General features: G+C 36.6%; 3 protein-coding genes, 2 long non-coding RNA genes and 1 pseudogene across 5 annotated transcripts; 4 read left to right on the forward strand and 2 right to left on the reverse strand.

The window, feature by feature from the left end:
• Positions 1 to 10,645: 10,645 nt before the first annotated feature.
• LOC117132791 (DNA-directed RNA polymerase IV subunit 1) lies at positions 10,646 to 17,592 on the forward strand. The gene is made up of 19 exons (XM_033287895.1): positions 10,646 to 10,908; positions 11,868 to 11,964; positions 12,062 to 12,182; positions 12,248 to 12,369; positions 12,466 to 12,504; positions 12,596 to 12,814; positions 12,918 to 13,070; positions 13,163 to 13,258; positions 13,339 to 15,207; positions 15,272 to 15,441; positions 15,510 to 15,576; positions 15,659 to 15,777; positions 15,867 to 16,015; positions 16,092 to 16,354; positions 16,419 to 16,592; positions 16,658 to 16,795; positions 16,882 to 17,138; positions 17,202 to 17,313; positions 17,404 to 17,592. The coding sequence occupies exons 2-19, from the start codon at positions 11,881 to 11,883 to the stop codon at positions 17,584 to 17,586; spliced, it is 4,335 nt and encodes a 1,444-aa protein (XP_033143786.1). The 5' UTR covers positions 10,646 to 10,908; positions 11,868 to 11,880; the 3' UTR covers positions 17,587 to 17,592.
• Positions 17,593 to 18,319: 727 nt separating this feature from the next.
• On the reverse strand, positions 18,320 to 22,799 carry LOC117132713 (annotated as a pseudogene).
• A 9,022-nt stretch (positions 22,800 to 31,821) lies between these two features.
• LOC117132906 lies at positions 31,822 to 36,610 on the reverse strand. The gene is made up of 2 exons (XR_004456642.1): positions 33,645 to 36,610; positions 31,822 to 33,546 (listed from the first exon to the last, which is right to left on the reverse strand). It is a non-coding gene; the product is annotated as an uncharacterized LOC117132906 (long non-coding RNA).
• Positions 36,611 to 38,752: 2,142 nt separating this feature from the next.
• LOC117132905 lies at positions 38,753 to 41,031 on the forward strand. Its single transcript, XR_004456641.1, has 2 exons — positions 38,753 to 39,675; positions 40,181 to 41,031. It is a non-coding gene; the product is annotated as an uncharacterized LOC117132905 (long non-coding RNA).
• A 21,795-nt stretch (positions 41,032 to 62,826) lies between these two features.
• On the forward strand, positions 62,827 to 71,212 carry LOC117132958. The gene is made up of 2 exons (XM_033288578.1): positions 62,827 to 68,712; positions 68,839 to 71,212. Exon 1 carries the CDS (start codon positions 63,732 to 63,734, stop codon positions 64,809 to 64,811), a length of 1,080 nt encoding a protein of 359 aa, XP_033144469.1. The 5' UTR covers positions 62,827 to 63,731; the 3' UTR covers positions 64,812 to 68,712; positions 68,839 to 71,212.
• Positions 68,661 to 69,974, forward strand: LOC117132714. The gene is made up of 5 exons (XM_033287542.1): positions 68,661 to 68,749; positions 68,839 to 68,965; positions 69,090 to 69,377; positions 69,441 to 69,638; positions 69,723 to 69,974. Exons 1-5 carry the CDS (start codon positions 68,661 to 68,663, stop codon positions 69,972 to 69,974), a joined length of 954 nt encoding a protein of 317 aa, XP_033143433.1.
• Positions 71,213 to 72,089: the final 877 nt, after the last annotated feature.

The following is a 72,089-nucleotide window of genomic DNA, read 5'->3' on the forward strand; positions in this document are numbered from 1 at the left end:
TCTCTTTGCTATTGCTCATAATAGGATTGCAAACAAAGACTTGTGAAAATATTATTGACAGCAGTTATTTTGTCTCTATTTTTCATTTTCTTTTGTTTTCTGATACATTGTTCCTTTTATATTTTATTAGACTATTACTTATGTTTCATTTAATCTTATATTTATAATTTATCTTTATGCAAACAAATATACAATTTAATTTTAAAGTCCATCGCATATAAATTTATATTGACATACTAAAATTCTTAGCTATAACTCGTACTTTCTTACATATATTTTTCTTACTATAACTTTAACTTTTATTATGTCTACATATTAAAAATTATAATACTTTTAAATCTACTCGCTCCGCGCAGGGCGCGGGTTATCACCTAGTTAAAGGAGTTATTGGGAGATGAATTTGCATAAAATTGGTGAATTTTAAGAGTTAATAGATTTTAAAAAGTTATGTGAATTGTGAAAATTTATATACATTGACTTATGAAAATTGATCATAATATTTTTAGATTGATATAAATTTTCATGAATTTATATTACCTCTTTTCTGTAATTTGTTTTTGTAAAATAAATATAGAATCTATTTATTTTTTAAATCATATACCATGATTATTTATTTTTTTTCTTTCAAATTAAAAAGTAAATAATACAGATACATACAAAATTGAACAATAAATAGCCATTTTAAAAGATTTGTCACAAAAAGAGCATTAAAAAAATGACCAAAAGAAGTTTCATTAAAAAGTTAAAAGACTATTCTACCTCTTGTTGTATAGATGTATAAGTAATAAAAAAAAGTTGTTTTTATATAATTTTAAATTATATGTTTTCAAATTCAAGCTTTTTTATAATTTTTATAATTTTTTATTTTGAAATTCAAAAAAATATTTTTTAATTATTTGTTTTAAAAATATTTTAAAGTTATCAAGCTTTGTAAATGTAATTATTAATATTTATATTAAAAATATCATATTTTAAAAAATAATTATATATTCAAAAATGTGAAAGTATATAAATGTAATGAATTATAGTTTTGAACATATAATTTGGATTTAAGGTGCAATAGATATTTGGTAAGAATAATTATGTTGTTTTCTAGTTTTTTTATCACAAGGATTTTGAAAATCACATGGATACATAAGATATTTTGAAAGTTGAGTCTTATGAGTAAAAATGAATATAGTTCATCTCCCAGTAATACTAGATTTAGTTAGAATTATAAAATCAATAATAAGTAAACTTTTTGAATAACAAGAGATTTGAATAGATTTTAAAAATTCGTAAACCAATAACAATGGTTCTATTAAGATTTTTGAAATCCAAGAACCAGTAACAATTAATTCTTATAATTTACAAAGCTCATGAGAATTCAGTTACCAATAACCCCTTTAAAGACTTCGGGGGGGGGGGGAATTGTTAATTTATCATATTAATATAATTATTCTACGTATATATTTCAAACATGCTTCTCTTGTAAATACTGTTTGAGGTATGACCCTTGAGAGGGGCCATCAAGTTGTCAAATATATATTTTCTTTTCTATTTGACCAAAAAAAAAATATATTTTCTTTTCCAAACATTAATCTGTTTTTAGCAAATATCTCATTACTGTAAAACCGGTTGATGAACATTAGAATTTAAAAAATATCTGATTAGTTTACAACAAACTGGAACATTTTTATATATATTTATATTTTGCCAGGTATAAGTTATAATTTTTAATTGTTTTTTTTAACTGGTCTCGAACTCAAGAAAAAGAAACGACAGCTACTATAAATAGTTCAGAAGGTAGACCAAAAAAAATAAATAGGTTTAAAAAAGAGTGAGATTTCTAGTAGAGGGAGGATTTTAAAGTTTTGCTTTTTCTAGGCACATTCAGAATTTATACAAATAAGGCAATTTAACTACACAGAGAAACAAATAAAACTAGAAAATAATAAACCTAGGAAATAAGTAAAAACAAACTAGGTGGTTGCCCGTCAATTTGTGGATATAAGTTTTGTAAACAAATATAATATGTAATATCATAAATTTTGAATAATTATTAGAAACATTAAAATATATAATTTTAGCTTTAATATAATTATTCTACGTATATATTTCAAACATGCTTCTCTTGTAAATACTGTTTGAGGTATGACCCTTGAGAGGGGCCATCAAGTTGTCAAATATATATTTTCTTTTCCATTTGACCAAAAAAATATATATATATTTTCTTTTCCAAACATTAATCTGTTTTTAGCAAATATCTCATTACTGTAAAACCGGTTGATGAACATTAGAATTTAAAAAATATCTGACTAGTTTACAACAAACTGGAACATTTTTATATATATTTATATTTTGCCAGGTATAAGTTATAATTTTTAATTGTTTTTTTTTAACTGGTCTCGAACTCAAGAAAAAGAAACGACAGCTACTATAAATAGTTCAGAAGGTAGACCCAAAAAAATAAATAGGTTTAAAAAAGAGTGAGATTTTTAGTAGAGGGAGCATTTTAAAGTTTTGCTTTTTCTAGGAACATTCAGAATTTATACAAATAAGGCAATTTAACTACACAGAAAAACAAATAAAACTAGAAAATAATAAACCTAGGAAATAAGTAAAAACAAACTAGGTGGTTGCCCGTCAATTTGTGGATATAAGTTTTGTAAACAAATATATTATGTAATATCATAAATTTTGAATAATTATTAGAAACATTAAATATATAATTTTAGCTTTAATTAATTTGAAAATCAGTCGTAAATTTCTATAAATTTGATGTAAAAATAACTGATTATTAGTAATAAAAAATGCTTTTGGAATTATATATGTAATTATCACATCAACTTCTGTAACAGATATTATGTATATTCTTCGACCTCTATTATTTTCTCGTTTTTATTAAAAAAAATTATTTTCCTAATTTTTTTACTTTTTTGTCAAATATTTATTTCTCTCTCAAAATAGTAATTAAAAACATGCAATCAATGAATTAAAAATCCTTCTTAGAACTCTTTTCAATCATAACATTACATTATTCATTATATTGTTTTAATTAAATGCAAAATATTTTTAAATCAAACTTTCACATATTCCGTTAAATATAATCCTTCCGATCCTCAAAGCCTAATTATTTATAAAACATATATGGATATTATAAGAGATTAATAATTATTATAGACACTACTATATTTTTATATGAATATGAAATCATTATATTGATTTTTATAAATTGTTTTATATTCATTATTTTAAGTAGTATATAAATATAAAAATAATTGATTAAAAATTATTACAGTTTCTATATTATTTAAAAATTAGCTACGATTAATTATGATTTATAATATCATTTAGGATACTTGTCAAGTGATAGTAATTAGTTTTAGACTTACTTTTTATTTAGATTTAATTAAAATAATTAAAAATTATAAAAAGTATCGTTCATTATATTATATAGTTTATAAATATAAAAAATAATTGATTAAACATTAATATTATTTATATAATTTCAACAATTAGTTACCATAAATCAATATTTTAAATATAATTTAGATTTTTTGGCAAGTGATATTAATTGGCTATAGATTTTTTATTTATTTTAAATCTAAAGTAAAATAAATAAAATTAAAATTATAGACCAAGCAAATTATAACAATTATTTAAGACTTCACAAATGATCGATATGTAATCAAAAGTCACTTAAGTGACTTCTCGTTTAATATATATGAGAATTTTTATTTTCTATAAATATTTTATAAACTCATTTAAATAATTTTAAACTAAGATAAAATAATTTTATAAGCCTTGATAGATAATTTTATATAAGAATATGAAATTATTATATCGATTTTTCTAAATTGTGTTCTACTAATTATTTTACGTAGTATATAAATATATAAAAAAAATCAAACATTATTACACTTTTTATAATTTTGACAATTAGTTACCATAAATTATTATTTGTAATATCAACTATTTTGTAAATGATATTAATTAGTTGTAAACTTATCTTTTATTTTAGATTTAACTAAAATATTTAAAAGTTAAATAGTCTTTAACCAATCAAATGATACCATTTTCAAAGTACAATTTTTCATGTTTACACTAACCACTTTTACTCTCATCATTAATGAAGAATAAAAGACATTTATAACCATTTGATTAACTTTGACAAAAAAACATATGGTTAACTTATCTAAACTTAAATCATCAACTCTACACCCTAAACCATGAAACATCAACTCTAACCCCTAAACCTTAAACCCTAAACCCTAAACCCCAAAACATCAACTCTAAACTCTAAACCTTCAAATCTAAACCCTAAAACATCAACTTTAAACCCTAAACATAAATCATAAACCCTAAAGCGTACATCTAAACTTAAAACATCAACTCTAAACCCTAAACCATCAACTCTAAACCCTAAACCGTGAGACATAAACTCTAAACCCTAAACCCTGAAACATCAACTTTAAACTCTAAACCCTAAACCTTCAAATCTAAACCCTAAAACATCAACTCTAAATCCTAAGCCCTAAACTCTATATTTTTCTGAAATTTGAACCCTAAACCCTAAAACCCTAAATTTCCAAATCTAAACCCTAAAACATCAACTCTAAACCCTAAACCTTAAAACCCTAAACCTTCAAATCAAAACTCTAAAACATCAACTCTAGGGTCTTAGGGTTTAGGGTTTAGGATTTAGAGTTTTGGGTTGAGAGTTGAAGGTTTAGGGTTTAGAGTGGATGTTTTAGGGTTTAAGGTTATTTTTTTAGGGTTTAGGGTTTAGAGTTTACTTTTTAGGGTTTAGGGTTTATTATTGATACTTTAAGGTTTAGTATCAATGGTTTATGGTTTAGAGTTGAAGTAGAGTTTAGGGTTTAGAGTCGAAGGTTTAGGATTTAGGGTTTAGAGTTGATGTTTTGGGATTTAAGGTTTAGAGTTGATATTTCAGGGTTTAGGGTTTAGAGTTGATGTTTCAGGGTTTAGGGTTCGTATTTCAAAAAAAAAAAGGTTTAAGATTGATGGTTTAGGGTTTAGGTTTCGTATTTCAAAAAAATATAGGGTTTAGGATTGATGGTTTAAGATTTAGAGTTGAGTTTTAGGGTTTAGGATTTGAATTTCGAAATAGTATAATTCGAAAAAAACTAAAAAATTATTTTTTTATATTTTTATTTATTTAAATATTTAAATATATATATATATATATATATATAAAACAAGGATATAAAAATCTTTTGCCACTTAATGAATACGATATTTTTGAAAATGTCCCCGTAGCATTCTTTATATATTAAAAGAGAAGCATTGTAATAAATGCGTTCACACTAAAATAGACACATGTCGCGTGTAAAAGCATTGTAATAAATACGTTCACACTAAAATGGACACATGCCACATGTAGAGAGATTTTCAACTAAATTGTACATAAATATGTTCACACTATGTACTTTACGTTTTTTGAATATAAAATTCACATGCATGGTTATTCTTTACGTTATTTTACTGTTTACGAATAGACCTGGACAAATTATTCATAAATTTTGATTCGATTCGTTATCCGTTTTGGTTCGAACCGAAAAATCCGGATATCTGTTACTCTACGAAACAAATCAAATACTAACCTGAAATATTCGTAAAAAAAAAGGCAAATTACAAATATCAATATATATTTTTTTTTTTTGAATTGAATGTTAAATTGAATTCAAAAGAAAAAACCTGTTTACAAACTAGTGTCTTTTCTCTAAGATTTCTATACAAAATTGGATAAAAATCAAAGCAAATTCTTTCTCTTCCAAGTATAATATTCCTCTCTTCAAACTCTCAATATTTATAGGAACAAATATATATATATATATATATATATATATATATATAAAGAATCATATATAAGTTATATATTATAGTTTATATAAATTTTACAATATTTTGTTTTTAAATAATTTTATTTTTCAAGTATTATTTTGAAAAAAACGTCATTTAATGTTAATTAACAGTATCTTTATATTTTTATTAACCATCTTTATATACTTTTACATACACATATATGTGCACATTGACGTGAACACCTTATAAGTAAGTATTTACCACAAGTGAAATATCTATTTTTTTTGGAAGTTAAATATTTTTTTTCTTAATGATTCTTTCACTATCGACCAAATTATAGTAAAATGATTTGTCTTAATAATTTTCTTTTCTTTTTTTAACTATTATTCATTTAGAAACTATAATATGAAATCACTGGTTCGACATCACCATTATCTAAGATTCATAACATGAAAACAAACAAATAATAGTAATTTTTAATTATTAGAGGAAAAAAAACCAAAAACATCAAACATTTTAACCGAACAGACAAAATAAATATTGATTTAAAATGATAGTTAATTTTAGGAGATTAAAAACAAAAAAAAAACAACCTAAAACAAAACCGATATCCAAATTAAACAGATTAACTAGATTTTAACCCGCACGGATTTCATTTATAAATATAAAATTTTATATTATTTTGTATATAATAATTTATGATAATATATTGCTGTCATTTTAAAAATAACTAAATAAATGATATATAGTTCTAAATATTAAAATTTAATATATGTTAACAATTTTATTTTTTGTGAAAATTATTACATAATTTATGAATATTAATCATTTTAAAAAGTGAATGATATTTTAGTAACTTTAAATGGTGAATGATATTTTATTTATTTATATTAATGAAAGTATTTTTTTTCAAAATATAATGGTTTACCAATTCAACATAATTTTAATATGTTTGCAAAAAAATATAATTTTAATATGTAATTAATTAATTACTTATATTTTAATATAATGTAGAACATACTTATAAAATTTATAAAATTAGCAAAAAAATTCATTATTTTATTTATAATAAAAATTTAATAAAAATTAATTTATAATAATATTACATTACTAATTACGAAATTAATCAGTGCATTAATGAAAAGAATATTTAACTTTTTAAAAAGATTTTGTTAGATTTTTTCTCAACAAATTTTGTTATTCCTAAAACTAAAATTTAAATTTATAGTTAAAATAGATTTGTTATTAATGTCTTTATAATTATTTATAAATGTTATACATTTTTTTTTTGACGTCAAAAGGCCATTCTATTACTCAAACTTGAGGTGGTCTGGGTAACCAAACCGGAATAGAACAACCAACAAAATGTAACTCCCTATGGAAATATCTAGCAGTCTTAGCTAAAAAATCAGCAGTCCGATTGTGCGTCCGTGGAACGTGAGAGATGTTGAATGCTGGGAAGCATATCTGTAGCGTTGCTATCCTCTCCAATTCTATCGAAAAGCTTGGCCACGCCTGAGGGTCCTTTACCATTGCAATCAGTTCCTTACAATCTGTTCCAAAGTTCTGACAGGTCGAATATTGTAGCATGTTCTCCATCGCCTACCGCAGTGCTTCTACTTCCGAGTGTAAGGCTGATTCACGTCGGGGAAGGTTCCTTGCTCCCATAAGTTGAGTATTCCCAGAACTATCCATCCATGCCCATCCGCTTCCACTAAAGTTAGCAGAAGATGTCCAAGAGCCATCTAACAAGCAAATATTTCTCAAGCGTACGACTTGGGGTTCCTCATTTATATTATCTTGTGCCCCAGCTTGTACCACTTCATTAGCATCAAACCAAGCTTGTCATTCACTCTCTGCATGTCTAACTAGTTCCAAGGGATCTCTATCTATTCCCCTGAAGAGTTTTTCGTTCCTAGCCTTCCAAATGTACCATGTTATTCAGGGATATGGATCCCTATCTTGCTATGGCCCAATGATACCATTCTTTCTCCAGAATAGATAATCCATATTTGTGTAGACGCTCGAAACCGGGAAAATATTTGGGCCTGTCGGAGTTGATGATAAAGACCATGCTTGAAGAGCTGGTGGGCATTCAAAAATTGCATGTGTGATGGACTCCTCCACTTCTCCACATCTTGGACAATAATTATCACACCTCATATTACGTCTAACTAAGTTCCTCGTTACTGCCACGTGACCAGTTAACAGCTGCCATATAAGATGACATATCTTCGTAGGAGCCTTTAATTTCCACGCAAAGGCTTGGAGCTTTGTAATACTTGGCTCTAAGACATCCTTTTCCTCCGTTATCTTTAATAGATTCTGGGCCACCCAATACCCATATTTGACCGTGTATTGGCCATTCCTTGTAAAATCCCAGCAGAAGGTATCACGACGATGAGTTGAACTTATTGCCAAACTCCTTATGAATGGTATATCCTCAGGTTGAACATAATTCTCCAAAAGTCCCACATCCCAATCTTTTGATTCCTGATCAATAAGATCGCTTACTCTCATATTAGGATGCATCATTGGAGCTATGGGGACAGCTGGCCTCGCGGGGTTCGATGGGATCCATGGATCCTCCCACACCTTAACTTCATAGCCTGAATGTATCTTCTGTCTAATACCCAGTAGTAGCAATTTTTTTGCAGCAGAAATGCTAGTCCACACATAGGATGGGTTAGTCACAGCGTTTACTCTCAAGGGAGAGCTCAAACTATAATATCTTCCCCGTAAAACTCTAGCAACCAGAGAATCAGGGAACTGTACTAGTCTCCATAGTTGTTTAGCCAGAAGAGCCATATTGAACTCATGGATCATTCGGAAGCAAATTCCACCCTCCTCTCTTGGTAGGCACACTTTTTCCCATTTTGCCCAGTGTATTCCTCTCTTTGGTGGATTCGAGCTCCACCAGAACTGGGCGATGGCACTGGCTAAATTTTTGCATATCTCCAATGGGAGCAGGAAACTCGACATGATGTATGTCGGAAGAGTAAGCATGATGGATTTAATCAACACCTCCTTTCTACCTTTTGAGAGCCATCAACCTGTCCATCCATTCACTCTATGCATCAGCTTGTCTTTCAGGAATGCAAAAAGTTTACATTTAGATCCACTTATGTCTTCGGGGATGCCCAAGTATGTGCCCATTCCACCTTCATTATGTATCCCAAGTGCATCTTTAATCTCTTGTCTAGTAGTTGCATTAATCCGCTTACCGAAGAGTAAGGACGATTTGTCAAAGTTGATACATTGACCAGATGCTTTGCCATATCTTCTGACTACTTTCATTACTTCTTCACATTCACGGGGCTCCGCCTTACAGAAGAAAAGGCTATCATCAGCAAAGAGAAAGTGGGATACCGACAGACACGTGCGTGTAACACGCATCCCTGTTATCTTCCCTTGTATCTCTGCATGATTAAGAAGGCTAGCGAGCACTTCCGTGCATAGAATAAAAATGAAAGGAGACAGTGGATCTCCTTGGCGTAATCCTCTACCTGGAGTAATATTCCCTCTTGGTTATCCATTCATGAGAACCTTATATTTCACCGATGTAATGCATCGCATGACCCAGCTGATCCAAATTTCTGAGAAACCCATCTTACGCAGGACAACTTCAATAAAAGACCACTTCATCCTATCATATGCTTTGCTCATGTCTGTCTTGATGGCCATCCTTTTATTCCGTCCACTTGGCTTCGTTTGCAATGCGTGGAACATTTCCTGAGCGATCATAATATTATCAGAAATCTGTCTCCCAGCAACAAAGGCCGACTGGGTTTCCGATATCAAGCCTGGTAGTACTTTTTTTAACCTCTGGCATAAGACTTTAAAGATAATCATGTAGCTGACATTGCACAGACTAATGGGCCTAAACTGAGCCATTGCATTTGGCTTTGTTACCTTCGGGATGAGACATATATTTGTATCATTCAGTCCATTCGCCACCACCCCCTCAAAGAGGAATTTATTAACCATGAGAGTTAGATCCTCTTAAATAAATAACCATGAGAAATGTTATACATTAAATAAACTAATGTAAGCAATAAAAAATTTATTTGAATACATGGATATAGACTTCTAGTATGACTATTTTGTAATAGATAAAATTGGTACTTCTCTTTTAATAGAGAACTAGAGTTTTAACCCGCACATCGTGCGGATATATTTTCATTTTATAAATATTTAATTTTGATATTATTATATAAATTTAAATATATAATTTATATATTAGTGTTATGTATTTTATAACTTTTTAATTTTATTGTTTAAGTTTATTATTACTTTATTAATATAGGGGTTTGTTTTATACATTTTACTTTTTTATTATGTTTTTGAGTTTTCATAATTTGAAATAATCAAATAAAAAATATTCTTCAACATATGATTTTTGAAATTATATAGTTGTAGAAATAAAATTTTAATATATGTTAATAACTTCATTTGTATAAAAATATATGATATGATTAACAAATTTGAACCCGTTTTAGTGGTAGATGATAATTTATTTAAATGAAAGCATTATATTACTTAATTACGAAATTAATTAATGCAATATTTAATAAAAAGTATTTAAAATTTTAGTATGATTTTGTTAGAATTTTCTCAACAGATTTGTTATAACTGAAAATAAAATTCAAATCTATAGTTAAAATTAATTTATTATTAATATTCTTATTAATTGTTATATCATATTATGTGATTAATGAAATGGTCCTAGTAGACTTCTAAATAGTAGATAAAAATGGTACTTCTCTTTTAATAGAGAAGATATATTTTCTTATTAAAAATAACGAAACTAATAATCATATTCTCCAGAACCCATGGCGGATACCTACTGAAACTAGTAAACATAAAATTTCCTTTGTATAACTGACATCTTTACCCAAAAGGTCAAAGGGTAATTTAGATATTTACATTGCCATCTTCTTCCTTTTCTTTTTTACATTCCAAAGTCTGGTTTTTGAAGGAGATTATTTGTTCTTCCGCTTCCTCTCTCCTCTCTCCTCTCTCCTCTCTCTTTTGTTGTCTGCCGTTTCCTTGTGGGGGAGGAGAACAAACGTCGACTTAGCCTCCGATTTCGAAAAAACAGTAAGCAAATTTGACTACATTGCTCTCAATTTTCAATCTTCTTCTGCTTTCTTTCTCTTCTTTTTCATCTTTACGATTCTCTTTGTTGATCACTCTCTCGAGAATTTAACTTGTTTTTTTTTTTTTGATCGATTTTCATATGTGAAATCTAATTTCTTTTACGAGGCCTTGAAAGATTTTCGATGATAGTGTGGGATTCAGCTTGTTTCGCTTATGCATGTTTGTTTCGTTTGGAGATCGTCTAATGTTTTGCAAAGCCTTTCTTGAAAATGGGTTTTTTGTCTTCCCTTGGTTTTCTCTCAAGACTCGATTAGTGGGTTTTTAGCTCTGTTTTTTTTTTTTTTTGCTAAGAATGAAAATTTCAGTGTTAATGTGTGGTTAAAGCTAGAACCTTTTGGTATGTGTGTGTACTTGTTTGGAATAGATTCTCCTTTTACAGGGTTTTGTAGTAGATTTCTCAGTTAATCTTTTTGTGTGCTCCAAAAGTTTGTAAACTTTCGATAATGTGTGTTTTCAAAGTTTGAACCTCTTTCTTTTCTGTGTCTTGTACGAACAAAATAAAGTTTATTTCCAGGGTGAGGAGAGAGAGAGAGAGAGAGAAAGAGTAGATATCCTTTGTGGGTTCATGCTAGATTCGATATGTGATCCAATACTAAATCTCCATTAAAAAAAAAAAAAAATCGATCTTGTTTTTGATAGGCCAGTGGGAGAGACATACTTTGCTCACAGTTTTTTTGTCCACACCAATACTTGTCTGTTTCTCTCTCTCTGTGGTCTATCTTGATCAGCTCCTAGAGAGAGTTGTCTGGTTCTGTGTGATTTGTGAACTGTTAAAAAGATTGTTTTTTTTTTTTTTTGTTCCATCTTCTGCACATTGGATATGTCACCAGTGATTAAATTTGATCACTAGAAGTTTTTGATAAAACAATTTGCCTTACTGATGAATAATCTTGTTGGAGGTACTTGTGCACCATGGAAGAAGAATGCGAGGAGCTTCAGGTGCCCATGGGGATTCTAAAGTCCATAAGGTTTAGCATTTCGAATAACAAAGACCGAGTAAGTGCTGCCCTGAATATTCAATAAAACCTATAGCTAGCTACATCTTTTGTTAGTGCGTAGAGAACTTAATGTAAATGGTATATTTGTATTACAGAAGAACATGGCTGTGATGGATGTTGAAGCTGCAAATCAGGTTACTGATTCCCGGTTAGGTCTCCCCAATCCAGATTCTATTTGCAGATCATGTGGCAGCAAAGATAGAAAAGTTTGCGAAGGTATTAATGAATCCAGTTTTGGTGATATTATTTGCATATTAATGATTGTTTTTGTTTCTGTTTAGGGCATTTTGGGGTTATTAACCTCAAGAACCCGGTGATCAACCCGTATTTCCTTAAGGAGATTGCTACATTGTTGAACAGGATCTGCCCTGGATGTAAATACATGCGGAAAAAACAGTCTCAGGTTCAAGAGATTTATTTACCAACACATTTTTTTTTTTTATGTCAGGGTTGTGTTACTTAACGATGTGTGACTAACACTGCCTTTTGCTTTGTACAGAGTAGTGAAGACCGGCCTGAGAGATGTAGATACTGCACTGTAAGAAGAAGAATCTTGAGTGCAACTAACTTCCTCCTTATAAGTTGTCTTTCTTACAGTTTTTTTTTCTTTTTCTTTTTGAATCTTTCAGTCAAATACAGGTTACCCTCTAATGAGGTTTCGGGTAACGACAAAAGAAGTCTTTCGACGATCCGGAATTGTCTGTGAAGTGAGTGAAGACAATCTGTTCAAACTCAGTAAACGGGGATTATCATCACTACCTCCAGATTATTGGGAGTTTCTGCCTAAAGACTCTAACATCGACGAAAGCTGTTTGAAACCAAGCAGGCGGATTCTAACTCATGCACAGGTAGGTATACAAGAGTGACATGTTTAAATATCCATATCCTCAGTTTTTTTTTTCTTTCTGTTTTGGTCTGAATAAACTTTTTCACTTTCTGTTATTCTGGCAGATTTATGCATTGCTGTGTGGGATTGATGAGAGGCTTATCAGGAAGGATATCCCCATGTTCGACTCTCTTCCTCTGACATCTTTTCCAGTTACGCCAAACGGTCATCGTGTATCCGAAATGGTCAATCAGTTCACCGGGGCTCGACTAGTTTTTGTAAGTAGATGAATCTTGAACTGTTTTCTTTTTGATGTAACATGTCTCATATGTACTATGGTTTGTTTGTTTTTTTTTTTTATTACGATTAGGATGAACGGACTCGTATCTACAAGAAACTAGTTGGCTTTGAAGGAAATGGGCTTGAGCTGAGTGCTCGTGTGATTGAATGCATGCAGTATTCAAGAGTAAGCACTAGTTTGTAATAGACTAAGCTTCTTGTCTTTCTTGTAATCCTCTGTCCATTCTTGTTTTTTTTTTGGCACAGCTCTTTTCAGAAAACATGTCACCGAGTCAAGAATCTGCAAACCCTTACCAGAAGAAGTCAGACACTCCCAAACTGTGCGGTCTAAGATTCATGAAAGATGTGCTGCTTGGTAAAAGAAGCGACCATACGTTCAGGACAGTAGTGGTCGGTGACCCTTGTCTCAAGCTTAACGAGATCGGTATACCTCGGAGGATCGCAGAGAGGCTTCAAGTATCAGAGAATCTCAACGACTGGAACAGAGAACGCCTCGTGACTTCCTGTTTCCACAAGCTCCTCGAGAGAGGAGAGACACACGTGAGGAGAGGAGGAAGCTTGGTGGCTATCCGAGTCATCGACGATCTCCAAACAGGAGACAGCATTTTGCGGACGTTAAAAGATGGAGACACTGTGTTGATGAACAGACCGCCTTCGATTCATCAGCACTCGCTTATCGCAATGTCGGTCAAAGTCCTCCCTACTACTTCCGTTGTCTCCCTGAACCCTATCTGCTGTTTACCCTTTCGCGGTGACTTCGATGGGGATTGTCTCCACGGGTACGTTCCTCAGTCGATCCAAGCCAAGGTTGAGCTTGACGAGCTTGTGGCTTTGGATAAGCAGCTTGTTAACAGACAGAACGGTCGTAACCTGCTTTCGTTAGGACAGGACAGCTTGACAGCGGCTTATCTGGTCAGCGTCGAGACGAACTGTTTTCTGAACCGAGCTCAGATGCAGCAGCTTCAGATGTACTGCCCCTTTGAGCTTCCTCCTCCTGCGATTATCAAAGCTTCGAGCAGTGAGGCGCAATGGACGGGGATGCAGCTGTTTGGGATGCTTCTGCCTCCAGGGTTTGAGTATACTTACCCTCTGAACGATGTGGTTGTAAGCAACGGAGGGCTTTTGTCCTCCTCTGACGGGTCTGGTTGGTTACGTGACGGTGAAGGAAACTTCATCCAGGGCTTGCTGAAGGAACATAAAGAGAAAGTGCTTGACATCATGTACTCCACTCAAGAAATGTTCTCTCAGGAGTTGCAGATGCGTGGGCTGAGTGTTTCTTTAGCGGATCTGTACTTGGCCTCTGATCCGGAGTCTCGGAGGAACTTGACAGAGGAGATTAGTTACGGATTGCAAGAAGCTGAACAAGTCTGCAACAAGCAGCAGCTTATGGTCGAGTCCCGTAGAGACTTCCTCGCGGGTAATGTAGAAGATATGGCTGCAGATTTGGACCGCTTCTGCTACGAGAGACAGAGATCAGCGACCCTCAGCAAACTTGCGGTTACTGCATTCAAAGATGCTTACAGAGACGTCCAGTCTCTGGCGTATAGATACGCCGCCGAGTCCAATTCGTTTCTGATCATGTCTAAAGCTGGTAGCAAAGGGAACATGGGGAAGCTTGCTCAGCACAGTATGTGCATTGGTCTACAAAACTCTTCAGTCGCATTGTCCTTCGGGTTCCCGCGTCAGCTGACTTGCGCCTCCTGGAACGACCCCAACAGCCCGCTTCGCGGCGCAAAGAGACAAGACCAAACCGGGCATGAGTCATTTGTCCCGTTCGCAGTCATTGAGAACTCGTTTCTAACGGGTCTGAATCCTTTGGAGTCTTTTGTTCACTCCGTGACGAGCCGTGACAGCTCATTCAGCGGTAATGCTGATATCCCCGGGGCGCTTAACAGGAAACTGATGTTCTTTATGAGAGACATATACGCTGCTTATGATGGGACAGTGAGAAACTCTTTCGGGAACCATTTAGTTCAGTTTCGTTATGAGACTGAAGAAGACATAACGGGTGAAGCAGTTGGATCACTTTCTGCTTGTGCTCTCACTGAGGCTGCTTACAGCGCGCTTGATCAGCCCATTAGCCTTCTTGAAACTTCGCCTCTCCTGAATCTTAAGGTTTATTACTTCTCCTTTGACGTTTTTTATATAACATTATTACCACTTTCTTCTTCTTGTGCAGAATGTGTTAGAGTGTGGGTCGACGAAAGGTCTAAAAGAACAGACGATGTCTTTGTATTTGTCTGAAACGCTTTCTAAGAAAAAGCACGGGTTCGAATTCGGTGCACTGGACATCAAGAGCCACTTGGAGAAGCTCAGTTTCTCAGAGATTGTTTCAACGTCTATGATAATGTTGGTAGCGTGAAACTGTCTTTTCTTTCAATGGCTTCTCCTAACAAATGTTTATCTTTGGTTAATAGATTTTCTCCGAGGACAAACACAAAGATGCCTATGAGCTCGTGGGTTTGCCATTTTCACATCTCCAAGGTACAAAACCACATACATGTCTATATATGGAATAATATTCTAATGTATTTCCTTTTTTTTTTTTTTTTTTGTAAATGTGCAGAAAGTTCTGAAGCAGAAACAACTGGATGTCGAATCTGTTGTCTCTTCATTAAACAAGCAGTATGCAAACAGGAAGAAAGAGCTGAAGCTTGATGTAATTGATTTGGAGATACAAAGCACGTAAGATACATCCTCAAAAATACAGTATTGGCATTTTTATGTCTATATTCAATACTAATCTGTTATATATTTTATGTGTTGTTGATTAGAAACCACTGTTCTTGGGATGATAAGTCAATGGAAGATGATAGATTCTGCATCACAGTTACTGTTCTTGAAGCCTCCACACACGGTTCTTTGGAACTTGATGCTATTCGACTTGTCTTGATCCCTTTTCTTCTCGACTCTCCGGTGAAAGGTAAAAAAAAAAAAAAAGAACGGACAGTTCTTGTTTTGTTAGTAGTACGAGTTGTGTCATATGATGTTTCTTGCAGGCTACGGAGAGATTAAAAAGGTGGAGATCTTATGGGCTGACAGACCAAAAGCGCCGAAAAGGAACAAGAAACATATGGCGGGTGAGCTTTTCGTGAAGGTTACAATGCATGGAGTTCGTGGCAAAAAGAACATCTGGAGCGCTCTTCTTGAAACCTGTCTTCCCATTATGGATATGATCGATTGGACAAGAAGCCATCCTGATAATATCCGACAATGCTGCTCGGTTTATGGAATTGACGCTGGACGTAGCATCTTCCTAGCGGTTAGTTTCTTTTGTACAGTTTGTGGGAGTCTTGCAGCTTCTAAAGTTTTGGTGATGGTTGCAGGATTTGGAGTCTGCTGTGGCTGATACTGGTAAGGGGATGCTGCGAGAACATCTGCTTCTTGTAGCGGATTGTCTCTCCGTTACGGGAGAGTTTGTGGCATTAAACCCCAAAGGTTGGAGTAAACAAAGACAGGCTGAATCCACTCCTGCACCTTTTACTCAAGCTTGCTTCTCGGTATTGTAAACTAAACTCTACCAACTTCTTTTTCCGGTTGTGACATTTGGTTTAAATATCTACAGAGCCCAAGTCAATGCTTTCTCAAAGCTGCTAAGGAAGGTGTTACAGACGAGCTTCAAGGATCTATCGACGCATTAGCTTGGGGGAAAGTTCCTTCTTTCGGGACTGGAGATCAGTTCGAAATCATCATCTCCCCAAAGGTAATAACTTCTTCTTTAACATTATTGTTTAGTCACGACTTCTTGTAAAGGTTTTTAAATTAGTGGTGTATTCATGCGTTGATTAGGATCATGGGTTTAGTAGTACACCAGTAGACGTGTATGACTTTCTGAGTAGTACAGCAACGCTTCCAAAGAGAAAGGCAAGCTCCTTGCCCAAATCAGACAACTTCACGGTCCAGCCGTTCCCCTTACTCGATACTGCTCTCTCCAAAGCAGTGAAGACACTCGATGGGAAAGGACTCACCAGGTCGCAGCTCAGAACGATCTTTACATGGGACGACATTGAAAAGCTTTCCCGGTCACTGAAACGTATTCTCTACAAGTAAGGAAACAAAATAGTCTTTTCTTGCTTTCAAACCTTTTGACATTCAGATTCTTTTGTTAGTTACGAGATCGATGCTACGTTGAATGAGAGGGATGAAAGACTTTTGATGATGGCTCTTCTCTTTCACCCCAACAGAGATGAGAAGCTAGGACCAGGCTTCCAAGGAATCAAGGTAAATCATCCTAAGAAAAAAAAAAAAAAAAAACTCTTTATATGTTTCTTGAAAAACATTATAAGATTCTGACCTGGTTTTGTCTTACAGGTGGCTAATTCTAAGCATGGGAATGCTCGTTGCTTCGAGGTGGTGAGAACAGACGGAACAACAGAAGATTTCTCTTACCATAAGTGTGTGTTGGGAGCGACAGAGATCATTGCCCCTAAGAGAGTTAACTTCTACAAGGCCAAGTACCTTAGAAACGGTACGGTGCAGGCCGGTGCTATCTAAAAAAAACAAACGATCTTCTGTTGATATAGTATGGAACAATGTAGGATGGTGTGTGTATTAAGAAGGTGATAGATAGAAAGATAGATATAGGGGAAAAGCTTGTCTTTGCTCTAAGCTTCTTTTTGCTCCTTTCACTATGTGATACCTTTGCCTTCAACCTTAAAAAGGCTTAAAGGTTCATTACTTAGTGGAAGCAGCAACGAGAAGCTGGCAAAGCTGGGCTTCTGTTCTGTTTCTTGTTTCTGTTTCTGTGTTTGTAAAACTCTTTAATGTTCCGTTCCCCGGTTTAACTATGAATGAAATATCCGGTTATGTTTTTTTGTCCTTTCTTTTCATTCCTATAACATCTTCTGCTTCTTTTGTGAGAATTGGAAACTTATTTTGGTTACCTAAGTGTATTACTCGGTAATGCGCTGTTTTTTCCTGGTTGGTCTCAGTTACCAATTCGGCACAGTCTATGAAGAGAAATTAGATGTTCAAGTTTTAGGGAGCCAACTCTATTTATTATAGCTCATGGGTTTACCTGTATCAAGAGTCTCATATTTGACATAAAGACACATAAACTTAAAAGATAATAGCACCACAACCTTTGCTGCATACTTTTATCATATCTCATCACTCCTTGATCCATTTCAAAGTCATTCCAAGTTTGTGTTTCAGTTCTTCGAACTGTGTTGTCTACAATGGCTTAGTTACAAATTTATTCATTAACCCATTGAGAACCATGTAGTCCGAGGAACTAGAAGATAAACTTAATACACTTTGAAACCAAGCAAGCAAGCAAGCAAGGAGTGGTGAGACATGATATGATCCATTTACAAAGTGAAACGAATATTTATTGAAACCACTTGAAAAAGAGGCAATGACGACAAAATATAAGACATAACATCTAGCTAATGTTGTGGTGACTTTTAATATAAGACATGACTTTTAAACATCATTACCGGGTTTTTAGTCAGCACTAAACCAGAAAATGATAATAGGTAAGAAGGAATGCAATCTACGGGAGAGTCATCGTCTATATCAGGTTGTGACTGAGCTCTAATTAATGCCTTCTTGTAACTGCTTGATCTTCTCAGGATATCTTGTAGGCTCCCTGAAAACCTGTTCACAAGACAAGGCATACAAGTTTCATGAGCATAATATATTTAGTTTGTGTAGCTTATAGATGATACCACTAACAAGTCACTTACTTATTTGTTACTCCGTCCAGATTGTTTCCTGCTCAGATCAAATATTAGCGTGTCAGATAGAGAGAAAGGAGCATGAGGTTTAAGTTAAATTGGGATCTATATAGGTTACCTTAGCTTCCTAGACATAAAAGTCACATCACTGCCATCATTTGGAACCCTTGACTGCAAAGGATCTGTACTTGAGCTAGCTGGTTGTTGAGCTCTACTTTTTTTCTCTTTCGGTTTCATTGAGCTCAATGAACCATTAGAGGAACCGCTTGGATGAAGATCAAGTCCCTTCTTCTCCTTTTTAGATTTAGCCCCACCAGCCACTTGATCTGGTTTCTCTTGATTTTGGCTGCAACCAAAATTGTCTCCCATATCATCAGTTAGACTTTTCTTGGAAAGGCTCTTATCCACAGCATCATCAGCGCACTTTCTCAAAAGTGAAGCATCGCTCTCAGCATCTTTGATGAGAGGGGTCTCCTCCGGAGCAGCATTGTTTACCTCAACTGAAAATTCTTGGGAGTCTGCAACCTCCAAAGCAGCATTGTTTACATCATCAACTGACAATTCTTGGGAGTCTGCAACCTCAAGAGAAGCATTGTTTTCCTCGGTTTCATTTCTGATAATACTATCAGGCTCTTCTCCTTCCACAGCTTTGACAGACTCATCAACATTGTGTGCATCAGAGGAAACGACCAGAGTATCTTCTTCTTCAGCTGGGGTCTTGGATTTTTTGGTCTTAGTATTAGACTTCACTGATTTAGCCTCATCGGCATTGGCTTCAGCATTACTGGCCTGGATATTATCTGCAGCACTTGGTATAGCTTTTCCACATCCCAAAGTATCATGAATCGTCTCAGTTTCTACACGAGAAATAACATCACCTAATAAGTTAGAGAATAACAACACTCAGCCAAGAATCAAGAATGACATTATGAGTTGATGAGATAAACTCCGAAGAGAATTGATCTTAGAGGAAAACTATATTCAGCAAAGCATTGAAATTACCTTTCTGACTTGCTTCTGTAGAAGAAGGAATGCCCAGATTTTCGATTGGAAGAGATTCAGGAGTAGCATCAACAGAATCAACATTTGCAGCAGGAACTCCTTTAATCTTACTCACAATATCTCTTGAAGTTGTAATTGAAGCAGCAGAAAAAGACTGACTGATGGCATCTTTGATCTCTTCTTTCTTCTTTTTTTCTTCTCTGTATCTGGTCTGGTGGTAACCTCACTGACAGTGTCCAAATGATTTGTTGTGTGTCTCACTAGATTGTCAGTTTCAGTTTGATCTATTGTCAGTTTCAGTTTGATCTCTTCCCACATCTTCGATAGAAGAAATCTGAACCAGCTCATTTTCTATAAAGAATCAACAATAACATAATAATGAGTTATATATAATACAAACTACTACCTGAGAACTGAACATAAAGGATAACTAACTAGATTCAGTAACGAACTGAAATATTACCTTTTTGAGTTGCTTCTGCAAAAGAATCATCAAGATTTTCTCCTCTAGAGATTGGAAGAGATTCAGGTACATTTCCAGGAAATTTACCTATCTCATTCACAATATCTCTTGAAGTTGTAATAGCAGTAGTAGCAGAGGATTGATTTGCTTCATCTTCTGATCTCTTCTTTTCTGCGTCTGGTCCGGCTGTTAGCCTACTGTTAGTGTCCAAATGATTTTCGGTTTCAGTGTCATCTTCCACAGATTTCTCAATTTCTACACAGAATCAGAAATAACAACATTATGAATTCATAACAGAGAGAGCTGTGAACGTTAAGGGATTTTACCTTTCTGAGTTGCTTCAGCAAAAGGGTTACCACGATTTTCTCCTCCAGAGGCTGGAAGGGATTCAGGAGTAGCAGCAACACTATCTACATTTGAAGTTGTAAAAAAAACAGCTGCAGAAGACTGATTGATGTCATCTTCTGATCTCTTCTTCTCTGTATCTGATCTGGTTGCTAAATGATTTGCCTGGTGGCTAACCAGATTATGAGTTTCAACATCGTCTTCCATAGATTTCTCACCCATCTCAGTTTCTACACAATAAAATTATGATTAGATTCAATAAACAACAGATGATCAGTATTCTCTGATCCAAATTTGTATACCTTTACTTGTTATTGTTTCCGGAAGAGTATCCTCATCTAGTTTTTTTTTCGGTGAAGATTCAGTAGCAACAACTTCAAGCTGAAGCTGAACATTTCCACTTAACTCGTGACTCCCATCAACATCAAATTCTGAAGCAGCAGCAGAAGATTGATTAAGATCATCAACCTTTGGTTTTTTCCAACTCTTTTCTCCATCGGAAAGTTCCAGTTCCCTCTTCTTTCTTGTCTTCTCAACTTCCAAATCTTCTTCCTCGAAAAGTAGAGAATCATTCTTGTCTTCCTCATGGATTAAACAATTTTCAACTTTGACGGCAGCATCAACAAACACAAACCAACAATTACGACCGATGCCGTTGAAAACCATACTCAAGAGCATAGAATCTGGCAAGTGATAATCAAAAAGGAGACCCCTCGTATTCTCACGATTAACCTAAATTAAATTAGGAGGTCAAGAAAGAAACAAAACCACAACTTAGCTAAAACATTATTAAAAACACACACACTGATGTTGCTACCTTAACCGCAGATATATCAATTTCTCCAAGTTCGGGAAAACACTCATGATGCTCCTTGCATAGTTTCACTATATGTATGGTGAACCCAGAATCATCATCAGATCCATCGAATGGAGATTGAAGTGAAATACACTTTTACCTACCTTTGAACTCGGAGATGGTTTCATGGTCGTGAAGGAGAACCAGGAGATGAGTGTCTAGGCTGGTCTCTACGTACACGCAGTTAGTCTCCCGTGTGTCAGATTCAGCCATTGCCGAGGTTGGATTTGGCGGGGAAAGAAGATGAACAGGTTGAATATCGTTTAGATTAACAAGTCGCTTGGTTACTCTCAAAGTCAGACGACATTTATATAATGGGTAGTTAATCTCGATTAAATATATTTTTAACGCGTTCCAAAAAAAATATATTTTCCCACATCTTTTTGTTTGGTACTCTTAATTACGTAAAAAGAGGTAATAAATTATTCAACCATATCTATGCTACTACTAAATGAAGAACAATATAAAATGATTCGGTTTTATCATGTTCAACTTCTTTTAAAATATTTACTAAAATACTTTCTCGTGTTTATGCACAGATTATAAATATTTATAAAGTAAATATATTATAATAATTGATTGAAATTTACTTTAATTTTAAGTTACTTCATAATTTGTATGTATAATTTATATTAATAATTTTATATTACATTAATTACACATATAATTTTAGATGTGTTATATATCGTCAATTTTGTTGCTTTTATAATCAATTTAATTCTCATTTGGATATATTAGATTTCATCTATTTCTCTAAATTCAACTATAATATTTTTTTATTTTAACTAAATTAAAATTTTGATTAATTTTCTTATTTGCATTTAGGTTGATTGTTGTCTTAGATATTTAAATATATTTTAGTAAGATTATTATTTAACTTAAGATTATTGTGCTTAAAATGAAAAAAAAAACTACAGTTCCAAATTACATATATTAATATAATGATAATATTATAAAGTCTCATGCATATATATAAATTTTACAAAATAACTAAACTGTAACAGTTGGTTAAAATTTTATTTTTATTTATTAATATGTTTTCAGTCATCCTATAATTTATATTTATAAAGTGGATATATCATTAGTATAAAATTATATATTTTATTGTAGTTAAATCTTTGAATTTAGGTATAAGTTGGATTAGTTGTGTGACACCCCCGATCTGGTCTAAGTATAAGTTGACTCGATCAGCCGTGCAACAATCAAACAAGAACATGCACAGCCGATCACTCCTAACTGAAACCAAACCGAGAAGCCACAATGTGTACATAAACGACTAACCCGAAGTTCCCGAAATGAATCCAGGTACCTTAGGCCAACCGCCTAAGTACACATATCCTATTAGGTACAACCCGAGGCTTTACAACCTTAAGAGTAATACCCAATAGTTGGTTCGTCCGGACAAGGACTAATATCATTTGGAACCCGTACTTTAAAAACATTCTTTATACACTATATACTTATTTATTTAAAAGAATCTTACAAAATCTTATAGATTAACCTCGAGGTTTTCGGTCAACAAACCTTATACATAAAGTATATCAAAACGACTACAAGGATAATAAAACTACCGCTGGCTAATGACGTTCCTTCCCATCCTAGAGTAAAGGTCTCCCACCTACTGGTTACCTGCATATCAAATGAGTCATGAGTAACTAGTTTACTCAGTGAGTCTAATCCCACACCCAAACACATATCAATAGTATCCCGAGCAAGCGACACCATTTGAATGCAGTGGAATTATATTCCATAATTAATATAATTTTAAGGCATGTCAATCCATCCATGTGAATCTTTCTTAAACATCACCTCCACGATACCCGCCAATCACCCATACTCTTAATATATATATATATATGCTAAACCCGGAAAACCACCAAGCCTAACCGAGCCTAACGGGGAATAAATATAACCATCATCTCCATCAGATATTCCAAGATAGAACATCCAACGCTGCATGAAGTTACACGGCCTCCAGGGTGCGACCCCATCATCGTGTCTTCATGACCTTGATCCATATCGCTGGACCAATTCACGGCAATGCGGGACTTTCAGGAGAGTGAGTATATAATAAGACTTCACATGATTCACACTTATTAATAGAATACTTATAGATTAGTACTTGAGAACAAGTACTAAGGCTCGGGATAACCTCAAAGAATTATTCTTATTAATTCTTAAGTATTTAAACTAGATAAATACTTCATATATAAATATAGATCAAGGGATAATACTTAATAAATCAACCATAATTACTCCTTAATTAATCCATGATTAATTCTTAATTAATCAATGATTATCCCTTAATTAATTCATGATTAATTCTTAATTAATCAACCATATTCAATATTCAATATGCAATCATGCATACTCATTCATAATTCATTCATCATCTAGACTCACCTTTAAATCCATGAGATTGGCTAAGGAAGACTAGACTCGAGCTCAAGCTAATCACACTTCACTTATGGATCACTCTCGGTTCAGAACCATCATAAGGATCCGGCTGATCCGAATACTCTCCTTGGCCATCGGTTTTACTCAACTAATTAAAATTGACTGGTTGTCTCTCTTCAAGTTAACCACGAATTAACCGATCAAAATCAAAGGCTGAAGAATATGGGTGATTCTAAACTCTTGGACACCAAACCTTCAGCTCTTAACCACACCAGTACACACTGGATAAAGTCACAGGATGGTGAGAAAGGTTTGTCCATGCTTAATTCTCTTCTCTGAATTTTGTTTCTGGATTTTTTAACTGGTTTTTCTCACAAATGTTTCTCTCTTCTTTCTCTCTTTCTCTCTGAATTTTTCTCTGGTTTTTCTTGCAGGTTATGAACGTCCAGAGGAGAGAAGATGGTGTTTTATAACATAAGAAGTTGCTTCAGGTGAGGGTTTACTTAAACCAAAGCAAGTTGCTGTCCTTTCCCTCCTTTGAAGAAAGATTATTTTGTTTTTATTAAACAAGCAACCAGCTTGTGACTTTCATGTGACTTTAGTGAAGCAAGCAAGCAGGTAGGTGCAGCTCATGTGACTGATTTACTGAGAAAGCAAGAAGAATAGCTGGTGAAGGTATTAAACTGGTTGGAATTTAGTTAAGAAATTTAACGGCAATTTCGGACAGTTTTCGACTAAAATTTCTCATCCTTCGAATCTCGTCTTGCTTTCAACTAAGCTTGCCTAGCTTAAATAAAATTCGACCAACATTATTAACACTCTACCAGAACTATCAATGAGAGGCCTTTCGACCACAAGAAAGTCCCGTCGAGGTATTAATTCACCGGGTCGACTTTATTTTTAAATCTGATCGACCAACTCCAAACTGGTCGAGCGGAGTTTTTCTCGACCAAAAATTAACTGGCTCGTGAGGGTTATTACATTCTTCCCCCCTTAAAAGAATTCGTCCCCGAATTCTCAAAACATAGCTGTACAGACTTTTACTGAACACTGGAGTCTCTGCAAGAAGTTTAAGATAACCAACTCTGAACTTATCCTCATCTGCCTGTGTCAAAACAACTGATGGTTCCCCAAATACTTGAACTTTTACAAATTTTTCCTTTTCTCCAATCTTCTGATATGGTGCTCACCTATCCGCAAAGGACCTTTAGGATATGCAAAATAGGGTTACAAGTTTTCTTGTCTCAGCAGTTCTATCATACTGGGTCTGATATAAGATTACGCAAAATCGGCTCACCAATAGCATAACTAAAAGAAGTTCCGGTCAACAGATAACCATTTCAATTCTGAACAACTCGGTACATACCAAATAACAGATTTGCGGATTTCCCCAACTTTTCTAAAATAATTCTTTCTTTTCTGAGCAAACACTTTCACGATAACCAATTCTTCATCGCACATAACTTTCATATACTGCGGTCTACATACTTCCTTTGACATCGTTGAATCTCTGAATACCATTACTTCTGAAACCTTTCTATCTGCTTTCCTCCAGTTCAATAACATGGAAATATGGAACGTCAGGTGATGTGCCATACGTGAAGGTAACATCTTCAGTCTGGTCAATGTCAACTTGATTAACCGTGCAACAATCAAACAAGAACATGCACGATCAATCACGCTAACATGATTCAGACCAAGGGTGCCACTCTCAAATACACACACACACACTTATTCCAGGAATGATTTCCCTTACAGTATTCCATACCTTTCTTATCTATCTGAGATACTCTTCAAAAACTTCTGAACGACTCAATCTCACTGAAGTTTCGCATATCCAAGTCTTGTTTTATTACTTTCTGATTTCCTTCTTCTGTCTAGTAACTGAGGAATCAACAAGTCCGCCTATACCAAACTTGATTTACCAACGAAGTACTCTTGTATGATGACTTCACACTTTCTCTGTTAATACATCTTCTAATCTCTTAACAACTTGAGCATTCCCATATGCCTTATGGTTATACCTTTTTCCTTGCACTCTTCAATCTTCCTTGGGATTTACTTCACATCTGCTTAATTTTAGATTGAATTTGGGTTCCTTCTCCCACATCTCCACTTTATGAACTTGTACATGACACAGTCCTCATACTATTCTTCAAAATTCTCTTCACCCAGTTCCTTCTATGAATTCCTTAGATTCTCATCGTTCAACTGAGTTCCTCAAATACAAATGAATAAGCCATCTTGATTTTCTACTTGCAATCTTGAAGGTTATCTATTCTCTCCAGACTGATATGAGCGAGGCTCCAACACTTAGTAGAATACGACTGCAGGCCAACGGTAACTGGTCATCTCTCAAAGACTTCCTTCCTCAACAACATCCTAATTGAGCTCGATAACTAGATAGCCAATCTCATTCTAGATAGAAACAAACCGCTCTAATGGAAGTACTAAGGAATGGGGATGGGATACGAAGGCATACCATAACTCTAAATGGCAGCCAGTACTTCCACGAATAAGAACAGTGTACCTGAATTCACTAAAGTGAATCCTTCCTAAAACAATGACACTACCCGAGAACTACATCTATGTGTTGTTCCCGCATCAAACACAATATGGGCGGAAAATTCCGTCCATAGGCAAGGTCTCATACGACACCTTGATCACTCCTTCACTAATTTATTTAATCATTCATAAATGTTTAAAATGCACACAACACGCAATGGGATAAGAAGCAAACCTGTGATTGGACCTTTTCAGAGGTTTTGACGGTCCAGGCAACTATAAAGTGTAGGCTCTACCCAAATAGCCAAACACTTAGTTAGTGACTAATGGTAAGGAAAGCGAACAAGTTTAACAAGCGGTACCCTAGGTATAGGTAAAAAGATCGGGTAACTTCATGAGCCATGGTAAGATAACCTCTGTACTCATTACTGGCACCACCGAAGCGCGAATGACATAAGCGATCGAGGATTTTATATACTTGAACAATCATCACCTTACTCTCCTTGCTAGCCAAAACCAAAACAACTCAGGGTCCTCGGTCTTGATCTGATGAAACGTCCAACAAAAATTATCTCCATCGACTTTCTTGATTCATTACTTGAAACTGACCTTCTATCTGAATAGGTTGATAGTTAAATAATCTGCATGACTTGGTAAACTTCTTCAGTAAAAACGACTTCTATAGAAATCATGTGATCCTCCACCAACTCCTCATAGCTCTTAAGCTTTATAGTTTAGGTTACTCTGAGATTAATGGCTAAGTCACAATAGTACATCTTCATGATCTTTAGCTCATCCTCCAAACCATAAGGGATGAATCAGATTAACTTGACTTCGAAATCTTGGCAGAAACATCTCACTGTGCGAACTCCATATCGGTCCCATGTTTTGGGTAGAAAACACTCCATCTTGAACTCTTGAAAGAAATCCGCCTAACTTGGACTAACATTTCCCAAATGATGCTTGACGCTTAATCACCAACTTACTGTATCATTCTTGATGATGTATGGTTCCATATCCTTCTTGCAATCTTCTGAACAATGGGCCACGTTAGTTGTTCTGCTCCTAGTGTTGCATTCGAAATCTTCCTCTATACAAAATCTACATCGAATGGTTTAGTACTTGTCGGTGTTGTCCCAACTTCTTTATCTTGTTCACAAACTTCAAGATGTCTTGTTGCAAAGGAATGGTGCTGCTGCGTCCATCGTCTTGTATTACTGCTGAACTATCTCCGCCACCAATGTTAAGCTTGAAACAAGTGCTGAATCAATCAGGCTTGTTCGTCTCTGGTTCTGGTACGTTGGGCATAAGCTGGATTGAAATGAGCAGCCGAAAGAATAAGTCATATGAAGTCGGATATTTTAAACCGGATCATCACCAACAACTTCAACTTTGACTTCAATAAAACACGGGCCGAAGATGTAATTGATGTGTCAACTCTGTCTCATATGTCTTTGAATATCGATATCCACACTAGAAATTATAGGAACCGCAGGAAAGCATGATGATACCAACTCCGAGCATAATGGTAGCAAACCTGAGCACGTTGTTAGCTCACCCGAGCATGATGATAATGGATTGAAGCATGACCAGATTGAACCAAAACATGACGATAACAAACCGAATTATGACGGTAGAAAGCTCAATCATGACTGTAGGAATCTCGATCTTGACAGGATCAAAATTGGTAAGTACACTCCACTCTGTCGAGCTTGTCTTGATGCATCTCGTATGAAAGATAATAGTAAGGTAACTACCCATGACTATCTATCCTAAGATGAAGGAACTAGCCAGCACATCCTAATTATCCTTGCGACTCATTTTGACTCGAAAAACGTTTGAAACAAGTCCCATTCAAGCATCGTATAACCATGCTCTGATACCACCTTTGTGACACCCCCGATCTGGTCTAAGTATAAGTTGACTCGATCAGCCGTGCAACAATCAAACAAGAACATGCACAGCCGATCACTCCTAACTGAAACCAAACCGAGAAGCCACAATGTGTACATAAACGACTAACCCGAAGTTCCCGAAATGAATCCAGGTACCTTAGGCCAACCGCCTAAGTACACATATCCTATTAGGTACAACCCGAGGCTTTACAACCTTAAGAGTAATACCCAATAGTTGGTTCGTCCGGACAAGGACTAATATCATTTGGAACCCGTACTTTAAAAACATTCTTTATACACTATATACTTATTTATTTAAAAGAATCTTACAAAATCTTATAGATTAACCTCGAGGTTTTCGGTCAACAAACCTTATACATAAAGTATATCAAAACGACTGCAAGGATAATAAAACTACCGCTGGCTAATGCCGTTCCTTCCCGTCCTAGAGTAAAGGTCTCCCACCTACTGGTTACCTGCATATCAAATGAGTCATGAGTAACTAGTTTACTCAGTGAGTCTAATCCCACACCCAAACACATATCAATAGTATCCCGAGCAAGCGACACCATTTGAATGCAGTGGAATTATATTCCATAATTAATATAATTATAAGGCCTCTCAATCCATCCATGTGAATCTATCTTAAACATCACCTCCACGATACCCGCCAATCACTCATACTCTTAATATATATATATATATATGCTAAACCCGGAAAACCACCAAGGCTAACCGAGCTTAACGGGGAATAAATATAACCATCATCTCCATCAGATATTCCAAGATAGAACATCCAACGCTGCATGCAGTTACACGGCCTCCAGGGTGCGACCCCATCATCGTGTCTTCATGACCTTGATCCATATCGCAGGACCAATTCACGGCAATGCGGGACTTTTGGGAGAGTGAGTATACAATAAGACTTCACATGATTCACACTTATTAATAGAATACTTATAGATTAGTACTTGAGAACAAGTACTAAGGCTCGGGATAACCTCAAAGAATTATTCTTATTAATTCTTAAGTATTTAAACTAGATAAATACTTCATATATAAATATAGATCAAGGGATAATACTTAATAAATCAACCATAATTACTCCTTAATTAATCCATGATTAATTCTTAATTAATCAATGATTATCCCTTAATTAATTCATGATTAATTCTTAATTAATCAACCATATTCAATATTCAATATGCACTCATGCATACTCATTCATAATTCATTCATCATCTAGACTCACCTTTAAATCCATGAGATTGGCTAAGGAAGACTAGACTCGAGCTCAAGCTAATCACACTTCACTTATGGATCACTCTCGGTTCAGAACCATCATAAGGATCCGGCTGATCCGAATACTCTCCTTGGCCATCGGTTTTACTCAACTAATTAAAATTGACTGGTTGTCTCTCTTCAAGTTAACCACGAATTAACCGATCAAAATCAAAGGCTGAAGAATATGGGTGATTCTAAACTCTTGGACACCAAACCTTCAGCTCTTAACCACACCAGTACACACTGGATAAAGTCACAGGATGGTGAGAAAGGTTTGTCCATGCTTAATTCTCTTCTCTGAATTTTGTTTCTGAATTTTTCAACTGGTTTTTCTCACAAATGTTTCTCTCTTCTTTCTCTCTTTCTCTCTGAATTTTTCTCTGGTTTTTCTTGCAGGTTATGAACGTCCAGAGGAGAGAAGATGGTGTTTTATAACATAAGAAGTTGCTTCAGGTGAGGGTTTACTTAAACCAAAGCAAGTTGCTGTCCTTTCCCTCCTTTGAAGAAAGATTATTTTGTTTTTATTAAACAAGCAACCAGCTTGTGACTTTCATGTGACTTTAGTGAAGCAAGCAAGCAGGTAGGTGCAGATCATGTGACTGATTTACTGAGAAAGCAAGAAGAATAGCTGGTGAAGGTATTAAACTGGTTGGAATTTAGTTAAGAAATTTAACGGCAATTTCGGACAGTTTTCGACTAAAATTTCTCATCCTTCGAATCTCGTCTTGCTTTCAACTAAGCTTGCCTAGCTTAAATAAAATTCGACCAACATTATTAACACTCTACCAGAACTATCAATGAGAGGCCTTTCGACCACAAGAAAGTCCCGTCGAGGTATTAATTCACCGGGTCGACTTTATTTTTAAATCTGATCGACCAACTCCAAACTGGTCGAGCGGAGTTTTTCTCGACCAAAAATTAACTGGCTCGTGAGGGTTATTACAAGTTGAGTCACTCATGTTGTGAGTACATATATTGAGTTACATTTATTTTTTCAAACTCAAGCTCAAGTATAATTATTTCTGATTATAATTAAGTCAAATCAAAATAGTTTTATTTATTGCTTAAATGTGCATGTATTTTCATAAAATTTATCAAATTATATGTTGATTTGTTTTAAAAATATTAGAAAATAAAGCGGTGATCTATAGGGTTACATACATAAGTAACTGACAAATTTTTAGAAGCTCATGAACGCATATCAATATTTACAAACATTCAAATATTTCATAAATTCTAAGAAAATTTATGCCTTAGATTTATTGAATGAAAACTGAAAAAATATTTTAAATAATCTTATTGACGTGGACACTATTATTGTGTATCTGCATTAAAATTCATTTTCGGTATGCCACACAGAAATCACAATGAAACAACATTAAGTAATACTTTTGTTAGAGTTTTTATAGGAAAACTGTTCCTTTACTGATTGAAACGAGTATTGATTGGACTCTCTTGAATGATATGCAGTGACGGACAGAGAAGAAAACAATAGAGTGGTCGAGGAAGGTCTTCGAACAGATGGAATAACTGTTGATTTGAATATGCATCACCAAAAGATTTTGCAGGTCTGCGAGAATCTTCTGCAGATTCTTCGCTTTCATCGCAATCATCTTCATCTTCCACCTTGAGTTCTGAAGTAATCAGCAATGGCTTTCAAAGATATGAGGTATTGAAACTGTTTATCTACTTCATGCTCAAATACACGATGGAGATATTATACTTTCGGAATCTAGTGTTGTTACTTCATACTATTTTGGTTGGACAACAAGCTTTGTTGCAATCTTCCTGGCGTGCCTTGACCTCACAGTGCTACCAATCAACATTCTTGTCGGGAGTTACATCAGTAACATGTTCGAAGACAGGTACATCTTCGAACCCTTACCTCAAACTGAAATTCTAGATCATATGCTTCTTGGTGCTTGATATGCATTCATCTCTAACTGCAGGCAAATCCTTTTGACATCTGAGATCATAGTCTTTATCGGGATTCTCTTCAGTTTTAACTTGTTTGTTCCATACACCGTACCACAATACGTAATCTCTTGTCTAGTAATGTTCGTCGCTGCTGAAGTACTCGAAGGTATACAAGTAAACAAACCTCTGTCTATATGTGTTTTCTTTAAGAAGCAACTGTTTCTAATGGCTTTTGTTTTGTCTATATAAAAGTATTGGCTCAATTGAGTTTATTAGATGAGTATAATACAGTATATATACTGTGTACAAGCTGTATACTAGGGATTATACATTGACTAAAGTACCTTATCTACTTATCCTCTACACACCCTTTGGCACTTATTTTTGTTTTTATATTTGTTGTCAAATATATTTTTTGACATTATATTATTTTACTTATTATTTTTCTTTTTTGTTTTGTTTATAATAAGAACATATTTTATATCATCTTTGCATATGTCTAACTAAAATTATTTATTATTTATTATTATTCTTAGAGATTATAAGGTTGTATTAGCATGATATGATTTACATGATAGAAATGGTATACATTTGTTAAATGTTAGCTCAATTTTTTTTATTTATAGTAAGTATATTCGAGTTTTAATTGTTGTGGTTAAGTTTAGTACTCAAGACATCGATTATTTTACATTCTGTATATATTGAATGTACTTGTATTTTAAATAAAATTTCAGTTTCCATGTATAATTAGTGGCTGTTTTACTTATTCTATTACCTCGTATATTGTTTTCATTTGCTATATCGAGTAATATAAGTATTAATTTTAAATTTACTATAAATTTATTATGGGACAGAAAAAACATAATATAATATATGTATTAGTTAAAAAAGTATCGTGTGCTATAGTTTTGGATCAAGATAGATATATTTATTGAATCATTATGTGTTTTGTGTTACATGTTGTTAATACTTTTTTTTCTTCTGGAAGATATTGGTTATAAAGCTTCCAAAAAAAAAACTGAAGAGAACTCAACTAAGTAGTGAAGAACAAATAATAAGCAGAGACTAATCACCATGGCAAAAATAAATTGTGAACCTCGTTTTTTTAGTTTATATCCAAGTTTATTCAATATTTTTGGCTGACGCAAATTCTTTACTACAGAACATTATTATATTGTGTGAGTATATGTTGATGTTATTGTCGATGAGTTAATCATTAGTGGGTATATGTTTATGTTATTGTCGAGTTAGCTTCTGCTAGGACATTTGCTAGCATAGTGTAACCATACTAAACCGAATTTAATTAACAAAATATATATATTTTTATTTTAATTTATTGCTAGTGTAATGTAACCATACTAAACCAGATTTAATTAAAAATATATATTATTTTATTTAAATTTATATGCATATATTTACAAATACAATATTAACTATCATTTGTTCAATATACAGATAATCTGAGTTATAATGTTATTTCAAGTAAATCCGGTTTGAAACCGAATCCAAATCCAATTCCAATACCAACCTGAATACAATCCAATATGACATCAATTAATCAGAAAAGAAACTAAAATGAATTACAAATGGTTTAGGACTTGGTTTCAGTTTATATATTAAATCGATAAAAGTCAACCACAAAAAAAAACATGTAAATTCATCTTCTTCATAAACTTGGGCATATAACTTTCGACAAAGAGGACCATAGATCTAATTGCCGAAAATCCACCTTCAAATCAAAAATCACCATCCGAAAATCTTTAAATCCCCGTAAAAGCCAAATATACAAACCATGATCATCTTTATTGATTTTTTTTTTCAAATGCAAAATTACTGATGTATATTAAGTGTCACTTACTTGACGGACAACAGTAGAAGAAACATAAACCAAACTGAGATCACGATAAGGTATAGGCACTGATGCACATCACAAAGCTGTAAGCATCGCAACTTATGTTGTATGGCTTACCATCAAGAACCTAACCATAAGTTGCATTATTACATACAGAAAACTTATTTGAAGACGTAATTAGCAATTTTTTTAACTTACGAAAGTTGCGATGGTGACGGTTGAATCTGAAAGTTTGAAGTGGTGCCCTGGAGGAGCGTCGACTGTGAAGTGGAAGAAGGATGAATAAGATGGTAAATATATATAATCAGTAACGACACCTTAAGTCGTAAAAATATGCAGAGAAGATGGAGAGGCCAACCTTTTCATCATTCAAGAGTATGTCAAGTTGTCAACTCCATTAGCTCTCCTTTCTTCATATCTCTTGCTTCCATAAATGAAAGAGAGGCGTGATCACTGTCTGCGGAGAACGGCGCGGTGAACGGCGAGACTGAATTGGGTGAGGCACTGGTATTTGAGGAAACAAACAAATCTGCAGAAAAACATAGACAAGTGATGAATACAGTAGACACATACAATCTTCACCAAAACAGGATACATAAACCATATCAATGTCGTCATTAACACTTACATTGGAAGGCATCTCACCAAAGGAGCTCTATCTCTTCCAAGTGAACGAAATGTTGAATTATCTATTCCAGTGAATCTTCATAAATCAAAGCTAGTATTATCTATTCCTGCTCAAACCACAGGGTCCAATCCCCTCAGTTGAGCCAAGCAAGAACCGCCATCTTCATTGCCACTATTGTTGAGCCAAGCAAGAGTCACCGAAACCGTGAGATGCTCCGAAGATCTGTCTGAGTCGGACAATCCGATAGAGTCAGATACGATGGTCTCATTATGGCTCAGGCCCGTTCACCTGTAAATCACCATCATTAAAACGATTCAACAGGTAAAAAGAGAGATCGATTCTCTGCTTCCCAAAATCATTCAAAAGTCAACACCCAACAACATGATAATAAGTTTATAGTTGTTAAGAGTTGTGAAGATGATGTTAAGTGGACGAAAGTTGACCTTTTATAGGTGTTATCCACCACCTCCAGAGAGGTAGGCAGCAATGAATCACATTTGTTGTGGTCGAAGAAGTAAAGATGGTTGTTAATGGCGATTTCATAGGAGAATAACTTCATATGAAATGACGCGAAACGAAACTCAACCATGGGGGATTCCTCATGAAGATTCAGGTACGAAAGGACGCAATGAAATTCCATTGATAACTCGATTTCAGTCATCTAGATTCCAATCTCTCGAGACGCCATTGACGGAAGAACACAAACCCTAGTTGCAGCGTGAAAGTAAGGAAGAGGGCTTCTCAGGTCTTGGGCTTAATTCCTATTATTAACGGAAGCCCACAAATTCCCTTCTTTTTTTTAAATGAAACACGGAGTTGTGATGTAAGGGACATGTGGCGTTCTCTCCTCTCTCTATTTAGTGACATGGCAAACTGAAAACTAACCATAAGTTGCATAAGTTGCATTCTTACATACAGAAAACTTATTTGAAGACGTAATTTTTTTAACGTACGAAAGTTGCGATGGTGACGATTGAATCAAGTGCGTCCTATGTCTTCAGAAAGGTGAAGGATCCTTGCCTTAGTGAGATTTGGCTGATAAAAGTGCATGAACTGATCAAAAGGGTCGATCAGTCCATCAGTACGGTCACTGGTACGTGCAGTATGAGCCAATCGAGCCAAAAGAGAGAAGTCTCGATCATTTTGTGAAACCTCATGATCCAAGTCAAGTCTGGCATGATCTTTCTCAAGTCTGGGATGATCTTTCTCAAGTCTGGCATGATCTTTCTCAACTCTGGCAGAGTGAAAAACATGAACCTCGGTTGAAATGTTCAGAACGTCCTGAACTCCATGCTGAGCTGGTTCCATGAAATGATCCGTGGACTGCGGCACATCATTCCCTTCCTCTTCAAAAATATTTGTCCTCAAATCTGAAAGGAAAAGGATTATAAGCAAAAGAACCATAATCAGAACGTTGCTCACCTTGAGTTCGGTCCGGTTTGTGAATGGAAGAAGATCCTTCTTTATGACCACAATTTTGCTCTCCACCTGACCCTTTCTTCGGTTCATGTGCATAGTCATCGAAAATTGGTAAAAGGTCTTCCTTTTCTGGCTCGGTTTCAACTTTCTCCAAAGTCACCAACGATTTCTGTTTTTGGCACTTGTTGGCATAATGACCTACCCTATGGCATTTGAAGCACCTGGTAGAAAGAGCCTTGCTTGTGGTTTTCACAGCCATGCTTTTATCAGAAGACAACACATTAGTTTTCAAATCAGAATTTGAAAGAGAAGAAGAATTACTTTGTTGTTTTGGTGCAGAAAAAGTGTTTGTATTTCCCTTCTTTTTGAGTTGTCGGACAACATGAATCACCTTATGCAACATCTTTTCCAAGCTGGCATAAGTCTGAAGCTCGTTCTGATCAGGCACATCACGGTTGCTTCTCTTGGCTTTGGTGAAGGGATGATCACCACTTCTGACCCTCTTCTCATCATCATCGAACATGTTTTGCCTCTTTCTTTGGTTTCTTTGTTTCTGCACAGAATCAAACCCATTAGAAGAAAAATGTTTCTTATCTCCAAAAATCAATTGCTTTTTTTCAAGCACAGTTTTAAAAGGATAATAATCATCTTGTTGTAGTTTTGAAGCCTGATTTGATTTCTTGTGAAGTCCAAACATCCTGAAAACACTTAACAAAAGAGTTAGCAAATAAAAATCCTCACACTCTCAAAATGTTTAGCACACGATTTTTAGGTGATCACTCAGATTCTTTCCACTGGTTCAAAGGATGATAGGCAGTCAAAATTCAGCAATCAAAACCCAAAACAAACTTTCGTGGGAAAAGAAAAGAGAAAGAAAGATGAAGAGACTTTTGATATGGATCCGCTTTAACTGTCCTAAGGCTGGGTTTCTCTTCAGCCAGCAGGGTTTCTCTTCCACCACTCCCCCTGGATTTCTCTTCAGAAGTGATTCAAGCCAAAACTTTTTTTATTTTATCGATTTTTTTTTTTAATAATAGGCGATCACAAGGGAGTAAAGGAACAGCCCAAATCCAAGAAATAAGAAAAGAAAAACGTGGAGAGATGAGAAGATGAAAGATGAAAGAAAACAAACCAGCCAAAGTGGCTCTGATACCAACTGAAGAACCCTAAGATAGGAGGATCACTTTAGCTGGGTGTTGGATATGATCCGAGAAGGCAAACGACACTTCTGGAACTGAGATGGATTGAAAGGATCGTCAAGAGATGTGGAATGACTCTTGATATACCCACGATCTAAGGCTAACCACCAAAGAAAGAATGAATGTGTTGGCTAACCACCAAACAACACACAAAGATGAATTGGCTGACCACCAAATCAACAAGCCGGTTCACACCAATGAACTAGCTAAAGAACTCTCTCTCTCTCTCACTCAGAGAAGAAACAAAATAAACAACCAAAACTGAACTGATTTTATTGATGAAATGGACTATATATTTATAGTGTTTTGTAGATCTAGGAATTAAATGAAAAAGTAGATCTAGATCTAGATCTAGTCTTTAATACGAAAATAAAGAGATGTGACTGTTCGGCTTCTGTCCAGATTCTTTGTATCCTGAAGCATGAACCGCGGTAAGGAGAACGACGGATGTGGGACTGTCCGTATGAACCACCATGTCCGGATCATGAACCAGACTGGACCAAGTGCGTCCTATGTCTTCAGAAAGGTGAAGGATCCTTGCCTTAGTGAGATTTGGCTGATAAAAGTGCATGAACTGATCAAAAGGGTCGATCAGTCCATCAGTACGGTCGCCGGTACGTGCAGTATGAGCCAATTGAGCCAAAAGAGAGAAGTCTCGATCATTTTGTGAAACCTCATGATCCAAGTCAAGTCTGGCATGATCTTTCTCAAGTCTGGGATGATCTTTCTCAAGTCTGGCATGATCTTTCTAAGTCTGGCATGATCTTTCTCAAGTCTGGGATGATCTTTCTCAAGTCTGGCAATGGCATGATCTTTCTCAAGTCTGGCAGAGTGAAAAACATGAACCTCGGTTGAAATGTTCAGAACGTCCTGAACTCCATGCTGAGCTGGTTCCATGAAATGATCTGTGGACTGCGGCACATCACTAAGGATGCTGCTTGTAACTCACACTCGTTCTTGCCGGTTTAGGCCCTAATTTTTAATGAAGTAGTTTGTTGTTAAAAAAAAACATATAAAATATTAGATTCATAAGTATAGTTGTATAAAACACGTTATCAACAAGTACTTTCCTCATAATTTTACGTGAAGGAGAATATTGTGGAACCAAACATGAAACATGATGAGTTGTTTATACCATGGACCATATTCTGAGTTTGTCTTACACTCAAGAACACATTCAACATTTGAGGCACTTTCCTTTGGTACTTGATATCTGCTCGGACAAAAATACCCTTCATGAGAGCTTTGGTGGTTTTGTTATTAGTTTAACCCTATTTCTTTACTTGTTTTTATCTCAAATATTAACTTTTTATTCTCTATATTTCGACATCTATTTATATATACTTTAGAAACTTAACATAGAAAATATTTTTGTAATTAAAATATTGTGGATAGTATTAGATGGATAAGACATCCACAAAAAATATGTATATAAAAATAAATGAACTGTGGACAAAGAAAATGTTGACAGAAAAAGATGTGGATCTATAAAATATGAACACTCGTCTAAAACTTGTTTGAACACTCGTCTAACACTCGTCTCACTTTTTTAGCTAAACTTATATTTTTCTTTTGTTTTGTTTCTTACCGACGATTCAAGTTGTCTTCCTTTTGCACACTTGTATGGATTTTCTTAGCTATCAAAATAATTATCTAGTGCAAGAATCATACACCTTGACTACACTACACTACGATTCCCAGCAGCAAATTACTTTCTTAAAATTATCAAACTGATGGCACAATTTGTTCTACCTAGAGGTTCGGTTTCATCATCTTTGTGGACATGATACTTAGCCAGATTCACAGTTTTAATTACAATAAGGTTTCTTACCAGTACCAAATCTCCAAGACCTTGCTTTACGGCTATTCAAACAAAAAAACAAACCGAACATTCCATTTGCAAACACCCAAGCTGGTTGGAACTCAGCTGATCTTGGGTTTGTTCTTCCAGGAACACCAAAATCATCCACAATACCGTGAAAAAGTAGAGTTTCAACATAATGGCAGTATAAAAGAATCTCTTCTAGTTACTCTAATGGTTCTTGCATGAACAGCATTAGACCTTGACTTTACTACGATCCTCTCAAGTATTAGGCATCCTTTAGTTAAACTCAACATGAATCACCCTAAAGCTCTGACTTAGCATTAACAAAGCATCACACCCGTCAAATGCAACGCCTGAAAAGTCCTAACATAAGTCAGCGGCGTCAGGTCAATCACCTCTACAAAGGTTCGGATGCGGCGAATGACGGATCAAGATCACACGTCTCCCGAGGATCTAAGCGCTCGATTCGAAGCTCTTGACCCAAGCTTCAATCTGTGGTCGCCAATCAATCACTTGGATGAAATACACTTGATCCAAGCTCTTCACCGTGTTCGTGGCTGACGGAGACGAGGCGGGACGGCGACATGAAAAACCGGTGCATTCACGGAGGAGGAACTCGGGGTCTTGAGATTTGACAAGTAACCCATCTTCTGAAGCTTCTACGAGAGCTTCCCTGGGCTTCTTCAATTTCGTCATGGATCGAGAAAAAGCGAGGAAGAATAAGAAAGGATCTAGTTCGTTCTTGTTGTCTTCAACAGGACCGGAAGAAAAAAAAGTAAATCAACAAAATTAGGGTTCATGAATTTGGTATTTGGGAAAGTGGTTCCGATTTGATATATGAGAGAGAACAAAGAATCTAAGGGCAAGATTATCGGTGTCCTTAGAGGGATATCTTAGCAATTAAACACTCATAATTAAATGAAAAATAACCAATAAAAACAAGGACGCCTCTTAATTAAGAAGTTTTCGGTGTGGTCCTTACGAGCCACGTGTAGGTCTGAGATTCACTTCGAAAACAAATTGGTTCTCTCTCGAAGGCGATTCAAGCGGCGACGATTCGAGCGGCTCTATCGACGGCGGTTCTCTCTCGACGCCACATCTCTCTCGACGGCGCTTCTCTCTCAACGGTTCTCTTCTCGTTGATTTTGATCGAAGTCCAGAGGATCTGTTGTTTCATCCACAGCTTTTTCTGCGATTCAAAGGTGAATAATCTACCTGTTTTGCTGAAGTTAATAACTTCATCGGGAGTATCTTCGATCCTGACAGCAAAGGCCGCATGGAAAAGCTCAAGGAAATGGATCCTATAAATTTCGAAACTGTGAGTTACAACATGCTTGTTTGCCTTTTGGTTATATGATGTGTGGGACTGTGATACATCCATAATTTAGGTGATTTTAATCTTTATAGTAAGCCTGTCACATAGCTGAATCTAATAGTAACGGCTGCATTCTGTAGATTTTGTTTCATAAACAAAGTTTGCTTGGTAGTACCCTGATTCTGTGGAGAAGTTGGCCAAATAAACAACCTTGGTTCAGTATTTTCTTGTTTAAGTTTCCTGGTGCATATACGTAGCTGCCAGTTGATTGTTCTTGGCAGGTACTGATATTGATGAGAAACCTCACAGTGAATATGTCAAATCCTGATTTCGAACCTTCTGTAAGTGTTAAATTTATCATAACTTCCATGCTTGTTAGAAATAAGTCTCCTTCGCTCTTGTTGTGTGTTACTTCCTTAAGCATTCTGGTGATTAGAATGAGGATTGTTGTGCTTTCTAAGACTTATATTACACACCCTGAAACAGATGTAATCTAACCTTGATATAGTCTGATGTTGCAGAGGAAGGTTCAGAACACTTAAGCTCTTAGCTCTTGTATGGGATCTTTGGCCAAGAACCAAACAAGTGATATATCTTTCTTGATGGGCTTCTTGCTCACAACAACTGTGTATATCAACTGATATATATATATTTATTTGTTCATGCGTTTTGTAATTTGTAGTTTTCTTTATTGGTTATTTCTTGTCATATATTGAAACCAAAGGCAATGTATCAGCTAGCAAATGCCACTAAATTCATAAAGAGACACATGAGTCTGTTTGTATCTTATTAAAAGTCCTACCAATAATCAACTCTTTTGTGATTGTCCTTAACTTTGTCTCTTACCAACCAAAAATTATTTAAATAAGCTAGGGACTCAAAACTAAGGACAATCAATAATGTTGCTCTAATAGTTTACGTATCTTCGTCTAGTTTGAAAATAGGAAAGTGTATAGTTAATTTAGTATAAGGGTATAAGACACAAACCGTATGCAATATGTGTGCACGTGTAAAATTATGTAAATAGAAACTTAAAATGGGTGTATATGTAAAAAATTCAAACATGATAGTAGTTTTTCTAATTTCGTTTTACCAAGTCTTGCATAAAAAATCTTGAAAGTGACATCTAGTGACACTTTAAACTTTGAAGAATTTTCACTAGCACTTTAAATCTTTAAAGTGGCATTTATATCACAAAAAACCTTCAATTTGATTTACGTGTTCATCAAGCCAAAAACTGACCTGTACAACAGGTAATTATGATGATGTGTCGGTTTTAAAAAAAACATTATTAATAAATAAAATAAATATTTTTTAAAAAAAATTAGAAAATTAAATAAGAAATCAGATAAGTAAATACAAATTCAGAAAATTAATTAAAACTACAGAAAATTGAATAAAATTCAAAAAAAATCAAAATAAGTTATATTAAATTAAAATACATAATATTAAATAAATAAATAAGATTAAATTGAAATACAGAAAGTTAAATGAAAGAAAAAACTAAAAACTAAAAAAAGAATTCAAAAATAGTTTTTTCTTATTACAAGTTTTTTTTATAAAAACAAACCTATCATTGCTGACAATAAAAATTTCAAACATATCACTGATGACGATGGTGGTTTCTCATATAACCATTAACAATGACGTTTTGTCATATCTCTAACGATAATTTCCGATATCATTGTTAAAATTATGATGTTTTCGGCAACCATCATTCAAAACGATAGCTATGTCAAAACTTCACTGTAAATGATTATGTGAGAAACCACCATCGTTATTAGTGATATGCTTGAAACTGTTATTTTCAACGATGACATGTTTGATTTTTATTAAAAATCTTATGATTACAAAAACTATTATGAATTTTTTTTGTGATTATTCTTTAATTTTCTGAATTTTATTCAATTTCTGTATTTTTATTTAATCTTATTTATTTATTATGTTTTTATTTAATTTATGTAGTTTAATTTAATCTTATTTGTTTTTGAATTTTTATTTAGTTTTATGAATTTTTTATCAAAAATTTATTTTTCTAATTTTTTATATTCTGAATTTTTATTTAATTTTCTGAATTTTTATTTGATTTTCCATTTTTTTTAGTAATTTTTATGATTTTTACAATTTTTTATTAATTTTATTAATTAAATAATTATTATTTTTTCGAAAAAAACTGACATATCATCATAATTACCTATTGTACAAGTCAGTTTTTAACTTGAAGAACAAGTAAACCAAGTTGAAGGTTTTTTGTGATACAAATATTACTTTAAAGGTTTAAAGTGCTAGTGAAAAAACTTCAAAGTTTAAAGTGTGACTATGTGCCACTCTCAATATTTTTATGCGATTTTCCCAATGATCAAATGAAAAGTCTTCTTTTTTTGGACGTCAAACGAAAAGTCAATATTTTCCAAAAATGAGAAAATACTGAATTACAATTACGTAAGTGCTTTTAGTTTGCTTGGTCGGTGTACATTAACTTATTAAAAATAAGTATTAAGGGTGAATATTAGTTTTATCTTCCCTTTTCTTCCTTTTTTAGTATATGTGATTAGTTGGGTTTTTATCTTCCTTTTTTAGTTTTATTTATTTTTAAATGACTAAACTTTACGAACTACGATATAGCTTTATTTTTAAAAGTTAAAGTCAGTATTAAGTTTCTATTAAATTTTACTAACCATGTTTTACCTTTACTTTTAAAGCTACAGTAAGAAAAAGAAAACAATTTTTTTTTTATGTATATTAGGGTAAAAACTTACATTTTTCTTTTACATATGCTGTAAAATCTGTAAACTAAAGAACAAATTATCTATAATATCATATAAATTAGATAATCATAATAAAAATATCTATTAATATTTAATTTTAATTTTAGTTTTTTTTTTAAATTACTGAAATATTTTAAATAACATAAATACTATTTAAATATTGCATTTTAAATAACAATAATAGATAAATAACAAATTATCTATTTAAATACTATTTAAATATTGCATTTCCAAAGTCAACAATTTAAGTAAGACTCAATCTCAATCATCAAGTTGGGTTAGTGGAAGACATTTGGTCGAATCAGAATCAAGTTTGTACGAGCCTATAAGGAGATGGTCGATAGAAGTTTCAGAGATGGTCTACGCAGAGGTTTGGTAACGGTTAGAAGACGAAGGTGGCTACTATAAATTCATGAGTTAGGGAATCTATCTAGGAACCTTATTTAAGGTATTTTAGGACATATTTGAGAGTTTTGTCAAGACAAAACCAAGATGGTTTGGAGGAACACCAAGATAGTCCGGAGGAAGACGGTTTTTGCCGATATGGTCGAAACGAGGTAGTTGAGGGAAAAGGATGCCAGATTGAGTTGTGAAAACATATCAGCACAAAACTTCCATGCAGTGGTTCTCCCCTACAAACTGAAGTCTACAGGAGCAAGGGATACAAGACTAAGGAGTAGGTTTCACATGTGTTAAGCTTAAAGGTCATTTTGGAGCTAAAACGTGGTGAGGTGGAAACTAAACTTGGGAATCAAGTTTCGTTCTGATTTTTGGTACAGTGAACCTACATGGGAAGGAGGTTTAACTTCTAGAAGATGGGACGTAAATGGTTTGATTCAGTGTACTTTAGTGCATGGGAGCTTTTGGAGTGCATTTTGGTGACAAGTGGAACTACACATGTCAAGTGTTCCCACCCTACTTTTTCGCTATAAATAGGACCCTTAGGATGAGTTTTAAAATTTTAGAAACCCCATGTGCCTTCTCTCTCACTCTATCTTATGGGTTGTTCTTGAGAGAGAAAATGGCTAAAAACGATAAAAATTTCTAAGTGAGTGAGGAGAGTATTTCCATGTGTTGATCCTTGTCCTAGGATCTGTTGTGTTGTGCTAAGAGAGGTGGTCTTTGGCTTTTGGAGGTGTTGTGCGGCTTGTGAAGACCTAGGTGGACCTCTGTGTATGTGTCTTGTGTGTTGCTAACCATGTGTGTATGCAGCTTGAACCATGAGGGTTCATGAGCTAGGACCACATTTGCGGTTTATGTGTGTGCGTGTGGGAGTTGGTAGACCCCATGATTGAGTGTTTAATTATAATGTATGTTATAGTTATGGTTATGCATATCTTGTCTTGTTGTTGTGAACATGGTTGTCTACGGGTGATACCATGATTGATATGTATTGTGTTGTTACGTGGTTAGATTACATGCAGGCATCCTTAGTTTTGTGGTTGCATATGTTATGGTGTTGTGTAGCATGTAGATTTGAGTGAAACTCTCTCATGCCGGTTCATATGGATTGCATGTAGTGAAGTTGGGGTTGCATAGAGATTTGAGTGAGACTCTCTCTTATGTCGGGTAGTTGTTTAGTGTGTCACTCGCTTTAGAGTTGTCGAGTCTAGACCAAGTGTCGCATGGAGGTTAGAGATGGAGCTCCCTCATGCTAGTTGTGTTTTGTGTTGTGGTCTAGACTAGGGCGAGTGGGTGTGTGTGTCCTGCATTTAGTCTAGATGTGTGTTGAATGGAGGTTAGAGGTGGAGCTCCCTCATGCTTGTTTGAGTTGTGTTGTGTTGGGGTCAAAATCGGTCACGACGGAATCAATGTCCGAAAGTCCGTAAAAATCAGTATAAACATTTTTACGAAAAGTAATCTTCGTAAAGATATCTTTACGAAGAGCCTTGCAGTAAAATATCGTCCAAATCTCAATCGAACAACTAAATACCGATTGTCCGAAGGCAACGGACATGTATCCAAATCGGCCGCGGACAAGCTCGAGTATGGAAATCAGACCACGGACAAGCCAAGCTCGATCGATACGCGGCGACCAAGCATGCACACAGCTCGGTCGCTACGTAGCGACCGAGCTCGAGCCAAAGCTCGGTCGCTACGTAGCGACCGAGCGATCGTCCCGCTCGGTCGCTATGTAGCGACCGAGCGATCGTCCCGCTCGGTCGCTATGTAGCGACCGAGCGATCGTCCCGCTCGGTCGCTACGTAGCGACCGAGCTCGAGCCAAAGCTCGGTCGCTACGTAGCGACCGAGAGATCGTCCCGCTCGGTCGCTACGTAACGACCGAGCGATCGTCCCGCTCGGTCGCTACGTAACGACCGAGCTCGAGCCAAAGCTCGGTCGCTACGTAGCGACCGAGCGATCGTCCCGCTCGGTCGCTACGTAGCGACCGAGCTCAGCCAAGCTCGGTCACTACGTAGCGACCGAGCGATCGTCCCGCTCGGTCGCTACGTAGCGACCGAGCTCAGCCAAAGCTCGGTCGCTACGTAGCGACCGAGCGATCGTCCCGCTCGGTCGCTACGTAGCGACCGAGCTCGAGCCAAAGCTCGGTCGCTACGTAGCGACCGAGCGATCGTCCCGCTCGGTCGCTACGTAGCGACCGAGCTCAGCCAAGCTCGGTCGCTACGTAGCGACCGAGCGCTCGTCCGCTCGGTCGCTACGAAGCGACCGGGCTCGAGCCAAAGTTCGGTCGCTGTGTAGCGATTGAACCTTTCCGAACATCGATACGACACCAGTCCTTGCATTCTCGTCAAACCTTCGAATGCTATCTCCCGAAGACTGTAGCAAGCTCAGTCCATGTTTCCCGCTATTCTAATTCATCGATTAAAACTTCGATTAGAAACCGCGGAAAACTTGTAGTAAACGTGTCGAGTCGGAAGACGGCCCAAAGGGACCTAAAACACGACTCGAGGCCCATCCTACGATTTTTCCTAATCAAAAGCCCGTGAACCACAGCATGGTTCGCGCTTGGCCCACGAGGAAGGATAAATGTCAAGTTTCCGCGGATAAATACGGAAGTTTTGAAGATAATTGTGAAGATCGGGAAAATGGAATATCTCCATGACGGCTTAAGGGCAGAAGAGTAAAAACGTAAACCGACCTTGGAGCTAGTATATAAGGAGTCCTAGGCGAGGAGCAGATAGGGGGAACTTTTTTAGATTCGGAATTCTCTGCACTTAGAAACTTTAGGCTTATTCTCGACAAGTTCGGTTTCTATGACTGGCACTCAATTACTAGACGAACTCGCCCAGGCAGTTCGATCTCTTGTCCAGCTCTATCAATTGAACTACGTTCGGCTTGATCCTCGAAAGGGGTACGTAGGCAGCCTTTAACAAGGTTCAGTCCGAAATCAATCTAAGCCTTTTAGATATCTTTTTCGTCTTTCGTTATCGAGCTGCGACTCAACTAGGATTAGGGTTTTATGTTGCTAGAACTAGGTAACTCGCTGACGGCCCCTGCGGCCAAAGCCTTTGTATTCTCTTGTAATGATTGCAACGCTCTTATGCGGACTCGAAATAAGATCTACTGTTTTCTCTAAACTCGTTTGTTTTCTTTTCATGATTTCCGCATACATTCGATCACTTGTCGTTGGCTCTCGCAGAGATCCGGGACCTCTGGGAAATTAGGGTTTTCCTAGTTTCCTTATTTAAACAGAAATCGACAGTGCGAATTTTGGTTCCCACAGTTTGGCGCTAGAAGGAGGGGGGGTTACGGATTACTCTTACTCATGGCCACAAAACGCTTGATCGAAACGATGTTTGGATATATGAAAGACAAACTCGCAGCACTGACTGGTCCTATGGCCAACGCTTACGCAAACGCCGTAGTTTTCAACAAAATCGAAAACATAGTCGCGACCTTCCGCCACAGGAAGAGCACTAAAACAAGCTCGCGATTTCTCCCTGTAAACAAGAAGGGAAACGATAGATCTTATCAAAACCCTGTAAACAAATCTCGATGCGTAAGGGTTTTACCAAAACACGTTTTCCGAAAACATTTCAGAAAGATAAAACTTGTTCTCCCAAAAACCCGCTGAAAAACCCCTACGTTAATCGCGAAAAAAGGAAACACAACAAAACGATTGCACAGCTCGGTCGCTACGTAGCGACCGAGCACGCACACTGCTCGGTCGCTACGTAGCGACCGAGCACGCACACGCTGCTCGGTCGCTACGTAGCGACCGAGCACGCACACGCTCGGTCGCTACGTAGCGACCGAGCACGTACGCTGCTCGGTCGCTACGTAGCGACCGAGCACACACGCTGCTCGGTCGCTACGTAGCGACCGAGCACGAACACGCTGCACGGTCGCTACGTAGCGACCGAGCACGCACACTGCTCGGTCGCTACGTAGCGACCGAGCACACACGCTGCTCGGTCGCTACGTAGCGACCGAGCACGCACACGCTGCTCGGTCGCTACGTAGCGACCGAGCACGCACATTCTGCTCGGTCGCTACGTAGCGACCGAGCACACACACTGCTCGGTCGCTACGTAGTGACCGAGCTCAAGCCAACTCTCCACTCGCTACATAGCGACCTGTAAGGCCTCAGAAAGGTCCTCCTTTGGGTTCTCTTTTGAATCCTCGTCGAAAGGCTTTTCGTTTCGTCTCAATCGGAGTTTCCGTTGAGATTTTACGACGAAAACAAGTGGGACTCTTCTCGGCTTGCTTCCACTCGCTACGTAGCGACCTGTCAGACTGTCAGTCGCTACGGAGCGACCTGTAAGGCCTCAGGAAGGTCCTTCCTTGGGTTCTCTTTTGAATCCTCGTCGAAACGCTTTTCGTTTCGTCTCAATCGGAGTTTCCGTTGAGATTTTACGACGAAAACAAGTGGGACTCATCTCGGCTTGCTTCCACTCGCTACGTAGCGACCTGTCAGACTGTCAGTCGCTACGTAGCGACCTGTAAGGCCTCAGAAAGGTCCTCCTTTGGGTTCTATTTTGAATCCTCGTCGAAACGCTTTCCGTTTCGTCTCAATCGGAGTTTCCGTTGAGATTTTACAACGAAAACAAGTGGGAGTCATCTCGGCTTGCTTCCACTCGCTACGTAGCGACCTGTCAGACTGTCAGTCGCTACGTAACGACCTGTAAGGCCTCAGGAAGGTCCTTCTTTGGGTTCTCTTTTGAATCCTCGTCGAAACGCTTTTCGTTTCGTCTCAATCGGAGTTTCCGTTGAGATTTTACGACGAAAACAAGTGGGACTCTTCTCGGCTTGCTTCCACTCGCTACGTAGCGACCTGTCAGACTGTCAGTCGCTACGTAGCGACCTGTAAGGCCTCAGAAAGGTCCTCCTTTGGGTTCTCTTTTGAATCCTCGTCGAAACGCTTTTCGTTTCGTCTCAATCGGAGTTTCCGTTGAGATTTTACGACGAAAACAAGTGGGGCTCATCTCGGCTTGCTTCCACTCGCTACGTAGCGACCTGTCAGACTGTCAGTCGCTACGTAGCGACCTGTAAGTCCTCAAAGGGTTCTTCTTTGGGTTCTCTTTTGAATCCTCGTCGAAACGCTTTTCGTTTCGTCTCAATCGGAGTTTCCGTTGAGATTTTACGACGAAAACAAGTGGGACTCTTCTCGGCTTGCTTCCACTCGCTACGTAGCGACCTGTCAGACTGTCAGTCGCTACGTAGCGACCTGTAAGGCCTCAGAAAGGTCCTCCTTTGGGTTCTATTTTGATTCCTCGTCGAAACGCTTTCCGTTTCGTCTCAATCGGAGTTTCCGTTGAGATTTTACGACGAAAACAAGTGGGAGTCATCTCGGCTTGCTTCCACTCGCTACGTAGCGACCTGTCAGACTGTCAGTCGCTACGTAGCGACCTGTAAGTCCTCAAAGGGTTCTTCCTTTGCGTTCTTCTTTGAATCCTCTTCGAAATGCTTTTCGTTTCGTCTCAATCGGAGTTTCCGTTGAGATTTTACGACGAAAACAAGTGGGACTCGTCTCGGCTCCCTTCCACTCGCTATAACGACCGAGATGACATCCTCACTCGCTATAGCGACCTGTCAGGCCTCAAAGGGGTCCTCCTTTGCGTTCTCCTTTGAATTCTCATCGAAACGCTTTTCGTTTCGTCTCAATCGGAGTTTCCGTTGAGATTTTACGACAAAAACAAGTAAACCTCATCTTAAACTCCTTGGCTTGTTTCTGCTCACCCTACCTCCATCTTTGCGTTCACTTTCGAATCTCGATCGAAACGTCTCTTGTTTCGCCTCGATTGAAGTTACCATTGAGACTTTACGATATAAAAAAAAAACCGCAAAGACCTATTTTCTCGCATGGATTCAGATTAATCGTATAAAACGGCAATGGTTAACTTAACACCTTAGCCGCCTTAACTATACGATTACGTTGAACCTTTTTTACAAAAATCGACGTCTTATCTAAGGAGAAGATAACAGTCAAGTTCGAAAGATAAATGTCAAGTTTCAAAGGATAAACACCAATATCGGAAATGGCGAACATACACGAGAATAGGAAACGGAAATGAGCACGCAAAACTGAGAAGGGACAAAACTGCATCTTCGAGAGAACTAAGGTATTTCCGACTTGAAATTTTTGAAATCAGACTTGGAATTGTCGTAGGAAATTACTTTGAGGCTGCCATAGAACTTTAGGGAACGTAAAACCTAGGCGGATAGTCTAGCGAACTAAGTTTTAAGCGATTTTTCCTGTCTCGATATATTGTTCCATAATTGTTCATCCAGATCTTGCAAACCGATCTAAACTCTCCGAAAGTCGAGAAACGATCGCCACGCATATCAAGCTCGCTTCCTAAAGAGAGAAAAAGTTAGAGACATGAACGTCGTCTTAAAACCGATTCGTTTCTGGCAATTTTCTCGGAACCGACATATCCCAAGTCGTCAACGTGGAAACAACCAAATCACAGTCCAAGCGTCGTCTATAAATCGTCCCGAATTATCGATCATTCCAAACATCAGAAGAGGAAACGTACACAACCTTCAAAGTATCGGTTCAACCGTTTTCTTTCGTAAAAAAAAAAGGGGGGAGTAGGTACGTATACTATACTCGTATACTCCCAAAAAACTTCTGCAAATCGTCAAGAATAGGCAAACGACAATCTTAATATTCGTCTAAACGCTAGCAACATATCCAGACGATCATGAACATAATCTCAAAAACTATACATCATTTCTTGTCGCAATCATGCGTACAGAAAACTTGTACCGATATCAAACTGAAACTCGACGATTAGCCAAAGTATTGAAGCCTTTTCCGGCTTCAGAAAGCCAGTTTCGTTTTAAAAATTTCTACGAGAAATCTTCAATCACCAAAGCATTTCTTTCAGTTTCCGTTGTACCAAGTAAGTCACGGAAAAGCATCGAAAACATTTGGGACAAAGAAAACTCGAGAATATATGTAGCATCGTGCACATTAAAAGGATCACTTTCTTCCCGATGGTTAGCTAGATCCACCTCTGGTTGACCAATTCGTTCAAGAAACGAATGTGTCATGAGAATCCTCTCGAAAAACCTATGAAAAACGTTCCGCGACTAGATCGTATTGAAATAAACTTCGGTAATACTCCATGAGTAACTCCAAGCAACTTTCACCTAAGATCAAAATCACAGCGGGAACGTTTCTCGTAGAACCCGCAGAAACAATGCTACTTTGACATATGTATACATATCACTGAGTTACGACCTTCGTAAAATCGGTTATGTGATATGATAAATTATCGTATAGCCCACAGTCGGAAATCATATGATAAATTCTTCGTAACGAAACTAAGTCCTAACAACCAAACGGTTAACGGAAAATCTAAACTTTTCGAAAATTGACCAAGTTCAATACGCTCCACAATTCACTTTAAGCCCGCAACGTTTTAACCATAATACGCGGCATGTAAGGAAAAATTCGTAACAAAGCTTCTAGAGCTATACGAAACATCCTAAAAATGCACGAAATACATCTCGGAAGGCCAACTCTTCACAAAGCACCATGAAGGAAAACGCTTGTTCCCATGGACAAATTTACACGACACCTCAGTCATAATTCCTCGATCGCAAACAAAACTATTAGCATCCGAGCAGGAACAACAATTTTTGGCTGCGAACATTCTTAGTCAAACCAGAATGTTTCTCAAACACAGGGCTAATACTAAACCCTCGCAACATCGCGAAATATCTTCAAAGCCCGCGAACATTTCAAGCACGAAACGTGGCATACGAAAGAATAACAAATCTTCAGCATCGCGAGACGTCGCGGACGCCTGAAGATTAGTTCTTCGACGAAATTTCCTTCCTCGATAAAAACACCTTCATGGAAGACCAGACAGTCATACGCACTAACATCTTCTCAAAATATATTCTTCGCGAAGACTCAAAATAGTAAGTTTTACCATTAAGTTTGTTGCTGATCACAACAAACTCTTAACGTCCTAAACAGACTTAGCCATCTCGTAGAAGATGACTCTCTTACATCCGACACAAGGATAATAGCGCTATAAAAGAAATCCGAAATTTTGGTCCAGCACTTCCGGTCTCCGGAGAGATGCTCGATTCCAACCATACAAGTCATATAAGCCGAGAACCTATCGCGGACTTTAAATCGGTATGGAATCAGGATGAAACTGAAACGGGATACGTAAGTCGAATTAGTCATCGCACCCTCTAAAACCAGGAGTAAACCTAGGTCTTGCCCTAAACCCAGCGCACTGGTCTCTAACATCTCTAGGCATAGTATCAAACACCCTGATACGAGATCCCAAAATTTGTCTCTTTGCCAATATTCGATTATCTTCAGAAATCCCGCAAGTTTACCCACTACGGAAAACTCTCGAAACAGATTACGGATATAGCAATTCACACAGAGTTAGATTACGAGATGACAACTCGTAGTTTTCCTTCTACATCCATACAAAATGCCATCGGCAGCAAAACGCCTTATAACCGCTACATAAAAACTAGACCATAAAGGTCTCACTAGAAAACTAGTCATAAGATTCTTAACTCCATGACGAACTACGAAAGGCTTGATCCCTTCAACAAGGGTACGTAGGCAGCCATCATAAGGCGCAGCCCCAATCTTATCGCGTTTTCTACTTTTAGGAGAGCGAGAAGATCACTTACCACTGACCTTTTCAACCATTAATTCCGCCTAACTCACCTAACTTGCCTAACTTGCCAAGCCACTCGCTAGAACCTCACGCTAGAAGCTCATGGTTCTAACGAGCTGGGGGGCTAACTGTTGGGGTCAAAATCGGTCACGACGGAATCAATGTCCGAAAGTCCGTAAAAATCAGTATAAACATTTTTACGAAAAGTAATCTTCGTAAAGATATCTTTACGAAGAGCCTTGCTGTAAAATATCCTCCAAATCTCAATCGAACCACTAAATACCGATTGTCCGAAGGCAACGGACATGTATCCAAATCGGCCGCGGACAAGCTCGAGTATGGAAATCAGACCACGGACAAGCCAAGCTCGATCGATACGCGGCGACCAAGCATGCACACAGCTCGGTCGCTACGTAGCGACCGAGCTCGAGCCAAAGCTCGGTCGCTACGTAGCGACCGAGCGATCGTCCCGCTCGGTCGCTACGTAGCGACCGAGCTCGAGCCAAAGCTCGGTCGCTACGTAGCGACCGAGAGATCGTCCCGCTCGGTCGCTACGTAACGACCGAGCGATCGTCCCGCTCGGTCGCTACGTAACGACCGAGCTCGAGCCAAAGCTCGGTCGCTACGTAGCGACCGAGCGATCGTCCCGCTCGGTCGCTACGTAGCGACCGAGCTCAGCCAAGCTCGGTCACTACGTAGCGACCGAGCGATCGTCCCGCTCGGTCGCTACGTAGCGACCGAGCTCAGCCAAAGCTCGGTCGCTACGTAGCGACCGAGCGATCGTCCCGCTCGGTCGCTACGTAGCGACCGAGCTCGAGCCAAAGCTCGGTCGCTACGTAGCGACCGAGCGATCGTCCCGCTCGGTCGCTACGTAGCGACCGAGCTCAGCCAAGCTCGGTCGCTACGTAGCGACCGAGCGCTCGTCCCGCTCGGTCGCTACGAAGCGACCGGGCTCGAGCCAAAGTTCGGTCGCTGTGTAGCGATTGAACCTTTCCGAACATCGATACGACACCAGTCCTTGCATTCTCGTCAAACCTTCGAATGCTATCTCCCGAAGACTGTAGCAAGCTCAGTCCATGTTTCCCGCTATTCTAATTCATCGATTAAAACTTCGATTAGAAACCGCGGAAAACTCGTAGTAAACGTGTCGAGTCGGAAGACGGCCCAAAGGGACCTAAAACACGACTCGAGGCCCATCCTACGATTTTTCCTAATCAAAAGCCCGTGAACCACAGCATGGTTCGCGCTTGGCCCACGAGGAAGGATAAATGTCAAGTTTCCGCGGATAAATACGGAAGTTTTGAAGATAATTGTGAAGATCGGGAAAATGGAATATCTCCATGACGGCTTAAGGGCAGAAGAGTAAAAACGTAAACCGACCTTGGAGCTAGTATATAAGGAGTCCTAGGCGAGGAGCAGATAGGGGGAACTTTTTTAGATTCGGAATTCTCTGCACTTAGAAACTTTAGGCTTATTCTCGACAAGTTCGGTTTCTATGACTGGCACTCAATTACTAGACGAACTCGCCCAGGCAGTTCGATCTCTTGTCCAGCTCTATCAATTGAACTACGTTCGGCTTGATCCTCGAAAGGGGTACGTAGGCAGCCTTTAACAAGGTTCAGTCCGAAATCAATCTAAGCCTTTTAGATATCTTTTTCGTCTTTCGTTATCGAGCTGCGACTCAACTAGGATTAGGGTTTTATGTTGCTAGAACTAGGTAACTCGCTGACGGCCCCTGCGGCCAAAGCCTTTGTATTCTCTTGTAATGATTGCAACGCTCTTATGCGGACTCGAAATAAGATCTACTGTTTTCTCTAAACTCGTTTGTTTTCTTTTCATGATTTCCGCATACATTCGATCACTTGTCGTTGGCTCTCGCAGAGATCCGGGACCTCTGGGAAATTAGGGTTTTCCTAGTTTCCTTATTTAAACAGAAATCGACAGTGCGAATTTTGGTTCCCACATGTTGCATCTATACTAATGCTTGTGAGTGTGTGGCCGTCTCGGAGTTAGATTGGGAGAAGCCCAATTCTCCGGTGATGTGCGTGGACCATGGGTTTAGATTGGGAGAAACCCAATTCTCCAGTGGTGGAGTGAACTACTCTCCACGGCTTGTCAACGTGAAGTGGATTGCGCCCATAGACAAACGCTGCATGACGATGTAGCCCGGGTTAGATTGGAAGAAACCCAATCCCCAGAGTGATGTTTTCCGGTCATGTGAGTTTTGTGTTTGTGTACGGGAGTGTTCAGGGTGGAGAGGATAGCGCTCCGGGTTGTGAAGGGATCCCGGGATGTGTAGAGCGAGGCTCCGTCCTTCGAGTGTTTTGTTTTTTGTCTAGGATTGAGTCTAGATTGTCGTGTGGTTTGTAGTTAGGTCTCGGGATGAGATTGGGGAGTAGAGTTATTGCATTGCATTCATGTTTGAGCGATTGCATTCATGTTTAAGTTATTGCATTGCTTTAGTAGTTGCACGTTTACTCTTCCGCATTGCTTTCTTGTTGTTGTGTTTGTGTTTGCGCAAAGGGGAGGGGTCGTTGTTGTTCTGTGTTTGGAAACTCACTGAGTAATCTATGATTGCTCACCCCCCCCCTTTTCTTTGCATGTAACCGTATAGGGTTGTGCGGTTGCGGGGTTAGGAGGACGAGGCCAGCGTAGTTTTCTGGTGTTGTTTGCAAGGAGCAAGATGTTTATGTTTTCACTCGTTTTGATTTTTATTGGTACCGTTTGACTCGTTATTTTCTCTTTGTTGTTGTATTTGAGGACTTTAGTCGAGTTCCCGACTTTGTGAAATAAATAAAGTATGTTTGTTTAATAAAATCCCCGTAGAACCCTGATATATAGTTTTGTCCAAACTTAACACAACTCTTGGCCGAGGTACGGGTTGGTAAGCCTTAGGCCGAGGTCGAGAGGGACAGTATTGTGGCCGGACTGGTCGAGATTTTGAATTTGTTTAAATTGTTGGTCGGACTGACTACGGTACTCGTCAAAACTGTGACACTTTCGGGTCGTTCTGGGTTAGTCCGACCTAGGACGGTCCGTGGGTGTTAGAAATGGTGGTATCAGAGCATGGTTGAGATACCGTGCTTTCGTTTGCGGGTTTTCAAATGTTTTATCGAGTCAAAAGGAATCGCAAACAACGTCAATAGGGAACTGGAACGTCCTCTTCTTAGGACTAGATATGTTAGATCAGTTTTTGGGAATTTAAGACCTCATCTTATCTTGTGTTGCAGTTTCTGGTGTTGGTAATCGACAGGGCGAGAGTGGATCGAGGATGGGAAATGTGGTACGGTTACGAAGAGTTGGGCAAGTGACTGAAGCAGCCGGTTATGACGGGTCAAGTGAATCGAGCTCATCCAGCGAGTCAGAGTCTGATTCCAACTTTGAAAATGAGAATGTGGTCGAGAGAACCGAGAGTTCGCATGAGACCGGGTCATCCGAGTTTGAGGAAGCTGAGGTACTTGAATAGATTGAAGAAGAATCTGATCATTTGGAGGGTATGAACTTTTTCCAAAGCATGGAAGCCATTCCGCAAGCATCATCCGACTCATTCAACTTCCAGTACGGCTATGGCAATGAGTTGTGGGAGGCAATGGAGATCAATTCATCCGATGTGGAGATAATTGAACAACCACCGCGGGAAATCATTGAGATCTCATCAGACAGCACGGTGGCCATCAACATTGCCGACTTCAGTTCCCGAGAGACCAGTCCATGGATCCTAATGCCAGCTTGGAGTCCAGCGTTCTCACTTGGAGGATCTATTGATTTCAGCTTGGAAAGTATTGGACAATTATTTGACCCATACTACGAGTACCATTACTCGCCAATGCCAATGGAGTCATCACCAACCAATCCGGAAGTCGGAATAGAAGCAAGGGAACTGGACAAGGAAGTTCAACAAGAGACGAGAGGGAAGTTTAGATGATGGAGGGTACTCAGAATGGGATGACCAGAACAAGTGGAGCTCTAGGAGGACAAGTGGAAAAAGGAGGTACTAGTGGAGGACCAGCATCAAATGTTAAAGACTCTCGCGACATTCCAACCGGAAGAGAAAGCAATGTGTGTGGAGCAGGCGACCATCATACTCGGGCGTGCACCAGGATTAGGAGTCAGCCGGACTTGAGTGCTTACCTGATCTGCACCTCGTGTGAAACTCGTGGACACTTTGTCGCAGATTGTCTAATGACCAGCGTGATCTAAGCCGTACACATCTCCGTCGTTCCCCCTGCCAGCCCTGCTCGACCAGCCTCATCTGCAACGGGAGGATAGAACCATAGAAACCGTGGCCATTCTAGGAACCCTCGTCGTTGAACTCGTGGGAGCTAAGGTAGGTGGTTGCTGATCCTTCTCTTTGGGTGTTGTGGTTGTTGTTTTGTTTTGTTGTTGTGTTGCGTGTGCAACCTTCTTTGTTGTGGCTTGAGGACTGTGTGTCCGGGTAGCAAGTTTTGTGTAGTGTGTAGACCTTGCTAAGTTGAGGTAGTTAAGCTTCGCTTTAGGAAACCTTGTTTTTTTTAGGAGAGAGTGAACCCTAGAGTTTTGGAAGCTGGCCCTTATTTATAGCCATGTGATGTGTTGTAAGTGGGTGTGGTGTCGGAAGGACACAAACCTTGACAAGGTGTACTCAGGAAGACTTGTGCGTGCATGAAGAAAATCTAGAACCAGAGGCGACCGTAGTAAACACCGGCAGCGAGTGTGCAAGATCAAAGTAATCAGTGGTCGAGCTAGTGAAGAAGCAACCGAGACCGTAATGGAAGCATGGAGGCTAGAGTGTATGGTGTATTTGGAATGGTGATGCCTCAAGAAGTAAAAGTTATTGAAGAGCAAAAAGCCGAAGAGTCAGGGAAGAGATGTCAAGTGGAAGACCAATCCGAAGAAGTCTAGTGGTGAAGCCCAAACGGTGTAAAGCCAAGAAAAAAAAATATGATGAGAATAAAAGATGAAGCCTAATCAGGTGTAAGACCAGAGGAGGATGAGAGGAGTTGAAGATGAAAGCCCAAACAAGGAGGCAATATGGTGCCGGTGATCAAGAAGAAGTCCTTTCCATGGAGGGGAGACAAGAATGGAAATTTCGAGTAAAGAAATTGTGGAGTTGATCGCACGACAAGCCGGAGTTGTGATGTGAGTAGACGGTGGTCGAAGAGTTTATTATCAAATGGTGGCATTAGTAGTAAAAGAAAGAAGCAGATGGTAGAAGCAAATAGTGACATCGATAACATAGAACCAAGGAACAGATCGAGGAAGCCGAAGCAAAGTTCAGAAGGTGGTAGAAGAAGATAGAAGTACCTTGTGAATTCAGGGACGAATTCATTTAAGGAGGGGATAATGTAATACCTTGCTCAAGGGCATCAAGTCAACAAAAAGTCAACAAATTAGGATCGATCAACATTTGGAGTATTATGCTATATAGAGTTATGACTAGAGGTTTGGTCGAGGAGTTTTGAAGAACGGTAGAGGAAAAATCAGATTTGATCGCATAGATAGAATTTGAGCTACGAAAGGGTCATGGCCGAGCATGGAGAATTTCAAAAGTCAACAATTCAAGTAATACTCAATCTCAATCATCAAGTTGGGTTAGTGGAAGACGTTTTGTCGAATCAGAATCAAATTTGTACGGGCCTATAAGGAGATGTCGGTAGAGGTTTCAGAGATGGTCTACGTAGAGGTTTGGTGACGGCCAGAAGACGAAGGTGGCTACTATGAATACATGAGTTAGGGAGTCAATTTAGAAACCTTATTTAAGGTATTTTAGAGTTTGGTCAAGACAAAACCAAGATGGTTAGGAGGAAGACCAAGATAGTCCGGAGGAAGACGGTTTTGGCCGATATGGTAGAAACGAGCTAGTTGAGGGAAAATGTGGCCAAACTTTGTGTAAACATGGAAAAGGAGTTCATAGAAATATTTTACACATTTCCTTGACTTCTGGAAATGGTCAACTCAGATGTCAAAGTCAAGTAAAGTCAAAGGAGAGAGAAAGAACCCCATTGGTCCATATAACCCATCCGAGCAATCAATAGGAGCATGCCACGTGGAGGGGACCAAATTCCTTCAATCTTGGACATGGTGTGTAATAAATCAATGAATTTTATGGTGAAGAAATCAGGGGCAAAACACATCTAAAGAGCAAGAAGACATGGAGATACCATTTGTTCCCGAAATGGACTACAATGGGTAATGGAAACTATGGGCTGAAGGAAGGCTTTTCTACATGAAACCCATGACATCTAAGCTTTATTTAGGACTCAGGGGAAGTATTGGATTGGGCTGGAGCACAAGAAAAACAGATTGGAAGATTAATGACCCGAAAGTGTCAAAATGGGCCATTTTTGTGGTTTGGTTAAGGAGGGAGAAGGCTAATGGCAACATATCAGGCACGAAAAATTCCATGCATTGGTTCTTCCCCTAGACACTGAAGTCTACAGGAGCGAGGGAGACAATCCTACGAAGTAGGTTTCACATGTGTTAAGCTTAAAGGCCATTTTGGAGCTAAAAAGTGGTGAGGTGGAAACTTAACTTGGGAGTCAAGTTTCGTTCTGATTTTGGGTACAGTGAACCTACATGGGAAGGTGGTTTAATTTCTAGAAGATGGGACGTAAATGGTTTGATTCAGTGTACTTTCATGCATGGGAGCTTTTGGAGTGCATTTTGGTGACAAGTGGAACTACACATGTCAAGTGTTCCCACCCTACTTTTTGGCTATAAATAGGACCCTTAGGATGAGTTTTAGAAGTTTAGAAACCCCCTGTGCCTTCTCTCTCAGTCGATCTTATGGTTTGTTCTTGAGAGAGAAAATGGCAAAAACTGATAAAAATTTCTAAGTGAGTGAGGAGAGTGTAGGAGGCTTTTCCGTGTGTTGATCCTTGTCCTAGGATCTGTTGTGTTGTGATAGGAGATGTGGTCTTTCGCTTTTGGAGGAGTTGTGCGGGTTGTGAAAACCTAGGTGGGTTCCATGTGTGTGTGTGTGTTGTGTGTTGCTAACCGTGTGTGTATGCAGGTTGGAGAACTTGAACCGTGAGGGTTCATGATCTAGGACCGCCTTTGCGGTTTATGTGTGTGCGTGTGGGAGTTGGTAGAACCCATGCTTGACTGTTTAGTTATAATGCATGTTATAGTTATGGTTATACATATCTTGTCTTGTTGTTGTGAACATGGTTGTCTAAGGGTGATACCATGATTGATATGCATTGTGTTGTTAAGTGGTTAGATTACATGCATGCATCATTAGTTTTGTAGTTGCATATGTTATGGTGTTGTGTAGCATGTAGATTTGAGTGAAACTCTTCTCATGCCGGTTCATATACATTGCATGTAGTGTAGTTGGGATTGCATAGAGATTTGAGTGAGACTCTTTCTTATGTCGGGTAGTTGTTTAGTGTGTCGCTCGATTTAGAACTTTTGTGTCTAGACCAAGTGTCGCATGGAGGTTAGAGATGGAGCTCCCTCATGCCAGTTGTGTTTTGTGTTGTTGTCTAGACTAGGGCAAGTGGGTGTGTGTGTCGTGCATTTAGTCTACATGTGTGTTGCATGGAGGTTAGAGGAGGATCTCCCTCATGCTGGTTTGAGTTGTGTTGCATCTAGACTAATGCTTTTGAGTATGTGTCCGTCTCGGGGTTAGATTGGGAGAAGCACAATTCTCCGGTGATGTGCATGGACCATGGGGTAAGATTGGGAGAAGCCCAATTCTCGAGTGGTGGAGTGACCTACTCTCCATGGAGTGGGCCGCGCCCATGGAGTGGACCGCTCCCATGGACAAGCGTTGCATGACGATGCGGCCCGGGTTAGATTGGGAGAAGGTCAATCCCCTGAGTGATGTTTTCCGGTCATGTGACTTTTGTGTTTGTGGACGGGAGTGTTCAGGGTGGAGAAATAAATCAAAAGAATATATTACAATCAGACTAAAATAAGATAATCTTGTTAGTTAGATTTTTCTTAGACTGAATAATATAAGAATGTGTATAATTTGATAGGAGAAATTTCACGTTTACACTTTATGTAGTACCATTATTCAACTTTACCTTCAATAGAAGAACATTTTCATAAATACCTAAGATGTGTAGTTACAATGACTAAACTAACCCTAAAGGGCTTGTTTCTTTGTGCTCGATTGAGGATACGATCCTCCACGCGGCGCTTATAGATCCTTTCACGTTCTTGTACGCGATTGAGAGTAGATTTCTCTCTTCCACCGTATTCTCCTCTGGGACGAATTGCTCCATGAACTGTACCATCTCCTCGTAACGCTCCGCTTGCTCGGCGAGCTTTGCCACGTAAACGTACTGGTTTCTGCTTAATTTCACCGCTGCCATTGGAGAGAGAAAGTGAGAGAGAGAGAGTTACGAGAGCTTGGGAAACGAGGAAGAAAGATTGAAGAAGCTGCGAAGAAAACAGAGACCCTTGCCATAAACTGATGGCAGCACTGTGAGTTTTTTTTATCTATTTCATATCAATATTTTTATTGTTTAGAACTTGAAATTATAGTATCTTGGATGAATATTAACAAAAGAAAAATTTGTTGATGTGTAGTTAAATAATGATAAAGCTTTTGCCGTATGTGAAAACTTACATTCAAATCAAGCAAACATCACAGTAGAAAATGGGTTCGAGGTGAAATGGCTGATGACTAGCAAAAAAGTTTAACTTGTGAGTTATGTAGTTTGTATATGTGATGTCTTCTTTGTGTATCGTTTACTTGTAGGAGTTCTAAGAATGACTGAAGAAAGTGATGCATGTAGAAGAAGCTAAAGAGATGTCTGTTGAAGGAGCTAAGGGGTTGAATCAGGTCGTTGAAGATGCTAAAGTGATGGCTTGCTTTCCTTTTTGTTTTTTTGTTCGGTTGTCAAGTGACTCCTTTCATAGTACCTCATTTCTGTACTAAATCAGATTGATCTTGTTTTGCAGATGTGTACACAGTTAAAACCCAAACACTTATACTTCTCAGGTTCATAAAGTTATTTATTTCCATTATTAATTTAAAGTTGAAGTTCACCGATCTTTTTGCTTGTAAAGAAGCTAAGTGGTAGCTATAATACGGCTATGGATGTTGCAGTGGACGTGATCAATGGTTACTGAAAAAAGAAGACACTGATAGACTCCGTTATGCATTGCCAAAATGTGAAGTCCTTGAGTTTGTGAATAATGGACAGTTCCGCTTCTTGTTAAGGTTCTCACATCTTCTGCATGTTTGAATCAAACATTGTATTTAGTTTACTAATCTACAGTACGATTGATCTACATATGTTAGGAGGATGGGGTAGATCTGGCGACTATTCTTAAGATTGCATATTATTATCGACGTGCGAAGAAACTTGATTACATTTATGATTACACTCTGCCTATTCCTTTTGAGCTCAAAGAGTTTGAACAATCACAAAGGTAAGTGAGTTCAAGGCTTTAACTACAACACAACATCCTGCTTCTGTTACTATAAGAAAAGACTGGAGTATTATTATTTTTCACACTCAGATTGCTAATCGCTGTTGTTCTCGTCTTTCTCTCACTACAAGAAAATAGCTCTATTGCAATAGAAAAATTGCGACGTCCATTTTCGTTGATACTTTGTTATGATTATTGCAATATTTTTGCAATAATAAATATTTGTTACAATTTCATTACAAATTTATTGCAAAATAACAACTATAACAGACATTGCATATTTTTGTTACTAAATTGCAACCTTTTGCAACATAAATAAATATCTTGCAAATTTTGCAAGAAACATTCAACGTTTTGAATCATTGCTAATTTGCAAAATGAAAATATATAAAAAATACGTGACAAAATATGTGACAGTGATCATATCTTTTATTATATGTTTTTATAGAGAAGATTTTCGTATATTAAATATAAAACTATATAATATATATTTATATTGTATATTTAAACATGTAGACTATATTTTTTTTTAAGTTTCAGATGCTTGAGATTTTGCTAATATTTTATTTTACGAATTTAATTTTGTTTTCATCTAATATGGTATAATTTACTTATTCCTATTTTAAAAAAATTAGACAAAAAAAAATTATTTACATATTTTTTGGCAGATAGTTATAAATTAAATATACTATATACATAAGGGTTTTTAGTAATTAAACCCCTCAACTAAAGATGAATCGTAAAAAAACTCTCAACTAAAAATCCTGTGAAATAAACCCTTAACTTTAATTCCATTAACATATGTTACCTTCCGTTTAAAAAACCGTGACGGAGGGTGACATATCTTAACGGTTTATAAGTTTAGGGTTTATTTCACTCGATTTTTAGTTGAGGGTTTTTTTCAGGATTCATCTTTAGTTGAGGGGTTTTATCACTAAAAGTCATTAAATGTTATTAAATTATTTATTATCATTTATACATTGTTTTAAGATTTATAAGCCTTTAAAACTAATTTATAAATTTTAATACATTAATATATTTGTATATTAATTTATACATCTTAAATTAATAATTTTTAATACTACTTACAACTTATTATAACTTTGAAATATTAAATTATTTGATATTTGGAAATAGTGATATAAAAAATTTGTGTGTTTATATCGTCATCGTCAAATATGAAATAATTGAAAGTTTCTAAGTTATATTAAGTCTTAAGTAGTGTCGAGATAATTCATCCATGAAGTTAATCTTTCTATTTAGAGTATGACGCACTTTTTCCTATTTTCATGATTTCTGTCATCCGGCTCATACTTCTCCCCCCCCTCTAAAATAATGCATGATTATTTTTATTCTTATTGATTTCTGAATAACTACATTATATTTTTATTTTCTTGATCAATAATATATTTGAAACATAAAGTAATACAATAAATCAAGAACAATATAGGAAAATAGGAAAGTATGAGCCCGATGACGAAAATCATGAAAATAAGAAAAAATACGTCATACTCCAAATAGAAATATTGACTTCATGGATGAATTATCCTCAACACTACTTAAGACTTAATATAACTTAGAAACTTTCAATTATTTGATATTTGAAAATGACGATATAAACACACAATTTTTTTTATATCACTATTGCCAAATATCAAATAATTTAATATTTTGAAGTTATAATAAGTTGTAAATCGTGTAGAAAATTATTAATTTAAGATGTATAAATTAATTTTATAATAGATTAATGTATTAAAAATATACATTAGTTTTAAAGGCTTACAAATCAATCTAAAACAATGTATAAATGGATAATAAATAACTTAAAAACCCTTTAATGACTTTTAGTGATAAAACCCCTCAACTATTTTTGAATCGTAAAAAAAAACCCTCAACTAAGTTTTCAACATTATAAACCCTCAACTGATAAACCGTTAACATATGTCACCCTCTGTCACGGTTTTTTAGACGGAGGGTAACATATGTTAACGGAACTAAAGTTGAGGGTTTATTTCACATGATTTTTAGTTGAGGGTTTTTTTTACGATTCATCTTTAGTTGAGGGATTTAATTACTAAAAACCCTATACATAACATCTTTATCTCTTTTTTTTTTCTTTTAACTCAAGTTAAGATACGTCCAAGATCGTCAGCAAAAAAAAAAAAAGAATAAGAAAACAAATAAACTAGACACGTACCTTCTTCCAAATCTTTAAGCAAAAAAACTTCTTATCTCCGTCTCCACTTTTTGTCTCAAGCCAGAAAACTTAACGAACCCTTTTTTATGAAACAGAGCATATCACAGCAGCACAACAGAGACGTTAGACTTCCTGTCTTAATCTCTCTCTAAATCTTCTGTTTAACTCCCTTAAGTAAGTTGACTCCTTCTATCTTCTTATCTATTATTTTTCTCTCTGGTTTTATTAGCTTTGTAGTTTAAGTCTTATAAGGATTATTTGCTTAACCTCTGTTTTAATCCTGTAAAAAAAACAGATACAATTTGTTGCTCTTTCTTCCTTGATTGAACGGCTCGGAAAACTGACTTACGTCTACTTGTCATACGATTCTGCTCACACTCGGTATGATGAATCTGATATATGTGTTTCTTAATTTATGCTATTCAACTACAGTCTCAGAAGTCTAAATCTAGACAACTTTGAAAGGCTCGGAAAACTTACGTCTACTTGTTGACTACGTGATATAGGTGCCAATCGGGAGTCTGCTGATACCTAATAAATTATTCAAAAGCAAAACTGAGGTAATTATTTGTTTGACATTCCTGGTACATGTACTTATGCATTGAGTTAATGATTTATTCAAGTTCTAGATTGTTTGGTTGCAGATTTTTTGAATTTCTAAATGTCTTCGAGTAATGCTAATCATGCTATGAGGCAATGGATGTATGCAAGAATTGATCCCAATACCAATCAGGTCTCTAATGCATTTACAGAAGGATTGAAATATTTCATGGTTGTTGCCAAAAACCATGTTTTATTTACTCAAAAGCAGAAAATATTTTGCCCGTGTATTAAGTGTGAGAATAGAAAATTTCTTGATGAGCAAACAGTCACTGGCCATTTATATAACAGAGGATTTATGGCCAATTATCTTGTTTGGGTTGCACATGGAGAAGTGTATGAGGTTGACAATCACTCACGACATGCTCAGGAAAATACAAACACGCCCACAGATGTTTCCATGCAAGCTCCAAACTCTTATGTTGAGATGATAAGTGATGCCTTTAATGAGCATACGTCCTCTCATGAAAGCATTGAAGAAGATCCCAACGAAGAAGCCAAAAGATTTTTCAGTCTGTTAAATGCAAGCCAAAATCCAATATATGATGGATGTCGAGAAGGACACTCACAATTGTCATTGGCGGCTCGATGTATGACACTGAAAACAGACTATAACTTGTCTGAGAAGTGCATGGATTATATTGCTGAAATGTTGAAAGACTACATGCCTGCAGATAACAATGCCACTGCTTCATACTATGACACAAAGAAACTGATGCGGTCTTTGGGGCTGCCTTACAAAAAGATAGATGTGTGTCAGAATAATTGTATGATCTTCTGGAAAACCGACGCAGACCTAGAAAGCTGTAAATTCTGTGGAGCTGCGAGATTCAAAAGTACAAAAAAACCTGGAAGAAAACAAGTTCCTTTTCGACAAATGTTTTATCTGCCAATAGCTGATAGACTGAAAAGATTATATCAGTCAAAGAAGACAGCTTCACATATGAGGTGGCACAAAGAACATTATTCAACTCAGGACAGTAATGTAATGAGTCATCCATCAGATGGTGAAGCATGGAAACACTTTAACCAGGTAGATCCTGTTTTTCCAATGAATCTAGAAATGTCTATCTTGGTTTGTGCACAGATGGATTTAATCCTTTTGGTATGTCTGGTCAAAATTATTCGTTGTGGCCGGTGATTCTTACTCCATATAATCTACCACCTGACATGTGTATGAAACGTGAGTTTATGTTTCTCACAATATTAATCCCTGGTCCAAACCATCCAAAAAGGAGTTTAGATGTGTTTTTACAGCCTCTCATAGAGGAGCTTAATGGTTTATGGACTGATGGAGTTGAGTCATATGATGTATCGCTGAAGCAGAACTTTACATTACGAGCTATGCTTTTATGGACGATCAGTGATTTTCCCGCTTATGCTATGTTATCTGGATGGACAACTCATGGTCGTTTAGCATGTCCTTATTGTATGGGTGATACTGAAGCTTTTTGGCTGAAGCATGGAAGGAAAACATGTTGGTTTGATTGTCACCGTCGTTTTCTTCCAAAAGACCATCCTCTATGCCGAAACAAGAAAAACTTCAAAAAAAATAAAGTAGTTGATTCTGATCCACCAACAATATATTCAGGCGAAGATTTATGGAGTGATCATGTGATGGGTTTACCAAAGACTGTTAACTGTGGAGGAGAAGGACATCCAAAAATATCGGGATACGGTGAGAAACATAATTGGCATAAGCAGAGTATATTTTGGGAATTACCTTATTGGAAACATCTTCTTCTTCGTCATAATCTTGATGTGATGCATATAGAGAAGATTTTTTTTGATAATATCATCAATACATTGATGAATGTTCAAGGAAAAACAAAAGACAATGTTAAATCCCGTCTTGATTTGGCTGATATTTGCAATCGGAAAGACCTGCATATGACTAGTGACGGAAAAGCTCCAGTTCCATTATTTAGATTATCTCCTCAATCCAAGACATGTCTATTTAATTGGTTGAAAAAGGAAGTTAAATTTTCTGATGGTTATTCATCAAATCTATCTTCTTCGGTTGATTTTAATGGAGGAAAGCTTTCTGGAATGAAGAGTCATGATTGTCATGTTTTTATGCAAAGATTACTTCCAATAGCTTTTGCGGAGTTATTACCTAGCAACATCCATCAAGCATTATTGGGTATTTATTCTATGTACATATAATTCTTCTTACATAAGTGATGAATACAAATATTGATAATTATTTTCTTACAGGTATAAGTTTATTCTTTCGTGATCTGTGTGCACGGACCTTGGACAAAGATTCTGTGGAGATATTAACTAGCAATATCGCTATTATCTTGTGTAACTTGGAAAAAATATTTCCACCATCTTTTTTTGATGTGATGGAGCATTTGAGCGTTCATCTCCCTTACGAGGCAAAACTAGGTGGTCCAGTCCAATTTCGATGGATGTATGCGTTTGAAAGATATATGTATCATTTGAAGAAGAAGGCAAAAAATAAAGCTAAAATTGAAGGATCCATCGTAGAACAATATGTTAACGAGGAAATTTCAGATTTTTGCTCATATTATTTTGAAGCTTATATCAGGACTAAAAGTCGCAATGATTCTCGCAATGATGATGGAGGTGGCGTCCATAACAACTTATTTCCAGATATTTCTGAAATATTTTTACAAGGTGGAAGAGGCAGTGGAAAATCTTTGGACTTTTGGTTGGACTCAAAAGATTATCAACGTGCGCACTCATACGTCCTTTTAAATTGTAGTTATCTGCAACCCTTTGAAAAGTAAGTTAACTTTAAATTTGATATTGGTCTTAAGATTATTATATTTCATAATACACTGTGATTTTTGTATACAGATTATTTGAAGAAGACATAAAAAGGACGTATCCCACCACAAATGAGGCTCAGTTGTTTGATTTAAAAGAACATCAGTTTGCATCATGGTTAGAAAAACATGTAAGTATTAAACTGACATCTAGCAATATCTAAAATATAAAGTACCTTACTTACTATAATGATTGTATTTCTCAGATTGGAGGCGACACAAATCGCAGTATATATCCGTTATGGTTGCATGACTTGGTACACGGACCGGCAACTAAAGTAACCTCTTGGCCAATATATTTTTGTCGAGGATACAACTTCCATACGCTAGATCATGGAAAAGATCGCAGTACGTTCAACTATGGTGTTTGTGTGAAAGGAACATCTGATTTAACTGAAGAATCTGAATGTTATGGAATCATAAAACAAATATTTGAGTTGTATTATCCAGGAGTTGTTGGTCTTCGAATTGTACTTTTCAGATGCGATTGGTATGACTCAACAATGGATAAAGGTGTACGCATAAACAGATCTGGGATCGTTGATGTTAATCGCTCTAGACGGTACGGAAAATATGATCCGTTTATTTTTGCTAGCCAAGCGGACCAAGTATGCTTTATATCATATCCTCGTCTAAGCGAAAAGAATAGTGATTGGTATGCTACAATGAAGATGCAACCAAGGGGAAAAGTTATATGCAGTGAGGAATTGGATCCGAGTCCTTTACAATACGAGAGTGATAATACTGTTATTGTGGCTGATCCATTTATCACAGTCAATGATTTAGCTGACCAACAAGAACAGTTTGTCAACCTGCATGATGTTCTTGATGAGGAACTAGACTCAGAACAAGATGACGAAGTATCTCAAGATTCTCAATCAACAGAAGACAGTTCAGACTTCTGAGACGTCTAGACGTGAAACTGCGACCAAGAAGATGACAAATCCTCTTTTTATTCTTTAGTTTTCTTACATTGACATCTTGATTATTAACAGCTCTCTTTTTTTTCTTTTGAAACACTTACCAGCTCATTCTTCCTTTAATTGTTTAAACTGTCTCTATTTCAGCATTTTTAAATTTATTTCTAAATTCATCGACCTATTTTTCTCTCATTTATATATTAATTTATCTCCTATTTAGCAAAGTATGAAAAACAGAGTGATGTGTTCAAAAAAAAAAAGAAGAAAAACAGAGTGTTACACTCGTGGTTCCTTGGCTCTGCGAATTTGGTTAACAATTGGGCTTATCACGGGATCGGGCCTGATTTTTCATACAGAACAGTGAGGACCCTTGACCATATGCTTTCCTTTGTTTCTTCACCTGAGAAAAAAAAAGAGCGACAGAGCGGCGATGGCTATTCGGAAGCGATCTTCACAGCCACAACAGATGGAGCTCCGGCGATAGCAGTTCAAGCTTGGATGGTGCTCTCGGACTTCCCCTGGTCTTCAATCTGCTGCAGAGAAGCTGAACCGACAACACATCCGAGCATTGGCGATGGGTTCTTCTTCTCTTCTTCCTCCTCAGGCTTCTACTGTTTACATATGAGGACGACATGCATGTACAGAGTTAACTCTTTTCTATCGGTGAACTCCTCAACTTCTATAACTCTTTTCTGTCGTTTCATGGTTGTGTATGGAAACAGACCTGTGGTCCTGACTCTTTTATGTCGTCTCATGGTTATATTTTCTTTCTACTACTGCCGAAAATATAGTTTCTTGTTGTTACTTGAGAGTGACTGTGTTTACTGGTTTTCGTATAGTTTTTTATTCTCTTTTCAAGCATGTATGTGCTCTGTTTTGACTGATTTTCAGTAGATGACTTTGTTTAATTGTTTTAACGGTTTGAATTTTGAAATGGTAAATTCAGTTTTGGTAAGTTATTCTAGTTTCATACTAAAAGTTCTATACTTTTGAGTTTTATTTGAAAATTTATTAAATAGTTCACAAGAAATGAGCTTGTAACTACGAATATATTTACTTTTTAGTCAAATGTTTTTCCCTCCTTATATTTCATTTGCCGCTTCACTTTAGTTTGTTTAGAGAATATTATGCTAAAAAGATATGGATATACCAATATCGGGAGGTTTAGATTTTGTTATTTTCATATGCATATATATTTATATACAGCCTATACGGTGTTTTTAACAATCCAGTAAACTTCTGCATCGCAGTTCTTTGAAAGCAACTCATCTCCAGATGGCAAATGAGGGTGAAAATCATGGAGCAGCCCAACCTATGAATGTCTTAGGTGTTCTTAATCCTTCCAGAGTGAATGGATCATTGTGGTAAAAAGAAAGATACTGTATATATATTTTATATATATGAACCTCACGTTATTGTTTAAGTTACCTTATATTTTTGCTTTTGTTTATAGGTTCAAACGTGATTCCGTAATCACTAGTGAGATAAGAACAATCATCCGATCTGATTTTCCTGGCCCATATAGAAACTGGTCAACTACCCCGAAACATGTAAAAGAGCGATGGTGGTTCACATTCAAGGTATATCACAAAACATTACATATACAAAAAAATTAAAAAAAAATCTTGTTTTATGTTTCCATTGGAATAGAAATACTTATGCCATATGTATAGCGCTCTTACATTTTTAAAAAATATATTTCAGAGCAAATTCTTTTGGAATGACTTGATTGAATCCGAGGTGCGTAAGATGTTTTGCAAATGTGCTGCGACTAAACTGATCGATATGATCAGCCGAGTAAAAGAAAGAGGTAAACAGCCATATTGGATCCTTGATGATTACTACAAAGACTTGGTTGCCTACTGGGGAACAGATAAAGCTAAGGAAAAAAGTAAAAAAGCGTCTAAGAGTCGAATGTCAGATCGAAACGGGCTGGGACCTCATAAACACCGAGCTGGCTCACGTTCATATGCTAGGGTTGCCGATATATTGGTAAGACACTTGTTTTCATATGTACTACTTTAAATATTATTTTCTAACACTTCTATTTTGTAGAAAGAAAAGAACGGAGATGCATCTTACATTGATGTTCTTCGTGAGACACACAAGAAATCAGACGGGTCATTTGTGGATGAAAGGGCAAGGCTAATTAGTGAAGGATTTGAAAAAAATGTAGCTGATCATATGCTTGAAGATGATATCCTAGTCACAGAAGAGCTAACTTCTGAGAAGAAGAATCAAATGTATTTGAAGGTAATGCAATAGTTCTAAAAATCTTTTTATTTTCCTAGATTTCTTCATAGATTTTTTTTGTCTTACATATATTATATTCTACAGTTGGTTGATTCAACACAAGGTCGTGTGTTTGGTCTTGGAGCTCTTCTTAGTGAGGTTTCCCTCAATGCTAAAATGCCAGTCACCATTGAAACCCACTTAGAAAGTGATGAGTTCAAGAAAAAGGTGGAAGACATTTCTCAAGAAAATGAAGATATCAAAGAAAGGCTGAGCAAACTTGAAGGCTTGGAGAAAATGATTGCCATCCTTTGTCCAGCTATTCTATCCAGGGGTGTCAACAACAACCAAGTTTAAATTGGCTGCTTTTGTTATTTTTCGAAGGTTTTATTAGTTTTATTCTACTTTTAAATTATTGCTGGATTTTCTCTATTAATGCATTGTTGATTTTTTTGAATATTTTAGTTTATTTAATAAAATTGGTCATTTGACTTTTGTTTATTATAAAATATATATATATATATATATATATATATCATAAAAGCTAAATAAAACATCAAATATTGCTTATAAAAAAACAATTAATCTATGCAACGTTGTTGATATCTACTAATTTTATTAAAATATTAATTGTTAACCATATAGTAGCCACGTCAAAAAATATTGGCAACAAATGTACTATTTAAAAATAATTATAGGAAAATTTGCAACAAAATTAGCTACATCTTTTATATAGCAAATTTTGTAACAATTTTAATTGCAACGTTAAAATTGTACCAATATATTTTTCTATATATTTTGTTGCATTAATATTACTAAATTTCAGAAAACAATAATTGCAAATTTGCAATGTTGTTTGCTATATATTTTACGTAGCAATGACTTGCCACCATTTATGGTTACAAAATATGTTGTAAATATACAACAAAATTGCTATAAAAAATTGTTGCAATAATATGACATATATAGCAACATTTCAATTTGTTGCTAATTTTGCTACGTATATGCAACAAACATGGATTTGCAACATTCAAACAGCAAGAAGTTAAAATTTGTTGCAATTTTATTGCAATTTTATATTTGCAACAATATATGAGCATATTGCAACAATATATCATTATTGCAATAGAGCTCTTTTCTTGTAGTGTCTCAACTCTAGTCAATGGTACAATAGAAAGAACACTTGGAGGAATACCTTTAAAGGGACCGGTTCTGTATGTTGGCAATCACATATTCCTTGATCTTGAACTGCGTCCAGCAGCAATTCATTTCTTAAAAAAGAGGAACATTATCTTCTGTGGCCTGGCACATCCTGTGATGTTTGCCAAAAATATAAGCTCAAAGCTCCCTGATGTGCAGATGTTCCTCACAGTTAGGATAATAGGCGCAGTTCCTGTCGCAAACATGAATTTCTACAAGCTGCTTCGTTCAAAGGCTCATGGGGTGTTGTATCCTGAAGATGTATGTGCAGCTTTGCACAGAAAAGTAGTCAACAGTTTTTGTTTTCTCCATGTATGGCTTTGACACATTTTCTGTAGATCATTTGTAAATGATAATAAATCATTTATAGGACTTTCTAAATATCTGTTATCATTTATTGACGCTTATAAGGTTTATAAATCATTTTTAAATGATAATAAATAATATACTTTTTTGTAAAAGTCTACAAATCATTTGTAAATATTTAAAAATCATTTATAATGGTTTATAAACCATATTTTAAGGGTTATAAATCTTTTATAAAATCTTATAAATCGTTTATAAGAGTATAAAGAAACTTATACTTATAAGACAATTTATAGATTATCTATAAGGGTTTATAAATCTTTCATAAAATTTATAAATTATCTATAAGAGTTTGTAAAGACATTTATAAGATTTTATAAAACAATTTATAGATCATATATAAGGATTTATTAAACCATTTATTAGGTTCATAAATCTATTTATAATTGGTTATCAAAACAATTTATAAGGCTATCTAAATATCTTATTAAATTATAATTCATTTATAAGAGTTTATAAAATCAGTTTATAAGGATATGTAATAACAAACTTGAACTTAGTTTTCTATAAGGCTTTATACGGATTATAAATAATTTATAAATGTTTATAAATCATTTATGAAGATTTATAAATTGTTTATAAATACTTATAAATTATTTATAAGGGTTTATAATTCATTTATAAGAATATATAAAAATATTTATAAGGTTTTATAAAATCATTTAAAAGGATTTGTAAAATTTTCTAAGGGTATTTTGTTTATAAAGTCTTAAAAACATTTTAAAAAAGCTTATAAATCATTTATAAGGATTTGTAGAAAACTTTTGTCTAAATTATAAACTAATTTTAAGGGGTTTATGAATCATTTATAAGAATATATAGAAATTTTTTTTATAAGGGTCTATAAATAATTTATAAGGTATTTAATAGACTTTGTAAGGGTTTATAAAAATCCTTACAAAGGTA

Source organism: Brassica rapa, chromosome A03, assembly GCF_000309985.2.
Source record: "Brassica rapa cultivar Chiifu-401-42 chromosome A03, CAAS_Brap_v3.01, whole genome shotgun sequence".
Classification (NCBI taxonomy): Eukaryota; Viridiplantae; Streptophyta; class Magnoliopsida; order Brassicales; family Brassicaceae; genus Brassica; species Brassica rapa.

Bases quoted from the DNA above. Each gene is read 5' to 3' on its own strand.
- LOC117132714 (XM_033287542.1), top strand. From the start codon at position 68,661: ATGGCAAATGAGGGTGAAAATCATGGAGCAGCCCAACCTATGAATGTC. The intron at 68,966-69,089 runs GTATATCACAAA...AATATATTTCAG, and splicing joins GATGGTGGTTCACATTCAAG to AGCAAATTCTTTTGGAATGA. The intron at 69,378-69,440 runs GTAAGACACTTG...TCTATTTTGTAG, and splicing joins CTAGGGTTGCCGATATATTG to AAAGAAAAGAACGGAGATGC.
- LOC117132791 (XM_033287895.1), top strand. From the start codon at position 11,881: ATGGAAGAAGAATGCGAGGAGCTTCAGGTGCCCATGGGGATTCTAAAG. The intron at 11,965-12,061 runs GTAAGTGCTGCC...TTTGTATTACAG, and splicing joins TTTCGAATAACAAAGACCGA to AAGAACATGGCTGTGATGGA. The intron at 13,259-13,338 runs GTAAGCACTAGT...TTTTTGGCACAG, and splicing joins AATGCATGCAGTATTCAAGA to CTCTTTTCAGAAAACATGTC.
- LOC117132958 (XM_033288578.1), top strand. From the start codon at position 63,732: ATGTCTTCGAGTAATGCTAATCATGCTATGAGGCAATGGATGTATGCA.